Below are 70,122 nucleotides of genomic sequence, written 5' to 3'. Positions count from 1 at the left end.
GCTAACATAGCATACCTCTGTTATAGCCAGCTAGCTAACATAGCATCCCTCTGTTATAGCCAGCTAGCTAACATAGCATCCCTCTGTTATAGCCAGCTAGCTAACATAGCATCCCTCTGTTATAGCCAGCTAGCTAACATAGCATCCCTCTGTTATAGCCAGCTAGCTAACATAGCATCCCTCTGTTATAGCCAGCTAGCTAACATAGCATACCTCTGTTATAGCCAGCTAGCTAACATAGCATCCCTCTGTTATAGCCAGCTAGCTAACATAGCATCCCTCTGTTATAGCCATCTAGCTAACATAGCATCCCCCTGTTATAGCCAGCTAGCTAACATAGCATCCCTCTGTTATAGCCAGCTAGCTAACATAGCATCCCTCTGTTATAGCCAGCTAGCTAACATAGCATCCCTCTGTTATAGCCAGCTAGCTAACATAGCATCCCTCTGTTATAGCCAGCTAGCTAACATAGCATCCCTCTGTCATAGCCAGCTAGCTAACATAGCATCCCTCTGTCATAGCCAGCTAGCTAACATAGCATACCTCTGTTATAGCCAGCTAGCTAACATAGCATCCCTCTGTTATAGCCAGCTAGCTAACATAGCATCCCTCTGTTATAGCCAGCTAGCTAACATAGCATCCCTCTGTTTGAGCAGGGTGTTTCAATAGGCTAATGTAAGGAATTGTCTTTCTCTCTGAGTCAACTACCCACCACGTTTTATGCACTGCAGTTGTTAATTGCACTAGCTAGCTGTAGCTTATGTTTTCAGTACCAGATTCATTCTCTGATCCTTTGATTGGGAGGACAATGATAGGCTGGAGGACGTCCTCTGGAATTTGATCAGAGCGCCCGCTCCCTCTGGACTGAAGAAACACAATAAATCATCACTAATCCACTCCGAGTTACTCTCAACCAACTCAACAGTCCCCAACCTCTTCTCCACCCAACCTGACACCACATATGGATCAGCCAAAATGCAAGGATCCATCCTTTCCACAAATCTCACTCAATCTCAATCTCAGGAACTCAGCGGTCCTCACCACAGGTACTACATCCATACTCTAGTCAGGTTCCATCTCTGAACTCAGCGGTCCTCACTACAGGTACTACATCCATACTCTAGTCAGGTTCCATCTCTGAACTCAGCGGTCCTCACTACAGGTACTACATCCATACTCTAGTCAGGTTCCATCTCTGAGCTCAGCGGTCCTCACCACAGGTACTACATCCATACTCTAGTCAGGTTCCATCTCTGAACTCAGCGGTCCTCACCACAGGTACTACATCCATACTCTAGTCAGGTTCCATCTCTGAGCTCAGCGGTCCTCACCACACTGCTTCCATCTACACTCAGCTCCTTCTCAGCCAAACCGTCCCTTAGCCCGGACATCTGTGCCCCGCCTCATGGGTCTCCCGGTCGCGGCCGGCTGCAACACAGCCTGGGATCAAAACCGGGTCTGTAGTGATACCTCTAGCAGTGCGATGCAGTGCCAGCGCCACTCAGGAGTCCCTCATAATATGTTCTACTGGGCCACTCGGGAGGCCCTCATAATATGTTCTACTGGGCCACTTAGGAGGCCCTCATAATATGTTCTACTGGGCCACTTAGGAGGCCCTCATAATATGTTCTACTGGGCCACTTAGGAGGCCCTCATAATATATTCTACTGGGCCACTCAGGAGGCCCTCATAATATATTCTACTGGGCCACTCAGGAGGCCCTCATAATATGTTCTACTGGGCCACTCGGGAGGCCCTCATAATATGTTCTACTGGGCCACTCAGGAGGCCCTCATAATATGTACTACTGGGCCACTTAGGAGGCCCTCATAATATGTACTACTGGGCCACTTAGGAGGCCCTCATAATATGTTCTACTGGGCCACTCAGGAGGCCCTCATAATATGTACTACTGGGCCACTTAGGAGGCCCTCATAATATGTACTACTGGGCCACTTAGGAGGCCCTCATAATATGTTCTACTGGGCCACTCAGGAGGCCCTCATAATATGTTCTACTGGGCCACTTAGGAGGCCCTCATAATATGTTCTACTGGGCCACTTAGGAGGCCCTCATAATATGTTCTACTGGGCCACTTAGGAGGCCCTCATAATATGTTCTACTGGGCCACTCAGGAGGCCCTCATAATATGTTCTACTGGGCCACTTAGGAGGCCCTCATAATATGTTCTACTGGGCCACTCAGGAGGTCCTCATAATATGTTCTACTGGACCACTCAGGAGGCCCTCATAATATATTCTACTGGGCCACTTAGGAGGTCCTCATAATATGTTCTACTGGGCCACTCAGGAGGTCCTCATAATATGTTCTACTGGGCCACTTAGGAGGCCCTCATAATATGTTCTACTGGGCCACTCAGGAGGCCCTCATAATATGTTCTACTGGGCCACTTAGGAGGCCCTCATAATATGTTCTACTGGGCCACTCAGGAGGCCCTCATAATATGTTCTACTGGGCCACTTAGGAGGCCCTCATAATATGTTCTACTGGGCCACTCAGGAGGTCCTCATAATATGTTCTACTGGACCACTCAGGAGGCCCTCATAATATATTCTACTGGGCCACTTAGGAGGTCCTCATAATATGTTCTACTGGGCCACTCAGGAGGTCCTCATAATATGTTCTACTGGGCCACTTAGGAGGCCCTCATAATATGTTCTACCCGGGCCACTCAGGAGGCCCTCATAATATGTACTACTGGGTCACTCAGGAGGCCCTCATAATATATTCTACTGGACCACTCAGGAGGCCCTCATAATATGTTCTACTGGGCCACTTAGGAGGCCCTCATAATATGTTCTACTGGGCCACTCAGGAGGCCCTCATAATATATTCTACTGGGTCACTCAGGAGGCCCTCATAATATATTCTACTGGACCACTCAGGAGGCCCTCATAATATATTCTACTGGACCACTCAGGAGGCCCTCATAATATATTCTACTGGACCACTCAGGAGGCCCTCATAATATATTCTACTGGGCCACTCAGGAGGCCCTCATAATATATTCTACTGGACCACTCAGGAGGCCCTCATAATATATTCTACTGGACCACTCAGGAGGCCCTCATAATATGTTCTACTGGGCCACTCAGGAGGCCCTCATAATATGTTCTACCCGGGCCACTCAGGAGGCCCTCATATGTCATATTTTCTTCCTTGTCTGTTGTGACCCCGGGTCCACCAGCAACCACCGCCCCAGTGATCATTCCCACTCAATTACCTGGATATCATCCACTGTTAAGGTCCACTTTTATCCACGAATTAGCAACCATTTTCCTTCTCGTTCCGAACAAGTCATAAGACATTACTTGCATGCACTTCCGTCTTGGGCCTCTCATCCTCTACCTCATTGGTTATATCTGACATGTAGTCCCAGCCATGTTTACAGGAACACCACACTCACTGCACAGTACTGTCACAGATAGAACAACTAGACGTATAAATGTGAAGTATTCGCTTGGTGTTTCCGAGAGGAAGCCCAATAATGCAAATTTCCTAATTTATTAAAAAGCGTGTCTCAATACAGTTATCCGAAAACTAGAATCTGTTATGAACAGAGTGGACTAAGTTTTAGAGACTTTACACTTTGCAAAAGTTGTAAAAAATATCGTTGTTTAGAAGGAGTGCAAAAAGCTAATTTAGTGATTGGACACGCACACTTCACATAGTAGGCGTTTCCTAACGAAAATATGCAGATCTATGCTAGAACGCGCCAATAGGATCTGGTGCTTGGCTCTGCCCACCTCCTTGCTTGTTCAGTCCTCTATGACGAGAGGCTGTGGTCGATCTTTGGCGCTAGAGATGGGCATTCCTGAGACGGATCAGCTGGCTCCATTCACGTTAGAAGAGCCGGCTCATTTGACTCCCAAACGGTTCTTCGTTTAAAATGCTTAATTTTTATTTTATTTATTTAACCTTTATTTAAAAACCGACATAGAATGAACAAATTTGCAAATCTCCAATGTAAAGCCCAAAAGGTAAGCGTCCATTATGTCAGATTGTGAAATGCACATTCAATTGGGTTTTTGCCTGTCCCAATTATTACATGGCCTGCATTTATTTTTTATCAAAACAAATCAAATTGTATTTGTCACATTCACATGGTTAGCAGATGTTAATGCGAGTGTAGCGAAATGCTTGTGCTTCTAGTTCCAACAGTGCAGTGATATCTAACAAATAATCTAACAATTCCCAACAACTACCTAATACACACAAATCTAAAGGGGTGAATGAGAATATGTACATATAAATATATGGATGAGCGATGGCCAAGAGGCATAGGCAAGGTGCAATAGATGGTATAAAATACAATTATATACATGTGATATGAGTAATGTAAGATATGTAAACATTATTAAAGTGGCATTATTTAGAGTGGCATTGTATAAAGTGACTAGTGATCCATTTATTAAAGTGGCCAGTGATTGGGTCTCAATGTGGGCAGCAGCGTCTCTGAGTTAGTGATTGCTGTTTAGCAGTCTGATGGCCTTGAGATAGAAGCTGTTTTTCAGTCTCTCGGTCCATGCTTTGATGCACCTGTACTGACCTCGCCTTCTGGATGGTAGCAGTGTGAACAGGCAGTGGCTCAGGTGGTTGTCCCTGATGATCTTTTTGGCCTTCCTGTGACATTGGGTGCTGTAGGTGTCATGGAGGGCAGATAGTTTGCCCCCGGTGATGCGTTGTGCAGACCGCACCACCCTCTGGAGAGCCTTGAGGTTGAGGGCGGTGCAGTTGCCGACAGGATGCGCTCGATTGTGCATCTGTTTTTATGCTCTGAAAAAAATCAGAGTGGACTAGATTGACACGCTCTCGACACAATGTATTGTTTCTGCAGTGAGGATTCGCCCACTTTAGGATTCGCCCACTCTATGTTGTAATTTATCTGCAGAAAAACGTTGTTTTTTTAAGCTAAAAAAGCAGTAGAATGCAAATCAGGGAGTCGAATGAACGGCTCTTTTACCCAATGCTATTCGGTTCTCGACGTTCATCAAAAAGTTCCGTAAAAAAAAAAAAGAGCCGTTCGTTGGAGACCAACACGTCACCATTGCGCATGCGCTGAAGTTCGAATTGCGCTTTGCGCGAGAGAGGTGCTGTCTGTGGGTGAGTTGTTGTGGCCTCGATCCTAACCGAAATCTGCTTTCACTCGCCGTCTGTTGCTTTCATACATCTAGTTACGGTAGTTAGCAAGCTCAAAGCAGGAGACAACGGACATGATTCTTTCTAAACGGATAGACTATGAACATTTTGAGACTCAGTAAGTAACGTTAGCCAGCTAATACAGTACTGTTTTGACGCTGATGGCTAACATAAACACAACAAAAAGTTAGCTAACTATGTTAGCTTAGTCAACTAGCTAGCTGGGCATTTGTTGTAGCTAGCTGGTCAGATTTGAGTGCAGTCATTTACCTTAGCTAGCTAGCAGCATGTTAGCTACAACAACCGACGGAAGTAACGTTAGTGGCAATAGCTAGCTAGGCAGCAAACAGTTGGTCCTTTTATTCACAGGTCTCAATATTCGACAGACCAAGGAAGTCAAGGAGGTGAGACCGGTGGCTACATCAGGGTAGGCAGCTAGAAGCACAACATTAAAGTACTACTCATGTCTCCTTTTCACCTCCATTTAACACCTTGTTTAGTTAACAAAAGGCACATCTGAACTCTTCATTGATCCTCAACACCTTGAAAGCCTTACTCCTTGAAGTTTGCACATTTCTAAACCCTTTTACTAAACATATTGTTTTACCCTTTAGTGTGTGTACTTTACAGTATTTATACTTGGGATATCGCTTTTCAACAGGAAAAGTTCACACATCGTTATTTAACTATATCCCTTTCATACACATACCAGAATCCCACAAGTTTATGGCTGTTTTTTTGTATATTTGAAACGGATAGGGGTAAGACAAAAAACATGATACATTTGAAACCCACCTAGAGTGGGTTTGATTTGATTTGAAAGAACTAGTCAAGATTCCTGCATTTTCAGACCCTGTAACCAAAATACAGGAATTGGGTTTGTGTGAATGCCTCTGCTTTTTTTGCAGGTAGATGTTTGACACCTCCATTGTTTAAAACACCTCCCTAATTTGAAGTGCAAACAACCCCCATGGTTTAAACCAACTGTCCAGTGAAAATCTAACCTTAAGTTACTATTCTGTTAACTCACACTCAAATAATGTTGTTGACTTAACCTATACTCATATTTGTGGCCAAGGCATACATTTGAGAAAAAAACCACTTAAAAACCCAACCTAAAACATGTATCTCAAACAGACAGTTTTAGAAATGCTTGCTATTTCCTCATAGAGGAGGATTTCCTTCCTGATGAGCTGGCCAATCAGCGGTCTACCTGCATGAGTATATTTAACGACCGGTATACGCCCTTTTTGTTGTTGGGGTACGTATGCCCACACCATTCCAACACAGAGAAGCTGCTTTTTAACATACTAAATTAAAATGTTTAGTATTGTAATTAATTATAGGTCATATTTAAAAGAAATCTGGAAACACTGGACAGTTACTTTAACAACACCCCCCCACCCCTCCCTGCTAGTTACCCACTGATATGTATAAAAGGGGTCTACCTGCAAGAAAGTGGTAAATAAGAGGCTGTTTGAAAGAGGCTCATATAAACATGGCCTTATATTTTATACAGGTAATATACCACATCTTTTGTCTGAAATGGCAACTTGCTATTTAGCTACTTCTCCTTCAGACCTTGTTGTTCTAGTCCAGAACAAGGGGGTGTGATCTCCCTGTGTTGTAGCTGAATCTGCAGGGTTTGTGTGTGTAATGATCTCCCTGTGTTGTAGCTGAATCTACAGGGTTTGTGTGTGTAATGATCTCCCTGCGTTGTAGCTGAATCTGCAGGGTTTGTGTGTAATGATCTCCCTGTGTTGTAGCTGAATCTGCAGGGTTTGTGTGTGTAATGATCTCCCTGTGTTGTAGCTGAATCTGCAGGGTGTGTGTGTGTGTAATGATCTCCCTGTGTTGTAGCTGAATCTGCAGGGTTTGTGTGTGTAATGATCTCCCTGTGTTGTAGCTGAATCTACAGGGTTTGTGTGTGTAATGATCTCCCTGTGTTGTAGCTGAATCTGCAGGGTTTGTGTGTGTAATGATCTCCCTGTGTTGCAGGTGAATCTGCAGGGTTTGTGTGTGTAATGATCTCCCTGTGTTGCAGCTGAATCTGCAGGGTTTGTGTGTGTAATGATCTCCCTGTGTTGCAGGTGAATCTGCAGGGTGTGTGTGTGTGTAATGATCTCCCTGTGTTGCAGCTGAATCTGCAGGGTTTGTGTGTGTAATGATCTCCTTGCGTTGTAGCTGAATCTGCAGGGTTTGTGTGTGTAATGATCTCCCTGTGTTGTAGCTGAATCTGCAGGGTTTGTGTGTGTAATGATCTCCCTGTGTTGCAGGTGAATCTGCAGTATTGTGTGAGGTGGGGAAGCTCCATGCGTCCATCCAGACTGAGTCGCTCAGCCTCCAACAAGGCCTCGGAAGCCTGGGGCTCCAGTGATCCTGCTGCCCAGCCGGGGATGAGGAGGAGGAGTAGTGGGCGGCGAGGGCAGGGTGAAGGGGCAGGGCCGGGCTGGGAATCTGCTGACTCAAGCATCGTGATCTCAGACGAGGCCACGGATCATGACCTGGTTAACCATCCCAATGGAAACCACAGTGTCTCAGAATGTGGGTCATCACCGCTAGAGCTGTCAGTCAGCCAGGGAAAGGCTGTGATTGGTGGAATGGTGGCGGGGCAGACGGAAAGAGGCATAGAGTCAGACGCTGAATCCTGCTGCTCATTGGACAGCATTGTCTCTGGCCCCTCCTTCGTGGTTCAGGCCACTCCACTAAGTCTTCCCCCTGGTCTGTGTTCGACCTGTCAGAGACTTCACAGAGAAGCCAAGAGGAGAAGACACCCTCCGCTGGACAAACTAACAGACAATGGTGAACACACACAAACACACCCACCCCGTCAGAGAAGTCCTGCACCGAGTGTTGCCTAGCAAAACAAACCTACTGAGCAGGTGCAGATGTCTGATTCTAATAGCCCTTCTCTCTGATTGGTCTATCAGATCCCACTTCCTTGTCATGTGACCAATGGGTTCTCATGAAGAAGTGGACACCCAGAAGACCACAGAACGTTAAAGGGTAAGAGAGAGGTGTGTGCGTGCGTGCGTGCGTGCGTGCGTGCGTGCGTGCGTGCGTGCAACCCTCAATATTGTTGTTGTCAGGAGGCTGTGGATCCATCTGGGCCGGATTCGACACAGAGAGCAGACCAGGGGAGAACAGCCAGCCTGCTCCAGACCACACATTTTCCTACAGAGGTAACACACACTCACAACCTGAGGTAACACAGTTAAATAAAGGTTCAATTTAACACACACACACACACTGAAGTAACAAACACCTTGTGTGTAGGAACCTGAGGAGATATGAGAGCCAGGCTGTGAGCAGAGGGAGGAAGAGGAAGAAGAGGTCCAGAGGAAGTCGTCAGAGGGCGGGAACATGCATCCAAAGCAACAGTCTCAACCGCAGTGGTCTCCATAGCAGTGCTCTCCATAGCGATCCCGATGGAAAGGCGGTAGGTAGCCAAGATTTGCGTTATTTCACAAAGTTCTATCTAGCGCTGCTGTTAACAAATCAAATGTATAGGCCTTTAATAAACCTGGCCTTTAATAACACTGGCCTTTAATAAACCTGGCCTTTAATAACACTGGCCTTTAATAAACCTGGCCTTTAATAAACCTGGCCTTTAATAACACTGGCCTTTAATAAACCTGGCCTTTAATAACACTGGCCTTTAATAACACTGGCCTTTAATAAACCTGGCCTTTAATAACACTGGCCTTTAATAAACCTGGCCTTTAATAACACTGGCCTTTAATAACACTGGCCTTTAATAAACCTGGCCTTTAATAAACCTGGCCTTTAATAAACCTGGCCTTTAATAAACCTGGCCTTTAATAACACTGGTCTTTAATAAACCGGGCCTTTAATAACACTGGTCTTTAATAAACCGGGCCTTTAATAAACCGGTTCTTTAATAACACTGGCCTTTAATAAACCGGGCCTTTAATAAACCTGGCCTTTAATAAACCGGGCCTTTAATAAACCTGGCCTTTAATAACACTGGCCTTTAAAAAACCTGGCCTTTAATAACACTGGCCTTTAATAAACCTGTCCTTTAATAACACTGGCCTTTAATAACACTGGCCTTTAATAACAATGGCCTTTAATAACACTGGCCTTTAATAAACCTGGCCTTTAATAACACTGGCCTTTAATAACACTGGCCTTTAATAAACCTGGCCTTTAATAACACTGGCCTTTAATAACACTGGCCTTTAATAAACCTGGCCTTTAATAAACCTGGCCTTTAATAACACTGGCCTTTAATAAACCTGGCCTTTAATAACAATTGTCTTTAATAACAATGGCCTTTAATAACAATGGCCTTTAATAAACCTGGCCTTTGATAACCCCGGCCTTTGATAACCCCGGCCTTTAATAACACTGGCCTTTAATAAACCTGGCCTTTAATAACAATGGCCTTCAATAACACTGGCCTTTAATAACAATGGCCTTTAATAAACCTGGCCTTTGATAACACTGGCCTTTAATAACACTGGCCTTTAATAACACTGGCCTTTAATAACACTGGCCTTTAATAAACCTGGCCTTTAATAACACTGGCCTTTAATAACACTGGCCTTTAATAAACCTGGCCTTTGATAACCCTGGCCTTTGATAACCCTGGCCTTTAATAACACTGGCCTTTAATAAACCTGGCCTTTAATAACAATGGCCTTTAATAACACTGGCCTTTAATAAACCTGGCCTTTAATAACACTGGCCTTTAATAACAATGGCCTTTAATAAACCTGGCCTTTGATAACCCCGGCCTTTGATAACCCTGGCCTTTGATAACCCTGGCCTTTAATAACACTGGCCTTTAATAACACTGGCCTTTAATAAACCTGGCCTTTAATAAACACTGGCCTTTAATAACACTGGCCTTTAATAACACTGGCCTTTAATAAACCTGGCCTTTAATAACACTGGCCTTTAATAACACTGGCCTTTAATAAACCGGGCCTTTAATAACACTGGCCTTTGATAACACTGGCCTTTGATAACACTGGCCTTTGATAAACCTGGCCTTTAATAACACTGGCCTTTAATAAACCTGGCCTTTAATAACACTGGCCTTTAATAACAATGGCCTTTAATAAACCTGGCCTTTGATAACACTGGCCTTTAATAACACTGGCCTTTAATAACAATGGCCTTTAATAAACCTGGCCTTTGATAACCCCGGCCTTTGATAACCCCGGCCTTTGATAACCCCGGCCTTTGATAACCCCGGCCTTTGATAACCCTGGCCTTTGATAACCCTGGCCTTTGATAACCCTGGCCTTTGATAACCCTGGCCTTTGATAACCCTGGCCTTTGATAACCCCGGCCTTTGATAACCCCGGCCTTTGATAACCCCGGCCTTTGATAACCCCGGCCTTTGATAACCCCGGCCTTTGATAACCCCGGCCTTTGATAACCCCGGCCTTTGATAACCCCGGCCTTTGATAACCCCGGCCTTTGATAACCCTGGCCTTTGATAACACTGGCCTTTGATAACACTGGCCTTTGTCTAAATTAAATTCTAATCCATGTGACATTGTTACATACAGGGATATACAATGACATTTCAAATGATTAAGTTAATAAAACCACATCCCTAGCGGTTAGCGTTAAATCTCCATTGTGTATGGTGTGACCAGCAGGAGAGCAGTGATGACAGTGGTCTGGAGCATACACGCAGGGTCCTCACCTTCCAGGTGTTCCCCTCCTCCGTTACCATGGAAACCATAACCCAGCAGGAGGAGGAGCCCCCACAGGAGGAGGAGCCCAGGAAGAAGAGCGGCGGCTTCAGATCCCAGCTGGCTCAGCTCCACGCCAACCGCAGCCGCGTCGTCAGGGAAACACACACATGACTGATGACATCACTGTCAGATTCCAAATATGTTCTTTATTGCCATCCTTGGTTGTTTGTCAATTCTCTACCTGCCTCTGCTCAGTTTGTTCTCCTTCAAGCATGGCGGGAGGGAGTTACCATCAAATCTCTTCCATTAGAGGGGACGTGCATGGAGTTACTATCACACAGTGTCTCTTACACTAGTTGAATCTAGTTTTGAATGTAAATAATAATCAGCCTCATTGTCATGTTTCTGTTGAAGTTATCTGTATCAGATCTTCCCTGTTTGTTTTACACTGAACAATACATGTTATTTTATTGGATCTCTTCTGTTCAGAGATGACGTCTCTACTACCAGACACAGCTGGAACAGTGATCTGATCTACTGATCTGATCCGTATTCATAAACCTCGGAATAGGACTGCTGATCTAGGACCAGATCAGAATGAAGGGACGGGGGGGTCCTGATTCTATTCAGAATGAAGGGACGGGGGGGTCCTGATTCTATTCAGAATGAAGGGACGGGGGGGGTCCTGATTCTATTCAGAATGAAGGGACGGGGGGGGTCCTGATTCTATTCAGAATGAAGGGACGGGGGGGTCCTGATTCTATTCAGAATGAAGGGACGGGGGGGTCCTGATTCTATTCAGAATGAAGGGACGGGGGGGTCCTGATTCTATTCAGAATGAAGGGACGGGGGGGTCCTGATTCTATTCAGAATGAAGGGACGGGGGGGTCCTGATTCTATTCAGAATGAAGGGACGGGGGGGGGGGTCCTGATTCTATTCAGAATGAAGGGACGGGGGGGGGGGTCCTGATTCTATTCAGAATGAAGGGACGGGGGGGGGGGTCCTGATTCTATTCAGAATGAAGGGACGGGGGGGGGGTCCTGATTCTATTCAGAATGAAGGGACGGGGGGGGGGGTCCTGATTCTATTCAGAATGAAGGGACGGGGGGGGGGTCCTGATTCTATTCAGAATGAAGGGACGGGGGGGGGGGTCCTGATTCTATTCAGAATGAAGGGACGGGGGGGGGGGTCCTGATTCTATTCAGAATGAAGGGACGGGGGGGGGGGTCCTGATTCTATTCAGAATGAAGGGACGGGGGGGGGGGTCCTGATTCTATTCAGAATGAAGGGACGGGGGGGGGGGTCCTGATTCTATTCAGAATGAAGGGACGGGGGGGGGGGGTCCTGATTCTATTCAGAATGAAGGGACGGGGGGGGGGGTCCTGATTCTATTCAGAATGAAGGGACGGGGGGGGGGGTCCTGATTCTATTCAGAATGAAGGGACGGGGGGGGGGGTCCTGATTCTATTCAGAATGAAGGGACGGGGGGGGGGGTCCTGATTCTATTCAGAATGAAGGGACGGGGGGGGGGGTCCTGATTCTATTCAGAATGAAGGGACGGGGGGGGGGGTCCTGATTCTATTCAGAAAGAAGGGACGGGGGGGGGTCCTGATTCTATTCAGAATGAAGGGACGGGGGGGGGGTCCTGATTCTATTCAGAATGAAGGGACGGGGGGGGGGGGTCCTGATTCTATTCAGAATGAAGGGACGGGGGGGGGGGGGTCCTGATTCTATTCAGAATGAAGGGACGGGGGGGGGGGGGTCCTGATTCTATTCAGAATGAAGGGACGGGGGACGGGGGGTCCTGATTCTATTCAGAATGAAGGGACGGGGGACGGGGGGTCCTGATTCTATTCAGAATGAAGGGACGGGGGACGGGGGGTCCTGATTCTATTCAGAATGAAGGGACGGGGGACGGGGGGTCCTGATTCTATTCAGAATGAAGGGACGGGGGACGGGGGGTCCTGATTCTATTCAGAATGAAGGGACGGGGGACGGGGGGTCCTGATTCTATTCAGAATGAAGGGACGGGGGACGGGGGGTCCTGATTCTATTCAGAATGAAGGGACGGGGGACGGGGGGTCCTGATTCTATTCAGAATGAAGGGACGGGGGTCCTGATTCTATTCAGAATCAAGGGACGGGGGACGGGGGTCCTGATTCTATTCAGAATGAAGGGACGGGGGGGGGGGTCCTGATTCTATTCAGAATGAAGGGACGGGGGGGGGGGGTCCTGATTCTATTCAGAATGAAGGGACGGGGGGGGGGTCCTGATTCTATTCAGAATGAAGGGACGGGGGGGGGGTCCTGATTCTATTCAGAATGAAGGGACGGGGGGGGGGTCCTGATTCTATTCAGAATGAAGGGACGGGGGGGGGGGTCCTGATTCTATTCAGAATGAAGGGACGGGGGGGGGGGTCCTGATTCTATTCAGAATGAAGGGACGGGGGGGGGGGTCCTGATTCTATTCAGAATGAAGGGACGGGGGGGGGGGGTCCTGATTCTATTCAGAATGAAGGGACGGGGGGGGGGGGTCCTGATTCTATTCAGAATGAAGGGACGGGGGGATTCTATTCAGAATGAAGGGACGGGGGGGGGGTCCTGATTCTATTCAGAATGAAGGGACGGGGGGGGGGGTCCTGATTCTATTCAGAATGAAGGGACGGGGGGGGGGGTCCTGATTCTATTCAGAATGAAGGGACGGGGGGGGGGTCCTGATTCTATTCAGAATGAAGGGACGGGGGGGGGGTCCTGATTCTATTCAGAATGAAGGGACGGGGGGGGGTCCTGATTCTATTCAGAATGAAGGGACGGGGGGGGGGTCCTGATTCTATTCAGAATGAAGGGACGGGGGGGGGTCCTGATTCTATTCAGAATGAAGGGACGGGGGGGGGTCCTGATTCTATTCAGAATGGACGGGGGGGGGGTCCTGATTCTATTCAGAATGAAGGGACGGGGGGGGGGGGGGTCCTGATTCTATTCAGAATGAAGGGACGGGGGGGGGGGGGGTCCTGATTCTATTCAGAATGAAGGGACGGGGGGGGGGGTCCTGATTCTATTCAGAATGAAGGGACGGGGGGGTTCTATTCAGAATGAAGGGACGGGGGGGGGGTCCTGATTCTATTCAGAATGAAGGGACGGGGACGGGGGTCCTGATTCTATTCAGAATGAAGGGACGGGGGGGTCCTGATTCTATTCAGAATGAAGGGACGGGGGGGGCTGATTCTATTCAGAATGAAGGGACGGGGGGGTCCTGATTCTATTCAGAATGAAGGGACGGGGGGGTTCTATTCAGAATGAAGGGACGGGGGGGGGTCCTGATTCTATTCAGAATGAAGGGACGGGGGGGTCCTGATTCTATTCAGAATGAAGGGACGGGGGACGGGTCCTAATTCTATTCAGAATGGAGGGACGGGGGGGGGGGGGTCCTGATTCTATTCAGAATGAAGGGACGGGGGGGGGGGTCCTGATTCTATTCAGAATGAAGGGACGGGGGGGGGGGGTCCTGATTCTATTCAGAATGAAGGGACGGGGGGGGGGGGGTCCTGATTCTATTCAGAATGAAGGGACGGGGGGGGGACGGGTCCTGATTCTATTCAGAATGAAGGGACGGGGGGGGGACGGGTCCTGATTCTATTCAGAATGAAGGGACGGGGACGGGGGTCCTGATTCTATTCAGAATGAAGGGACGGGGGGGGGGGTCCTGATTCTATTCAGAATGAAGGGACGGGGGGGTCCTGATTCTATTCAGAATGAAGGGACGGGGGGGTCCTGATTCTATTCAGAATGAAGGGACGGGGGGGTCCTGATTCTATTCAGAATGAAGGGACGGGGGGGGGGGGGGGTCCTGATTCTATTCAGAATGAAGGGACGGGGGGGGGGGGGGTCCTGATTCTATTCAGAATGAAGGGACGGGGGGGTCCTGATTCTATTCAGAATGAAGGGACGGGGGGGTCCTGATTCTATTCAGAATGAAGGGACGGGGGGGTCCTGATTCTATTCAGAATGAAGGGACGGGGGGGTCCTGATTCTATTCAGAATGAAGGGACGGGGGGGTCCTGATTCTATTCAGAATGAAGGGACGGGGGGGTCCTGATTCTATTCAGAATGAAGGGACGGGGGGGTCCTGATTCTATTCAGAATGAAGGGACGGGGGGGTCCTGATTCTATTCAGAATGAAGGGACGGGGGGGTCCTGATTCTATTCAGAATGAAGGGACGGGGGGGGGGGGGTCCTGATTCTATTCAGAATGAAGGGACGGGGGGGGGGGTCCTGATTCTAATCAGAATGAAGGGACGGGGGGGTCCTGATTCTATTCAGAATGAAGGGACGGGGGGGGTCCTGATTCTATTCAGAATGAAGGGACGGGGGGGGTCCTGATTCTATTCAGAATGAAGGGACGGGGGGGGGGGGGTCCTGATTCTATTCAGAATGAAGGGACGGGGGACGGGGGGTCCTGATTCTATTCAGAATGAAGGGACGGGGGACGGGGGGTCCTGATTCTATTCAGAATGAAGGGACGGGGGACGGGGGGTCCTGATTCTATTCAGAATGAAGGGACGGGGGACGGGGGGGTCCTGATTCTATTCAGAATGAAGGGACGGGGGACGGGGGGTCCTGATTCTATTCAGAATGAAGGGACGGGGGACGGGGGGTCCTGATTCTATTCAGAATGAAGGGACGGGGGACGGGGGGTCCTGATTCTATTCAGAATGAAGGGACGGGGGTCCTGATTCTATTCAGAATCAAGGGACGGGGGACGGGGGTCCTGATTCTATTCAGAATGAAGGGACGGGGGGGGGGGTCCTGATTCTATTCAGAATGAAGGGACGGGGGGGGGGGGTCCTGATTCTATTCAGAATGAAGGGACGGGGGGGGGGTCCTGATTCTATTCAGAATGAAGGGACGGGGGGGGGGGTCCTGATTCTATTCAGAATGAAGGGACGGGGGGGGGGTCCTGATTCTATTCAGAATGAAGGGACGGGGGGGGGGGTCCTGATTCTATTCAGAATGAAGGGACGGGGGGGGGGTCCTGATTCTATTCAGAATGAAGGGACGGGGGGGGGGGTCCTGATTCTATTCAGAATGAAGGGACGGGGGGGGGGGGGTCCTGATTCTATTCAGAATGAAGGGACGGGGGGGGGGGGTCCTGATTCTATTCAGAATGAAGGGACGGGGGGATTCTATTCAGAATGAAGGGACGGGGGGGGGGTCCTGATTCTATTCAGAATGAAGGGACGGGGGGGGGGGTCCTGATTCTATTCAGAATGAAGGGACGGGGGGGGGGTCCTGATTCTATTCAGAATGAAGGGACGGGGGGGGGGTCCTGATTCTATTCAGAATGAAGGGACGGGGGGGGGTCCTGATTCTATTCAGAATGAAGGGACGGGGGGGGGTCCTGATTCTATTCAGAATGAAGGGACGGGGGGGGGTCCTGATTCTATTCAGAATGAAGGGACGGGGGGGGGTCCTGATTCTATTCAGAATGAAGGGACGGGGGGGGGTCCTGATTCTATTCAGAATGGACGGGGGGGGGGTCCTGATTCTATTCAGAATGAAGGGACGGGGGGGGGGGGGGTCCTGATTCTATTCAGAATGAAGGGACGGGGGGGGGGGGGTCCTGATTCTATTCAGAATGAAGGGACGGGGGGGGGGGTCCTGATTCTATTCAGAATGAAGGGACGGGGGGGTTCTATTCAGAATGAAGGGACGGGGGGGGGGGGGGGGTCCTGATTCTATTCAGAATGAAGGGACGGGGACGGGGGTCCTGATTCTATTCAGAATGAAGGGACGGGGGGGTCCTGATTCTATTCAGAATGAAGGGACGGGGGGGGCTGATTCTATTCAGAATGAAGGGACGGGGGGGTCCTGATTCTATTCAGAATGAAGGGACGGGGGGGTTCTATTCAGAATGAAGGGACGGGGGGGGGTCCTGATTCTATTCAGAATGAAGGGACGGGGGGGTCCTGATTCTATTCAGAATGAAGGGACGGGGGACGGGTCCTAATTCTATTCAGAATGGAGGGACGGGGGGGGGGGGTCCTGATTCTATTCAGAATGAAGGGACGGGGGGGGGGGTCCTGATTCTATTCAGAATGAAGGGACGGGGGGGGGGGGTCCTGATTCTATTCAGAATGAAGGGACGGGGGGGGGGGGGGTCCTGATTCTATTCAGAATGAAGGGACGGGGGGGGGACGGGTCCTGATTCTATTCAGAATGAAGGGACGGGGGGGGGACGGGTCCTGATTCTATTCAGAATGAAGGGACGGGGACGGGGGTCCTGATTCTATTCAGAATGAAGGGACGGGGGGGGGGTCCTGATTCTATTCAGAATGAAGGGACGGGGGGGTCCTGATTCTATTCAGAATGAAGGGACGGGGGGGTCCTGATTCTATTCAGAATGAAGGGACGGGGGGGGGTCCTGATTCTATTCAGAATGAAGGGACGGGGGGGGGGGGTCCTGATTCTATTCAGAATGAAGGGACGGGGGGGGGGGGGGTCCTGATTCTATTCAGAATGAAGGGACGGGGGGGTCCTGATTCTATTCAGAATGAAGGGACGGGGGGGGTCCTGATTCTATTCAGAATGAAGGGACGGGGGGGGTCCTGATTCTATTCAGAATGAAGGGACGGGGGGGTCCTGATTCTATTCAGAATGAAGGGACGGGGGGGTCCTGATTCTATTCAGAATGAAGGGACGGGGGGGGGTCCTGATTCTATTCAGAATGAAGGGACGGGGGGGTCCTGATTCTATTCAGAATGAAGGGACGGGGGGGGGGGTCCTGATTCTATTCAGAATGAAGGGACGGGGGGGGGGGGGATCCTGATTCTATTCAGAATGAAGGGACGGGGGGGGTCCTGATTCTATTCAGAATGAAGGGACGGGGGGGGTCCTGATTCTATTCAGAATGAAGGGACGGGGGGGGTCCTGATTCTATTCAGAATGAAGGGACGGGGGGGGTCCTGATTCTATTCAGAATGAAGGGACGGGGGGGTCCTGATTCTATTCAGAATGAAGGGACGGGGGGGTCCTGATTCTATTCAGAATGAAGGGACGGGGGGGTCCTGATTCTATTCAGAATGAAGGGACGGGGGGGTCCTGATTCTATTCAGAATGAAGGGACGGGGGTCTGACATTCAGAATGAAGGGACGGGGGTCCTGATTCTATTCAGAATGAAGGGACGGGGGGGGGGTCCTGATTCTATTCAGAATGAAGGGACGGGGGGGGGGTCCTGATTCTATTCAGAATGAAGGGACGGGGGGGGGGTCCTGATTCTATTCAGAATGAAGGGACGGGGGGGGGGTCCTGATTCTATTCAGAATGAAGGGACGGGGGGGGTCCTGATTCTATTCAGAATGAAGGGACGGGGGGGGGTCCTGATTCTATTCAGAATGAAGGGACGGGGGGGGGGGGTCCTGATTCTATTCAGAATGAAGGGACGGACGGGGGGGGTCCTGATTCTATTCAGAATGAAGGGACGGACGGGGGGGGTCCTGATTCTATTCAGAATGAAGGGACGGGGGGGGGGGTCCTGATTCTATTCAGAATGAAGGGACGGGGGGGTTCTATTCAGAATGAAGGGACGGGGGGGGGGTCCTGATTCTATTCAGAATGAAGGGACGGGGGGGGTCCTGATTCTATTCAGAATGAAGGGACGGGGGGGGTCCTGATTCTATTCAGAATGAAGGGACGGGGGGGTCCTGATTCTATTCAGAATGAAGGGACGGGGGGGGTCCTGATTCTATTCAGAATGAAGGGACGGGGGGGGTCCTGATTCTATTCAGAATGAAGGGACGGGGGGGGGTCCTGATTCTATTCAGAATGAAGGGACGGGGGGGGTCCTGATTCTATTCAGAATGAAGGGACGGGGACGGGGGTCCTGATTCTATTCAGAATGAAGGGACGGGGGGACGGGGGTCCTGATTCTATTCAGAATGAAGGGACGGGGGGGGGGTCCTGATTCTATTCAGAATGAAGGGACGGGGGGGGGGTCCTGATTCTATTCAGAATGAAGGGAGGGGGGGGGTCCTGATTCTATTCAGAATGAAGGGACGGGGGGGACGGGTCCTGATTCTATTCAGAATGAAGGGACGGGGGGGGGGACGGGTCCTGATTCTATTCAGAATGAAGGGACGGGGGGGGGGGGGGGTCCTGATTCTATTCAGAATGGAGGGACGGGGGGGGTCCTGATTCTATTCAGAATGAAGGGACGGGGGGGTCCTGATTCTATTCAGAATGAAGGGACGGGGGGGTCCTGATTCTATTCAGAATGAAGGGACGGGGGGGTCCTGATTCTATTCAGAATGAAGGGACGGGGGGGGGGTCCTGATTCTATTCAGAATGAAGGGACGGGGGGGGTCCTGATTCTATTCAGAATGAAGGGACGGGGGGGGTCCTGATTCTATTCAGAATGAAGGGACGGGGGGGGGGGGGGGGGGTCCTGATTCTATTCAGAATGAAGGGACGGGGGGGGTCCTGATTCTATTCAGAATGAAGGGACGGGGGGGGGGGTCCTGATTCTATTCAGAATGAAGGGACGGGGGGGGGGGTCCTGATTCTATTCAGAATGAAGGGACGGGGGGGTCCTGATTCTATTCAGAATGAAGGGACGGGGGGGGGTCCTGATTCTATTCAGAATGGAGGGACGGGGGGGGGTCCTGATTCTATTCAGAATGGAGGGACGGGGGGGGGGGGGGGTCCTGATTCTATTCAGAATGGAGGGACGGGGGGGGGGGGGGGGGTCCTGATTCTATTCAGAATGGAGGGACGGGGGGGGGGGGGGTCCTGATTCTATTCAGAATGGAGGGACGGGGGGGGGGGGGGTCCTGATTCTATTCAGAATGAAGGGACGGGGGGGGGTCCTGATTCTATTCAGAATGGAGGGACGGGGGGGTCCTGATTCTATTCAGAATGAAGGGACGGGGGGGTCCTGATTCTATTCAGAATGAAGGGACGGGGGGGTCCTGATTCTATTCAGAATGAAGGGACGGGGGGGGGGGGTCCTGATTCTATTCAGAATGAAGGGACGGGGGGGGGGGTCCTGATTCTATTCAGAATGAAGGGACGGGGGGGGGGTCCTGATTCTATTCAGAATGAAGGGACGGGGGGGGGTCCTGATTCTATTCAGAATGAAGGGACGGGGGGGGGTCCTGATTCTATTCAGAATGAAGGGACGGGGGGGGGTCCTGATTCTATTCAGAATGAAGGGACGGGGGGGGGTCCTGATTCTATTCAGAATGAAGGGACGGGGGGGGGGGGGTCCTGATTCTATTCAGAATGAAGGGACGGGGGGGGGGGGTCCTGATTCTATTCAGAATGAAGGGACGGGGGGGGGGGGGGTCCTGATTCTATTCAGAATGAAGGGACGGGGGGGGGGGGGTCCTGATTCTATTCAGAATGAAGGGACGGGGGGGGGTCCTGATTCTATTCAGAATGAAGGGACGGGGGGGGTCCTGATTCTATTCAGAATGAAGGGACGGGGGGGGGGGTCCTGATTCTATTCAGAATGAAGGGACGGGGGGGGGGGTCCTGATTCTATTCAGAATGAAGGGACGGGGGGGGTCCTGATTCTATTCAGAATGAAGGGACGGGGGGGGGGGGGTCCTGATTCTATTCAGAATGAAGGGACTGACTTCTTAGATCCTAGATCAGCACTCCTATTCAGAGATGCTTTTTGAATATTGACCAAGGCTTGACATTCCAATGAATTTGCTAGTACCAACTGAAAGCTACTGTCCCGAATGGGAAATAATACTGTCCTGGGTCGAGATCTGACAGAAACTCAGCAAAAAAAGAAACGTCCTCTCACTGTCAACAGCGTTTATTTTCAGCAAACTTAACATGTGTAAATATTTGTATGAACATAAAATTCAACAACTGAGACATAAAACTGAACAAGTTCCACAGACATGTGACTAACAGGAATGCGCAGAGACCCTGGGCATCTTTCTTTTGGTGTTTTTCAGAGTCAGTAGAAAGGCCTCTAGTGTCCTAAGTTTTAGTAACTGTGGACCTTAATTGCCTACCGTCTGTAAGCTATGTCTTCACGACCGTTCATTAATTGTTTATGGTTCATTGAACAAGCATGGGAAACAGTGTTTAAACCCTTTACAATGAAGATCTGTGAAGTTATTTGGATTTTTACGAATTATCTTTGAAAGACAGGGTCCTGAAAAGGGGACGTTTCTTTTTTTGCTGAGATTATTTTAATAGGCCTACCCAATGACATTATGCATTGACATTCAAATTATATTTACATTCTAATATGTCAAAATAATGTGAACATTGCCTGACTAAATAGACAGTATGCTCCCGACACAAACACACTAATGATGTGGCTAGTCAGTCTGTCCATGTGGCTAGTCAGTCTGTCCATGTGGTAGTAGTCAGTCTGTCCATGTGGCTAGTCAGTCTGTCCATGTGGCTAGTCAGTCTGTCCATGTGGCTAGTCAGTCTGTCCATGTGGTAGTAGTCAGTCTGTCCATGTGGCTAGTCAGTCTGTCCATGTGGCTAGTCAGTCTGTCCATGTGGTAGTAGTCAGTCTGTCCATGTGGCTAGTCAGTCTGTCCATGTGGCTAGTCAGTCTGTCCATGTGGTAGTAGTCAGTCTGTCCATGTGGCTAGTCAGTCTGTCCATGTGGCTAGTCAGTCTGTCCATGTGGCTAGTCAGTCTGTCCATGTGGCTAGTCAGTCTGTCCATGTGGCTAGTCAGTCTGTCCATGTGGCTAGTCAGTCTGTCCATGTGGCTAGTCAGTCTGTCCATGTGGCTAGTCAGTCTGTCCATGTGGTAGTAGTCAGTCTGTCCATGTGGTAGTAGTCAGTCTGTCCATGTGGCTAGTCAGTCTGTCCATGTGGTAGTAGTCAGTCTGTCCATGTGGCTAGTCAGTCTGTCCATGTGGCTAGTCAGTCTGTCCATGTGGTAGTAGTCAGTCTGTCCATGTGGCTAGTCAGTCTGTCCATGTGGCTAGTCAGTCTGTCCATGTGGCTAGTCAGTCTGTCCATGTGGCTAGTCAGTCTGTCCATGTGGTAGTAGTCAGTCTGTCCATGTGGCTAGTCAGTCTGCCCATGTGGCTAGTCAGTCTGTCCATGTGGTAGTAGTCAGTCTGTCCATGTGGTAGTAGTCAGTCTGTCCATGTGGTAGTAGTCAGTCTGTCCATGTGGCTAGTCAGTCTGTCCATGTGGCTAGTCAGTCTGTCCATGTGGTAGTAGTCAGTCTGTCCATGTGGTAGTAGTCAGTCTGTCCATGTGGCTAGTCAGTCTGTCCATGTGGTAGTAGTCAGTCTGTCCATGTGGTAGTAGTCAGTCTGTCCATGTGGTAGTAGTCAGTCTGTCCATGTGGCTAGTCAGTCTGTCCATGTGGCTAGTCAGTCTGTCCATGTGGTAGTAGTCAGTCTGTCCATGTGGCTAGTCAGTCTGTCCATGTGGCTAGTCAGTCTGTCCATGTGGTAGTAGTCAGTCTGTCCATGTGGCTAGTCAGTCTGTCCATGTGGCTAGTCAGTCTGTCCATGTGGCTAGTCAGTCTGTCCATGTGGCTAGTCAGTCTGTCCATGTGGTAGTAGTCAGTCTGTCCATGTGGCTAGTCAGTCTGTCCATGTGGTAGTTGTCAGTCTGTCCATGTGGCTAGTCAGTCTGTCCATGTGGCTAGTCAGTCTGTCCATGTGGTAGTAGTCAGTCTGACCATGTGGCTAGTCAGTCTGTCCATGTGGTAGTAGTCAGTCTGACCATGTGGTAGTAGTCAGTCTGACCATGTGGCTAGTCAGTCTGACCATGTGGCTAGTCAGTCTGACCATGTGGTAGTAGTCAGTCTGACCATGTGGTAGTAGTCAGTCTGACCATGTGGTAGTAGTCAGTCTGACCATGTGGCTAGTCAGTCTGTCCATGTGGCTAGTCAGTCTGTCCATGTGGCTAGTCAGTCTGTCCATGTGGTAGTAGTCAGTCTGACCATGTGGCTAGTCAGTCTGTCCATGTGGCTAGTCAGTCTGTCCATGTGGCTAGTCAGTCTGTCCATGTGGCTAGTCAGTCTGTCCATGTGGCTAGTCAGTCTGTCCATGTGGTAGTAGTCAGTCTGTCCATGTGGCTAGTCAGTCTGTCCATGTGGTAGTAGTCAGTCTGTCCATGTGGCTAGTCAGTCTGTCCATGTGGTAGTAGTCAGTCTGTCCATGTGGTAGTAGTCAGTCTGTCCATGTGGCTAGTCAGTCTGTCCATGTGGTAGTAGTCAGTCTGTCCATGTGGCTAGTCAGTCTGTCCATGTGGCTAGTCAGTCTGTCCATGTGGTAGTAGTCAGTCTGTCCATGTGGCTAGTCAGTCTGACCATGTGGTACTAGTCAGTCTGTCCATGTGGTAGTAGTCAGTCTGTCCATGTGGTAGTAGTCAGTCTGTCCATGTGGTAGTAGTCAGTCTGTCCATGTGGCTAGTCAGTCTGTCCATGTGGCTAGTCAGTCTGACCATGTGGTAGTAGTCAGTCTGTCCATGTGGCTAGTCAGTCTGTCCATGTGGCTAGTCAGTCTGACCATGTGGTAATAGTCAGTCTGTCCATGTGGCTAGTCAGTCTGTCCATGTGGTAGTAGTCAGTCTGTCCATGTGGCTAGTCAGTCTGTCCATGTGGTAGTAGTCAGTCTGTCCATGTGGCTAGTCAGTCTGTCCATGTGGCTAGTCAGTCTGTCCATGTGGCTAGTCAGTCTGTCCATGTGGCTAGTCAGTCTGTCCATGTGGTAGTAGTCAGTCTGTCCATGTGGTAGTAGTCAGTCTGTCCATGTGGTAGTAGTCAGTCTGTCCATGTGGTAGTAGTCAGTCTGTCCATGTGGCTAGTCAGTCTGTCCATGTGGTAGTAGTCAGTCTGTCCATGTGGTAGTAGTCAGTCTGACCATGTGGTAGTAGTCAGTCTGTCCATGTGGCTAGTCAGTCTGTCCATGTGGTAGTAGTCAGTCTGTCCATGTGGTAGTAGTCAGTCTGTCCATGTGGTAGTAGTCAGTCTGTCCATGTGGTAGTAGTCAGTCTGTCCATGTGGTAGTAGTCAGTCTGTCCATGTGGTAGTAGTCAGTCTGTCCATGTGGCTAGTCAGTCTGTCCATGTGGTAGTAGTCAGTCTGTCCATGTGGTAGTAGTCAGTCTATCCATGTGGCTAGTCAGTCTGTCCATGTGGTAGTAGTCAGTCTGTCCATGTGGTAGTAGTCAGTCTGTCCATGTGGTAGTAGTCAGTCTGTCCATGTGGTAGTAGTCAGTCTGTCCATGTGGTAGTAGTCAGTCTGTCCATGTGGTAGTAGTCAGTCTTTCCATGTGGTAGTAGTCAGTCTGTCCATGTGGTAGTAGTCAGTCTGTCCATGTGGTAGTAGTCAGTCTGTCCATGTGGTAGTAGTCAGTCTGTCCATGTGGTAGTAGTCAGTCTGACCATGTGGTAGTAGTCAGTCTGACCATGTGGTAGTAGTCAGTCTATCCATGTGGCTAGTCAGTCTGTCCATGTGGTAGTAGTCAGTCTGTCCATGTGGTAGTAGTCAGTCTGTCCATGTGGTAGTAGTCAGTCTGTCCATGTGGTAGTAGTCAGTCTGTCCATGTGGTAGTAGTCAGTCTGTCCATGTGGTAGTAGTCAGTCTTTCCATGTGGTAGTAGTCAGTCTGTCCATGTGGTAGTAGTCAGTCTGTCCATGTGGTAGTAGTCAGTCTGTCCATGTGGTAGTAGTCAGTCTGTCCATGTGGTAGTAGTCAGTCTGACCATGTGGTAGTAGTCAGTCTGACCATGTGGTAGTAGTCAGTCTGTCCATGTGGTAGTAGTCAGTCTGTCCATGTGGTAGTAGTCAGTCTGTCCATGTGGTAGTAGTCAGTCTGACCATGTGGTAGTAGTCAGTCTGTCCATGTGGTAGTAGTCAGTCTGTCCATGTGGTAGTAGTCAGTCTGTCCATGTGGTAGTAGTCAGTCTGTCCATGTGGTAGTAGTCATTCTGTCCATGTGGTAGTAGTCAGTCTGTCCATGTGGCTAGTCAGTCTGTCCATGTGGTAGTAGTCAGTCTGACCATGTGGTAGTAGTCAGTCTGTCCATGTGGTAGTAGTCAGTCTGTCCATGTGGCTAGTCAGTCTGTCCATGTGGTAGTAGTCAGTCTGACCATGTGGTAGTAGTCAGTCTGTCCATGTGGTAGTAGTCAGTCTGACCATGTGGTAGTAGTCAGTCTGTCCATGTGGTAGTAGTCAGTCTGTCCATGTGGTAGTAGTCAGTCTGTCCATGTGGCTAGTCAGTCTGTCCATGTGGTAGTAGTCAGTCTGTCCATGTGGTAGTAGTCAGTCTGACCATGTGGTAGTAGTCAGTCTGTCCATGTGGTAGTAGTCAGTCTGTCCATGTGGCTAGTCAGTCTGTCCATGTGGTAGTAGTCAGTCTGTCCATGTGGTAGTAGTCAGTCTGTCCATGTAGTAGTAGTCAGTCTGTCCATGTGGTAGTAGTCAGTCTGTCCATGTGGTAGTAGTCAGTCTGTCCATGTGGTAGTAGTCAGTCTGTCCATGTGGTAGTAGTCAGTCTGTCCATGTGGTAGTAGTCAGTCTGTCCATGTGGTAGTAGTCAGTCTGACCATGTGGTAGTAGTCAGTCTGTCCATGTGGTAGTAGTCAGTCTGACCATGTGGTAGTAGTCAGTCTGTCCATGTGGCTAGTCAGTCTGTCCATGTGGTAGTAGTCAGTCTGTCCATGTGGCTAGTCAGTCTGTCCATGTGGCTAGTCAGTCTGTCCATGTGGTAGTAGTCAGTCTGTCCATGTGGTAGTAGTCAGTCTGTCCATGTGGCTAGTCAGTCTGTCCATGTGGTAGTAGTCAGTCTGTCCATGTGGTAGTAGTCAGTCTGACCATGTGGCTAGTCAGTCTGTCCATGTGGCTAGTCAGTCTGTCCATGTGGCTAGTCAGTCTGTCCATGTGGCTAGTCAGTCTGTCCATGTGGTAGTAGTCAGTCTGTCCATGTGGTAGTAGTCAGTCTGTCCATGTGGTAGTAGTCAGTCTGTCCATGTGGTAGTAGTCAGTCTGTCCATGTGGTAGTAGTCAGTCTGTCCATGTGGTAGTAGTCAGTCTTTCCATGTGGTAGTAGTCAGTCTGTCCATGTGGTAGTAGTCAGTCTGTCCATGTGGTAGTAGTCAGTCTGTCCATGTGGTAGTAGTCAGTCTGTCCATGTGGTAGTAGTCAGTCTGACCATGTGGTAGTAGTCAGTCTGACCATGTGGTAGTAGTCAGTCTGTCCATGTGGTAGTAGTCAGTCTTTCCATGTGGTAGTAGTCAGTCTGTCCATGTGGTAGTAGTCAGTCTGACCATGTGGTAGTAGTCAGTCTGTCCATGTGGTAGTAGTCAGTCTGTCCATGTGGTAGTAGTCAGTCTGTCCATGTGGTAGTAGTCAGTCTGTCCATGTGGTAGTAGTCAGTCTGTCCATGTGGTAGTAGTCAGTCTGTCCATGTGGCTAGTCAGTCTGTCCATGTGGTAGTAGTCAGTCTGACCATGTGGTAGTAGTCAGTCTGTCCATGTGATAGTAGTCAGTCTGTCCATGTGGCTAGTCAGTCTGTCCATGTGGTAGTAGTCAGTCTGACCATGTGGTAGTAGTCAGTCTGTCCATGTGGTAGTAGTCAGTCTGACCATGTGGTAGTAGTCAGTCTGTCCATGTGGTAGTAGTCAGTCTGTCCATGTGGTAGTAGTCAGTCTGTCCATGTGGCTAGTCAGTCTGTCCATGTGGTAGTAGTCAGTCTGTCCATGTGGTAGTAGTCAGTCTGACCATGTGGTAGTAGTCAGTCTGTCCATGTGGTAGTAGTCAGTCTGTCCATGTGGCTAGTCAGTCTGTCCATGTGGTATTAGTCAGTCTGTCCATGTGGTAGTAGTCAGTCTGTCCATGTGGTAGTAGTCAGTCTGTCCATGTGGTAGTAGTCAGTCTGTCCATGTGGTAGTAGTCAGTCTGTCCATGTGGTAGTAGTCAGTCTGTCCATGTGGTAGTAGTCAGTCTGTCCATGTGGTAGTAGTCAGTCTGTCCATGTGGTAGTAGTCAGTCTGACCATGTGGTAGTAGTCAGTCTGTCCATGTGGTAGTAGTCAGTCTGACCATGTGGTAGTAGTCAGTCTGTCCATGTGGCTAGTCAGTCTGTCCATGTGGTAGTAGTCAGTCTGTCCATGTGGCTAGTCAGTCTGTCCATGTGGCTAGTCAGTCTGTCCATGTGGTAGTAGTCAGTCTGTCCATGTGGTAGTAGTCAGTCTGTCCATGTGGCTAGTCAGTCTGTCCATGTGGTAGTAGTCAGTCTGTCCATGTGGTAGTAGTCAGTCTGACCATGTGGCTAGTCAGTCTGTCCATGTGGCTAGTCAGTCTGTCCATGTGGCTAGTCAGTCTGTCCATGTGGCTAGTCAGTCTGTCCATGTGGTAGTAGTCAGTCTGTCCATGTGGTAGTAGTCAGTCTGTCCATGTGGTAGTAGTCAGTCTGTCCATGTGGTAGTAGTCAGTCTGTCCATGTGGTAGTAGTCAGTCTGTCCATGTGGTAGTAGTCAGTCTGTCCATGTGGTAGTAGTCAGTCTGTCCATGTGGTAGTAGTCAGTCTGTCCATGTGGTAGTAGTCAGTCTGTCCATGTGGTAGTAGTCAGTCTGTCCATGTGGCTAGTCAGTCTGTCCATGTGGTAGTAGTCAGTCTGTCCATGTGGTAGTAGTCAGTCTGTCCATGTGGTAGTAGTCAGTCTGTCCATGTGGTAGTAGTCAGTCTGTCCATGTGGTAGTAGTCAGTCTGTCCATGTGGCTAGTCAGTCTGTCCATGTTGCTAGTCAGTCTGACCATGTGGTAGTAGTCAGTCCGTCCATGTGGCTAGTCAGTCTGTCCATTTGGCTAGTCAGTCTGTCCATGTGGTAGTAGTCAGTCTGTCCATGTGGTAGTAGTCAGTCTGTCCATGTGGTAGTAGTCAGTCTGACCATGTGGTAGTAGTCAGTCTGTCCATGTGGCTAGTCAGTCTGACCATGTGGTAGTAGTCAGTCTGTCCATGTGGTAGTAGTCACTCTGTCCATGTGGCTAGTCAGTCTGACCATGTGGTAGTAGTCAGTCTGTCCATGTGGTAGTAGTCAGTCTGTCCATGTGGCTAGTCAGTCTGTCCATGTGGTAGTAGTCAGTCTGTCCATGTGGTAGTAGTCAGTCTGACACAAACACACTAATGAAGTCTGTCCATGTGGCTAGTCAGTCTGTCCATGTGGCTAGTCAGTCTGACCATGTGGTAGTAGTCAGTCTGTCCATGTGGCTAGTCAGTCTGACCATGTGGTAGTAGTCAGTCTGTCCATGTGGTAGTAGTCAGTCTGACACAAACACACTAATGAAGTCTGTCCATGTGGCTAGTCAGTCTGTCCATGTGGCTAGTCAGTCTGTCCATGTGGTAGTAGTCAGTCTGTCCATGTGGTAGTAGTCAGTCTGTCCATGTGGCTAGTCAGTCTGACCATGTGGTAGTAGTCAGTCTGTCCATGTGGCTAGTCAGTCTGTCCATGTGGTAGTAGTCAGTCTGTCCATGTGGCTAGTCAGTCTGTCCATGTGGTAGTAGTCAGTCTGTCCATGTGGCTAGTCAGTCTGACCATGTGGTAGTAGTCAGTCTGTCCATGTGGCTAGTCAGTCTGTCCATGTGGTAGTAGTCAGTCTGTCCATGTGGTAGTAGTCAGTCTGTCCATGTGGTAGTAGTCAGTCTGACCATGTGGTAGTAGTCAGTCTGTCCATGTGGCTAGTCAGTCTGACCATGTGGTAGTAGTCAGTCTGTCCATGTGGTAGTAGTCACTCTGTCCATGTGGCTAGTCAGTCTGACCATGTGGTAGTAGTCAGTCTGTCCATGTGGTAGTAGTCAGTCTGTCCATGTGGTAGTAGTCAGTCTGTCCATGTGGCTAGTCAGTCTGTCCATGTGGTAGTAGTCAGTCTGTCCATGTGGTAGTAGTCAGTCTGACACAAACACACTAATGAAGTCTGTCCATGTGGCTAGTCAGTCTGTCCATGTGGCTAGTCAGTCTGACCATGTGGTAGTAGTCAGTCTGTCCATGTGGCTAGTCAGTCTGACCATGTGGTAGTAGTCAGTCTGTCCATGTGGTAGTAGTCAGTCTGACACAAACACACTAATGAAGTCTGTCCATGTGGCTAGTCAGTCTGTCCATGTGGCTAGTCAGTCTGTCCATGTGGTAGTAGTCAGTCTGTCCATGTGGTAGTAGTCAGTCTGTCCATGTGGCTAGTCAGTCTGACCATGTGGCTAGTCAGTCTGTCCATGTGGCTAGTCAGTCTGTCCATGTGGTAGTAGTCAGTCTGTCCATGTGGCTAGTCAGTCTGACCATGTGGTAGTAGTCAGTCTGTCCATGTGGCAAGTCAGTCTGTCCATGTGGTAGTAGTCAGTCTGTCCATGTGGCTAGTCAGTCTGTCCATGTGGCTAGTCAGTCTGTCCATGTGGCTAGTCAGTCTGACCATGTGGTAGTAGTCAGTCTGTCCATGTGGCTAGTCAGTCTGTCCATGTGGCTAGTCAGTCTGACCATGTGGTAGTAGTCAGTCTGTCCATGTGGTAGTAGTCAGTCTGTCCATGTGGCTAGTCAGTCTGTCCATGTGGTAGTAGTCAGTCTGTCCATGTGGCTAGTCAGTCTGTCCATGTGGTAGTAGTCAGTCTGACCATGTGGTAGTAGTCAGTCTGTCCATGTGGTAGTAGTCAGTCTGTCCATGTGGTAGTAGTTAGTCTGTCCATGTGGCTAGTCAGTCTGTCCATGTGGTAGTAGTCAGTCTGACCATGTGGTAGTAGTCAGTCTGTCCATGTGGCTAGTCAGTCTGTCCATGTGGTAGTAGTCAGTCTGTCCATGTGGTAGTAGTCAGTCTGTCCATGTGGTAGTAGTCAGTCTGTCCATGTGGTAGTTGTCAGTCTGACCATGTGGTAGTAGTCAGTCTGTCCATGTGGTAGTAGTCAGTCTGTCCATGTGGCTAGTCAGTCTGTCCATGTGGCTAGTCAGTCTGTCCATGTGGTAGTAGTCAGTCTGTCCATGTGGCTAGTCAGTCTGTCCATGTGGTAGTAGTCAGTCTGTCCATGTGGTAGTAGTCAGTCTGTCCATGTGGTAGTAGTCAGTCTGACACAAACACACTAATGAAGTCTGTCCATGTGGCTAGTCAGTCTGTCCATGTGGCTAGTCAGTCTGCCCATGTGGTAGTAGTCAGTCTGTCCATGTGGCTAGTCAGTCTGTCCATGTGGTAGTAGTCAGTCTGTCCATGTGGCTAGTCAGTCTGTCCATGTGGTAGTAGTCAGTCTGTCCATGTGGCTAGTCAGTCTGTCCATGTGGCTAGTCAGTCTGTCCATGTGGTAGTAGTCAGTCTGTCCATGTGGTAGTAGTCAGTCTGACCATGTGGTAGTAGTCAGTCTGTCCATGTGGTAGTAGTCAGTCTGTCCATGTGGCTAGTCAGTCTGTCCATGTGGTAGTAGTCAGTCTGTCCATGTGGTAGTAGTCAGTCTGTCCATGTGGTAGTAGTCAGTCTGTCCATGTGGTAGTAGTCAGTCTGACCATGTGGTAGTAGTCAGTCTGTCCATGTGGTAGTAGTCAGTCTGACCATGTGGTAGTAGTCAGTCTGTCCATGTGGCTAGTCAGTCTGTCCATGTCGTAGTAGTCAGTCTGTCCATGTGGCTAGTCAGTCTGTCCATGTGGCTAGTCAGTCTGTCCATGTGGTAGTAGTCAGTCTGTCCATGTGGTAGTAGTCAGTCTGTCCATGTGGCTAGTCAGTCTGTCCATGTGGTAGTAGTCAGTCTGTCCATGTGGTAGTAGTCAGTCTGACCATGTGGCTAGTCAGTCTGTCCATGTGGCTAGTCAGTCTGTCCATGTGGCTAGTCAGTCTGTCCATGTGGCTAGTCAGTCTGTCCATGTGGTAGTAGTCAGTCTGTCCATGTGGTAGTAGTCAGTCTGTCCATGTGGTAGTAGTCAGTCTGTCCATGTGGTAGTAGTCAGTCTGTCCATGTGGTAGTAGTCAGTCTGTCCATGTGGTAGTAGTCAGTCTGTCCATGTGGTAGTAGTCAGTCTGTCCATGTGGTAGTAGTCAGTCTGTCCATGTGGTAGTAGTCAGTCTGTCCATGTGGTAGTAGTCAGTCTGTCCATGTGGCTAGTCAGTCTGTCCATGTGGTAGTAGTCAGTCTGTCCATGTGGTAGTAGTCAGTCTGTCCATGTGGTAGTAGTCAGTCTGTCCATGTGGTAGTAGTCAGTCTGTCCATGTGGTAGTAGTCAGTCTGTCCATGTGGCTAGTCAGTCTGTCCATGTTGCTAGTCAGTCTGACCATGTGGTAGTAGTCAGTCCGTCCATGTGGCTAGTCAGTCTGTCCATTTGGCTAGTCAGTCTGTCCATGTGGTAGTAGTCAGTCTGTCCATGTGGTAGTAGTCAGTCTGTCCATGTGGTAGTAGTCAGTCTGACCATGTGGTAGTAGTCAGTCTGTCCATGTGGCTAGTCAGTCTGACCATGTGGTAGTAGTCAGTCTGTCCATGTGGTAGTAGTCACTCTGTCCATGTGGCTAGTCAGTCTGACCATGTGGTAGTAGTCAGTCTGTCCATGTGGTAGTAGTCAGTCTGTCCATGTGGCTAGTCAGTCTGTCCATGTGGTAGTAGTCAGTCTGTCCATGTGGTAGTAGTCAGTCTGACACAAACACACTAATGAAGTCTGTCCATGTGGCTAGTCAGTCTGTCCATGTGGCTAGTCAGTCTGACCATGTGGTAGTAGTCAGTCTGTCCATGTGGCTAGTCAGTCTGACCATGTGGTAGTAGTCAGTCTGTCCATGTGGTAGTAGTCAGTCTGACACAAACACACTAATGAAGTCTGTCCATGTGGCTAGTCAGTCTGTCCATGTGGCTAGTCAGTCTGTCCATGTGGTAGTAGTCAGTCTGTCCATGTGGTAGTAGTCAGTCTGTCCATGTAGCTAGTCAGTCTGACCATGTGGTAGTAGTCAGTCTGTCCATGTGGCTAGTCAGTCTGTCCATGTGGTAGTAGTCAGTCTGTCCATGTGGCTAGTCAGTCTGTCCATGTGGTAGTAGTCAGTCTGTCCATGTGGCTAGTCAGTCTGACCATGTGGTAGTAGTCAGTCTGTCCATGTGGCTAGTCAGTCTGTCCATGTGGTAGTAGTCAGTCTGTCCATGTGGTAGTAGTCAGTCTGTCCATGTGGTAGTAGTCAGTCTGACCATGTGGTAGTAGTCAGTCTGTCCATGTGGCTAGTCAGTCTGACCATGTGGTAGTAGTCAGTCTGTCCATGTGGTAGTAGTCACTCTGTCCATGTGGCTAGTCAGTCTGACCATGTGGTAGTAGTCAGTCTGTCCATGTGGTAGTAGTCAGTCTGTCCATGTGGTAGTAGTCAGTCTGTCCATGTGGCTAGTCAGTCTGTCCATGTGGTAGTAGTCAGTCTGTCCATGTGGTAGTAGTCAGTCTGACACAAACACACTAATGAAGTCTGTCCATGTGGCTAGTCAGTCTGTCCATGTGGCTAGTCAGTCTGACCATGTGGTAGTAGTCAGTCTGTCCATGTGGCTAGTCAGTCTGACCATGTGGTAGTAGTCAGTCTGTCCATGTGGTAGTAGTCAGTCTGACACAAACACACTAATGAAGTCTGTCCATGTGGCTAGTCAGTCTGTCCATGTGGCTAGTCAGTCTGTCCATGTGGTAGTAGTCAGTCTGTCCATGTGGTAGTAGTCAGTCTGTCCATGTGGCTAGTCAGTCTGACCATGTGGCTAGTCAGTCTGTCCATGTGGCTAGTCAGTCTGTCCATGTGGTAGTAGTCAGTCTGTCCATGTGGCTAGTCAGTCTGACCATGTGGTAGTAGTCAGTCTGTCCATGTGGCAAGTCAGTCTGTCCATGTGGTAGTAGTCAGTCTGTCCATGTGGTAGTAGTCAGTCTGTCCATGTGGCTAGTCAGTCTGTCCATGTGGCTAGTCAGTCTGTCCATGTGGCTAGTCAGTCTGACCATGTGGTAGTAGTCAGTCTGTCCATGTGGCTAGTCAGTCTGTCCATGTGGCTAGTCAGTCTGACCATGTGGTATTAGTCAGTCTGTCCATGTGGTAGTAGTCAGTCTGTCCATGTGGCTAGTCAGTCTGTCCATGTGGTAGTAGTCAGTCTGTCCATGTGGCTAGTCAGTCTGTCCATGTGGTAGTAGTCAGTCTGACCATGTGGTAGTAGTCAGTCTGTCCATGTGGTAGTAGTCAGTCTGTCCATGTGGTAGTAGTTAGTCTGTCCATGTGGCTAGTCAGTCTGTCCATGTGGTAGTAGTCAGTCTGACCATGTGGTAGTAGTCAGTCTGTCCATGTGGCTAGTCAGTCTGTCCATGTGGTAGTAGTCAGTCTGTCCATGTGGTAGTAGTCAGTCTGTCCATGTGGTAGTAGTCAGTCTGTCCATGTGGTAGTTGTCAGTCTGACCATGTGGTAGTAGTCAGTCTGTCCATGTGGTAGTAGTCAGTCTGTCCATGTGGCTAGTCAGTCTGTCCATGTGGCTAGTCAGTCTGTCCATGTGGTAGTAGTCAGTCTGTCCATGTGGCTAGTCAGTCTGTCCATGTGGTAGTAGTCAGTCTGTCCATGTGGTAGTAGTCAGTCTGTCCATGTGGTAGTAGTCAGTCTGACACAAACACACTAATGAAGTCTGTCCATGTGGCTAGTCAGTCTGTCCATGTGGCTAGTCAGTCTGACCATGTGGTAGTAGTCAGTCTGTCCATGTGGCTAGTCAGTCTGTCCATGTGGTAGTAGTCAGTCTGTCCATGTGGCTAGTCAGTCTGTCCATGTGGTAGTAGTCAGTCTGTCCATGTGGCTAGTCAGTCTGACCATGTGGTAGTAGTCAGTCTGTCCATGTGGCTAGTCAGTCTGTCCATGTGGTAGTAGTCAGTCTGTCCATGTGGCTAGTCAGTCTGTCCATGTGGTAGTAGTCAGTCTGTCCATGTGGTAGTAGTCAGTCTGTCCATGTGGTAGTAGTCAGTCTGTCCATGTGAGATGTTGAAGAGTTATTGTATCATGTTTTAAAACGAGAAAGCGTCCAAAAACCGGGTTCCCTTTAGTAATGGAACGCTTTGTATGGAAAACCAGGTTGAAGACGACATTCAATGTTGTCTTGGTCATACCTTCACATGGAACAAGCGCAAAAGACTAGCGCAACACCCTTCAAATGAAACATCAGAAACCTGATCAGAAATGAAATCACGGAGTAGCCTAACTTCTAAATCGGTTACCATAACGTCAATGACTTTTCAATCGCCAAAGGGCCTTAGAACTTCTAAATCGGTTACCATAACGTCAATGACTTTTCAATCGCCAAAGGGCCTTAGAACTTCTAAATCGGTTACCATAACGTCAATGACTTTTCAATCGCCAAAGGGCCTTAGAACTTCTAAATCGGTTACCATAACGTCAATGACTTTTCAATCGCCAAAGGGCCTTAGAGGAAATGTCAGATTTACAAAGTAGGCTATTACATGACGACTGAATTACGCATCACAAATATTCAACCAAGACTTTGAACATTTTAAAATGGTTTTGCATACCCATTCTTGGCTTCGCATTTACTGGTAGATATAATAACTTGGAACAGCTTTCCTACCGCTTTCTGTCTTTGGTGAGCTGTTCCACACAACCAAATAACATTATATTAGTCAAATGGCCCGAATACAACAGGTGTAGACGTTACCGTGAAATGCCCTGAATACAACAGGTGTAGACTTTACCGTGAAATGGCCCGAATACAACAGGTGTAGACTTTACCGTGAAATAGCCCGAATACAACAGGTGTAGACTTTACCGTGAAATGGCCCGAATACAACAGGTGTAGACGTTACCGTGAAATGGCCCGAATACAACAGGTGTAGACTTTACCGTGAAATGCCCCGAATACAACAGGTGTAGACTTTACCGTGAAATGGCCCGAATACAACAGGTGTAGACGTTACCATGAAATGGCCCGAATACAACAGGTGTAGACTTTACCGTGAAATGGCCCGAATACAACAGGTGTAGACGTTACCGTGAAATGGCCCGAATACAACAGGTGTAGACTTTACCGTGAAATGGCCCGAATACAACAGGTGTAGACGTTACCGTGAAATGGCCCGAATACAACAGGTGTAGACTTTACCGTGAAATGCCCCGAATACAACAGGTGTAGACGTTACCGTGAAATGGCCCGAATACAACAGGTGTAGACTTTACTGTGAAATGCTTATTTACTAGCCCTTTCCCAATAATGCAGAGTTCAAAATTGAGAAAATAATTGCTAAAAATATAAGGAAATAGTAGCACAACGATGCTACACTGAACACATAAACAAAACATGCAACCATTTCAGAGATTTTACTTGCAGTTCATAGAAGGAAATCAGTCAAATGAAATACATTCATAAGGCCCTAATCTATGGATTTCACATGACTGGAAATGCAGATAAGCATCTGTTGGTCACAGAAACCTTTAAAAAAAGGTAGGGGCTTGGATCAGAACCAGTCAGTATCTGGTGTGACCACCATATGCCTCATGCAGCACAACACATCTCCTTCACATTGAGTTGATCAGGGCCTGTGGAACGTTCCACTCCTCTTCAATGGCTGTGTGAAGTAGCTGGATATTGGCGGGAACTGGAACACGCTGTCGTTCACGTTGATCCAGAGCATCCCAAACATGCTTAACACGTGACATTTCTGGTAAGTATGCGGATCGTGGAAGAACTGGGACATTTTCAGGCTCCGGGAATTGTGTACAGATCCTTGTGACACGGGGCCGTGCATTATTGTGCTGAAACATGAGGCGATGGCGGAGGATGAATTGCACGACAATGGGCCTCAGGATCTCATCACGGTATCTCTGCATTCAAATTGCCATCGATAAAATGCTATTGTGTTTGTTGTCCGTAGCTTATGCCTGCCCATACCATAACCCAACCACCACCATGGGGCACTCCGATCACGACCTTTACGTCAGCAAACCGCTCGCCCACACAACGCCATACATGCTGTTATAAAGAGGGCATGTCATTTTTTATATGATTTTCCTCTTTGCCCCTCTTCTCGACAGTAGGGCCTGCTCTCATCCTTCTCCCGCTAGTTGAAGATGCCCAGTTTAAAATTACCCTGATAATAGCCTCGAAAGTGAACCTGAACTATACTGAAACTAATTCCACACATATCAATCAATTTTATTTTATATAGCCCTTCGTACATCAGCTAATATCTCGAAGTGCTGTACAGACACCCAGCCTAAAACCCCAAACAGCTAGTAATGCAGGTGTAGAAGCACGGTGGCTAGGAAAAACTCCCTAGAAAGGCCAAAACCTAGGAAGAAACCTAGAGAGGAACCAGGCTATGAGGGGTGGCCAGTCCTCTTCTGGCTGCCGGGTGGAGATTATAACAGAACTATGCCAAGATGTTCAAAAATGTTCATAAGTGACAAGCATGGTCAAATAATAATCATGAATAATTTTCAGTTGGCTTTTCATAGCCGATCATCAAGAGTTGAAAAACAACAGGTCTGGGACAGGTGGCGGTTCCATAATCGCAGGCAGAACAGCTGAAACTGGAATAGCAGCAAGGCCAGGCGGACTGGGGACAGCAAGGAGTCACCACGGGCGGCAGTCCCGACGCATGGTCCTAGGGCCCAGGTCCTCCGAGAGAAAGAAAGAGAGAAGGAGAAAATTAGAGAGAGCCAAGATTTTCAAAATGTTCATAAATGACAAGCATGGTCAAATAATAATCAGGAATAAATCTGTTGGCTTTTCATAGCCGATCATTAAGAGTTGAAAACAGCAGGTCTGGGACAGGTAGGGGTTCCGTAACCGCAGGCAGAACAGTTGAAACTGGAATAGCAGCAAGGCCAGGCGGACTGGGGACAGCAAGGTGTCATCATGCCCGGTAGTCCTGACGTATGGTCCTAGGGCTCAGGTCCTCCGAGAGAAAGAGAGAACGAGAGAATTAGAGAGAGCATACTTAAATTCACACAGGACACTGGATAAGACAGGAGAAGTACTCCAGGTAACCAACTGACCCTAGCCCCCCGACACATAAACTACTGCAGCATAAATACTGGAGGCTGAGACAGGAGCGGTCAGGAGACACTGTGGCCCCATCCGAATAAACCCCCGGACAGGGCCAAACAGGAAGGATATAACCCCACCCACTTTGCCAAAGCACAGCCCCCGCACCACTAGAGGGAAATCCTCAACCACCAACTTACAATCCTGAGACAAGGCCGAGTATAGCCCACAAAGGTCTCCACCACAGCACAAACCAAGGGGGGGCGCCAACAACAGATTAAATAAATGAAGTGGACTAAATATGATGGGGGAGAATGGATGAGTTGATGAGGGGAAGAGATGGTGAATGGATGAGTTGATGAGGGGAAGAGATGGTGAATGGATGAGATGGGGAGAATGGATGAGTTGATGAGGAGGGGAAGAGATGGTGAATGGATGAGTTGATGAGGGGAAGAAATGGGGGAGAATGGATGAGTTGATGAGGGGAAGAGATGGTGAATGGATGAGTTGATGAGGAGGGGAAGAGATGGTGAATGGATGAGGGGAAGAGATGGTGAATGGATGAGTTGATGAGGGGAGGAGATGGGGGAGAATGGATGAGTTGATGAGGGGAAGAGATGGTGAATGGATGAGTTGATGAGGAGGGGAAGAGATGGTGAATGGATGAGGGGATGAGATGGGGAGAATGGATGAGTTGATGAGGAGGGGAAGAGATGGTGAATGGATGAGTTGATGAGGAGGGGAAGAGATGGTGAATGGATGAGGGGAAGAGATGGGGAGAATGGATGAGGGGATGAGATGGTGAATGGATGAGGGGAAGAGATGGTGAATGGATGAGTTGATGAGGAGGGGAAGAGATGGTGAATGGATGAGGGGAAGAGATGGGGAGAATGGATGAGGGGAAGAGATGGTGAATGGATGAGGGGAAGAGATGGTGAATGGATGAGTTGATGAGGGGAAGAGATGGTGAATGGATGAGTTGATGAGGGGAAGCGAATGATGCATAATTATATAATCACCAAATATAACTGTCTACAACAGCATGTATGGCGTCATGTTGGTGGGCGGTTTGCTGACGGAAAGGTTGTGATCGGAGTGCCCCATGGTGGCGGTGGGGTTATGGTATGGGAACACAGTGCCCCATGGTGGTGGTGGGGTTATGGTATGGGAACACAGTGCCCCATGGTGGAGGTGGGGTTATGGTATGGGAACACAGTGCCCCATGGTGGAGATGGGGTTATGGTATGGGAACACAGTGTCCCATGGTGGAGGTGGGGTTATGGTATGGGAACACAGTGCCCCATGGTGGAGGTGGGGTTATGGTATGGGAACACAGTGCCCCATGGTGGGGTTATGGTATGGGAACAGAGCGCCCCATGGTGGAGGTGGGGTTATGGTATGGGAACACAGTGCCCCATGGTGGGGTTATGGTATGGGAACACAGTGCCCCATGGTGGAGATGGGGTTATGGTATGGGAACACAGTGCCCCATGGTGGAGGTGGGGTTATGGTATGGGAACACAGTGCCCCATGGTGGAGGTGGGGTTATGGTATGGGAACACAGTGCCCCATGGTGGGGTTATGGTATGGGAACACAGTGCCCCATGGTGGAGGTGGGGTTATGGTATGAGAACACAGTGCCCCATGGTGGAGGTGGGGTTATGGTATGGGAACACAGTGCCCCATGGTGGAGGTGGGGTTATGGTATGGGAACACAGTGCCCCATGGTGGGGTTATGGTATGGGAACACAGTGCCCCATGGTGGAGATGGGGTTATGGTATGGGAACACAGTGCCCCATGGTGGAGGTGGGGTTATGGTATGGGAACACAGTGCCCCATGGTGGAGGTGGGGTTATGGTATGGGAACACAGTGCCCCATGGTGGGGTTATGGTATGGGAACACAGTGCCCCATGGTGGAGGTGGGGTTATGGTATGGGAACACAGTGCCCCATGGTGGTGGTGGGGTTATGGTATGAGAACACAGTGCCCCATGGTGGAGGTGGGGTTATGGTATGGGAATAGAGTGCCCCATGGTGGTGGTGGGGTGATGGTATGGGAACAGAGTGCCCCATGGTGGAGGTGGGGTTATGGTATGGGAACACAGTGCCCCATGGTGGAGGTGGGGTTATGGTATGGGAACACAGTGCCCCATGGTGGAGGTGGGGTTATGGTATGGGAACACAGTGCCCCATGGTGGGGTTATGGTATGGGAACAGAGCGCCCCATGGTGGAGGTGGGGTTATGGTATGGGAACACAGTGCCCCATGGTGGAGGTGGGGTTATGGTATGGGAACACAGTGCCCCATGGTGGAGGTGGGGTTATGGTATGGGAACACAGTGCCCCATGGTGGAGGTGGGGTTATGGTATGGGAACACAGTGCCCCATGGATGAGGTGGGGTTATGGTATGGGAACACAGTGCCCCATAGTGGGGTTATGGTATGGGAACACAGTGCCCCATGGTGGTGGTGGGGTTATGGTATGGGAACACAGTGCCCCATGGTGGAGGTGGGGTTATGGTATGGGAACACAGTGCCCCATGGTGGGGTTATGGTATGGGAACAGAGCGCCCCATGGTGGAGGTGGGGTTATGGTATGGGAACACAGTGCCCCATGGTGGAGGTGGGGTTATGGTATGGGAACACAGTGCCCCATGGTGGGGTTATGGTATGGGAACACAGTGCCCCATGGTGGAGGTGGGGTTATGGTATGGGAACACAGTGCCCCATGGTGGAGGTGGGGTTATGGTATGGGAACACAGTGCCCCATGGATGAGGTGGGGTTATGGTATGGGAACACAGTGCCCCATGGTGGGGTTATGGTATGGGAACAGAGCGCCCCATGGTGGAGGTGGGGTTATGGTATGGGAACACAGTGCCCCATGGTGTAGGTGGGGTTATTGTATGGGAACACAGTGCCCCATGGTGGAGGTGGGGTTATGGTATGGGAACACAGTGCCCCATGGTGGAGGTGGGGTTATGGTATGGGAACACAGTGCCCCATGGTGGAGGTGGGGTTATGGTATGGGAACACAGTGCCCCATGGTGGAGGTGGGGTTATGGTATGGGAACACAGTGCCCCATGGTGGAGGTGGGGTTATGGTATGGGAACACAGTGCCCCATGGTGGGGTTATGGTATGGGAACACAGTGCCCCATGGTGAGGTTATGGTATGGGAACAGAGCGCCCCATGGTGGAGGTGGGGTTATGGTATGGGAACACAGTGCCCCATGGTGGAGGTGGGGTTATGGTATGGGAACACAGTGCCCCATGGTGGAGGTGGGGTTATGGTATGGGAATACAGTGCCCCATGGTGGGGTTATGGTATGGGAACACAGTGCCCCATGGTGGGGTTATGGTATGGGAACACAGTGCCCCATGGTGGCAGTGGGGTTATGGTATGGGAACACAGTGCCCCATGGTGGAGGTGGGGTTATGGTATGGGAACACAGTGCCCCATGGTGGTGGTGGGGTTATGGTATGGGAACACAGTGCCCCATGGTGGCGGTGGGGTTATGGTATGGGAACACAGTGCCCCATGGTGGGGTTATGGTATGGGAACACAGTGCCCCATGGTGGAGGTGGGGTTATGGTATGGGAACACAGTGCCCCATGGTGGAGGTGGGGTTATGGTATGGGAACAGAGTGCCCCATGGTGGTGGTGGGGTTATGGTATGGGAACACAGTGCCCCCTGGTGGTGGTGGGGTTATGGTATGGGAACACAGTGCCCCATGGTGGAGGTGGGGTTATGGTATGGGAACACAGTGCCCCATGGTGGAGGTGGGGTTATGGTATGGGAACACAGTGCCCCATGGTGGAGGTGGGGTTATGGTATGGGAACAGAGCGCCCCATGGTGGAGGTGGGGTTATGGTATGGGAACACAGTGCCCCATGGTGGTGGTGGGGTTATGGTATGGGAACACAGTGCCCCATGGTGGAGGTGGGGTTATGGTATGGGAACACAGTGCCCCATGGTGGAGGTGGGGTTATGGTATGGGAACAGAGGGCCCCATGGTGGAGGTGGGGTTATGGTATGGGAACACAGTGCCCCATGGTGGAGGTGGGGTTATGGTATGGGAACACAGTGCCCCATGGTGGGGTTATGGTATGGGAACAGAGCGCCCCATGGTGGAGGTGGGGTTATGGTATGGGAACACAGTGCCCCATGGTGGAGGTGGGGTTATGGTATGGGAACACAGTGCCCCATGGTGGGGTTATGGTATGGGAACACAGTGCCCCATGGTGGAGGTGGGGTTATGGTATGGGAACACAGTGCCCCATGGTGGGGTTATGGTATGGGAACACAGTGCCCCATGGTGGAGGTGGGGTTATGGTATGGGAACACAGTGCACCATGGTGGAGGTGGGGTTATGGTATGGGAACACAGTGCCCCATGGTGGAGGTGGGGTTATGGTATGGGAACACAGTGCCCCATGGTGGAGGTGGGGTTATGGTATGGGAACACAGTGCCCCATGGTGGTGGTGGGGTTATGGTATGGGAACAGAGTGCCCCATGGTGGAGGTGGGGTTATGGTATGGGAACACAGTGCCCCATGGTGGAGGTGGGGTTATGGTATGGGAACACAGTGCCCCATGGTGGAGGTGGGGTTATGGTATGGGAACACAGTGCCCCATGGTGGAGGTGGGGTTATGGTATGGGAACACAGTGCCCCATGGTGGGGTTATGGTATGGGAACAGAGCGCCCCATGGTGGAGGTGGGGTTATGGTATGGGAACACAGTGCCCCATGGTGGAGGTGGGGTTATGGTATGGGAACACAGTGCCCCATGGTGGAGGTGTGGTTATGGTATGGGAACAGAGGGCCCCATGGTGGAGGTGGGGTTATGGTATGGGAACACAGTGCCCCATGGTGGTGGTGGGGTTATGGTATGGGAAAACAGTGCCCCATGGTGGAGGTGGGGTTATGGTATGGGAACACAGTGCCCCATGGTGGAGGTGGGGTTATGGTATGGGAACACAGTGCCCCATGGTGGAGGTGGGGTTATGGTATGGGAACACAGTGCCCCATGGTGGAGGTGGGGTTATGGTATGGGAACACAGTGCCCCATGGTGGAGGTGGGGTTATGGTATGGGAACACAGTGCCCCATGGTGGGGGTGGGGTTATGGTATGGGAACAGAGTGCCCCATGGTGGAGGTGGGGTTATGGTATGGGAACACAGTGCCCCATGGTGGAGGTGGGGTTATGGTATGGGAACACAGTGCCCCATGGTGGAGGTGGGGTTATGGTATGGGAACACAGTGCCCCATGGTGGAGGTGGGGTTATGGTATGGGAACACAGTGCCCCATGGTGGGGTTATGGTATGGGAACAGAGCGCCCCATGGTGGAGGTGGGGTTATGGTATGGGAACACAGTGCCCCATGGTGGAGGTGGGGTTATGGTATGGGAACACAGTGCCCCATGGTGGAGGTGTGGTTATGGTATGGGAACAGAGGGCCCCATGGTGGAGGTGGGGTTATGGTATGGGAACACAGTGCCCCATGGTGGTGGTGGGGTTATGGTATGGGAAAACAGTGCCCCATGGTGGAGGTGGGGTTATGGTATGGGAACACAGTGCCCCATGGTGGAGGTGGGGTTATGGTATGGGAACACAGTGCCCCATGGTGGAGATGGGGTTATGGTATGGGAACAGAGCGCCCCATGGTGGAGGTGGGGTTATGGTATGGGAACACAGTGCCCCATGGTGGAGGTGGGGTTATGGTATGGGAACACAGTGCCCCATGGTGGAGGTGGGGTTATGGTATGGGAACACAGTGCCCCATGGTGGAGGTGGGGTTATGGTATGGGAACACAGTGCCCCATGGATGAGGTGGGGTTATGGTATGGGAACACAGTGCCCCATGGTGGGGTTATGGTATGGGAACAGAGCGCCCCATGGTGGAGGTGGGGTTATGGTATGGGAACACAGTGCCCCATGGTGTAGGTGGGGTTATGGTATGGGAACACAGTGCCCCATGGTGGAGGTGGGGTTATGGTATGGGAACACAGTGCCCCATGGTGGTGGTGGGGTTATGGTATGGGAACACAGTGCCCCATGGTGGGGTTATGGTATGGGAACACAGTGCCCCATGGTGGTGGTGGGGTTATGGTATGGGAACACAGTGCCCCATGGTGAGGTTATGGTATGGGAACAGAGCGCCCCATGGTGGAGGTGGGGTTATGGTATGGGAACACAGTGCCCCATGGTGGAGGTGGGGTTATGGTATGGGAACACAGTGCCCCATGGTGGAGGTGGGGTTATGGTATGGGAACACAGTGCCCCATGGTGGGGTTATGGTATGGGAACACAGTGCCCCATGGTGGGGTTATGGTATGGGAACACAGTGCCCCATGGTGGCAGTGGGGTTATGGTATGGGAACACAGTGCCCCATGGTGGAGGTGGGGTTATGGTATGGGAACACAGTGCCCCATGGTGGAGGTGGGGTTATGGTATGGGAACACAGTGCCCCATGGTGGTGGTGGGGTTATGGTATGGGAACAGAGTGCCCCATGGTGGGGTTATGGTATGGGAACACAGTGCCCCATGGTGGAGGTGGGGTTATGGTATGGGAACACAGTGCCCCATGGTGATGGTGGGGTTATGGTATGGGAACAGAGTGCCCCATGGTGGTGGTGGGGTTATGGTATGGGAACACAGTGCCCCATGGTGGAGGTGGGGTTATGGTATGGGAACACAGTGCCCCCTGGTGGTGGTGGGGTTATGGTATGGGAACACAGTGCCCCATGGTGGAGGTGGGGTTATGGTATGGGAACACAGTGCCCCATGGTGGAGGTGGGGTTATGGTATGGGAACACAGTGCCCCATGGTGGAGGTGGGGTTATGGTATGGGAACAGAGCGCCCCATGGTGGAGGTGGGGTTATGGTATGGGAACACAGTGCCCCATGGTGGAGGTGGGGTTATGGTATGGGAACACAGTGCCCCATGGTGGAGGTGGGGTTATGGTATGGGAACACAGTGCCCCATGGTGGGGTTATGGTATGGGAACACAGTGCCCCATGGTGGGGTTATGGTATGGGAACACAGTGCCCCATGGTGGCAGTGGGGTTATGGTATGGGAACACAGTGCCCCATGGTGATGGTGGGGTTATGGTATGGGAACAGAGTGCCCCATGGTGGTGGTGGGGTTATGGTATGGGAACACAGTGCCCCATGGTGGAGGTGGGGTTATGGTATGGGAACACAGTGCCCCCTGGTGGTGGTGGGGTTATGGTATGGGAACACAGTGCCCCATGGTGGAGGTGGGGTTATGGTATGGGAACACAGTGCCCCATGGTGGAGGTGGGGTTATGGTATGGGAACACAGTGCCCCATGGTGGAGGTGGGGTTATGGTATGGGAACAGAGCGCCCCATGGTGGAGGTGGGGTTATGGTATGGGAACACAGTGCCCCATGGTGGTGGTGGGGTTATGGTATGGGAACACAGTGCCCCATGGTGGAGGTGGGGTTATGGTATGGGAACACAGTGCCCCATGGTGGAGGTGGGGTTATGGTATGGGAACACAGTGCCCCATGGTGGAGGTGGGGTTATGGTATGGGAGCACAGTGCCCCATGGTGGAGGTGGGGTTATGGTATGGGAACACAGTGCCCCATGGTGGTGGTGGGGTTATGGTATGGGAACAGAGTGCCCCATGGTGGGGTTATGGTATGGGAACACAGTGCCCCATGGTGGAGGTGGGGTTATGGTATGGGAACACAGTGCCCCATGGTGGAGGTGGGGTTATGGTATGGGAACACAGTGCCCCATGGTGGGGTTATGGTATGGGAACAGAGCGCCCCATGGTGGAGGTGGGGTTATGGTATGGGAACAGAGGGCCCCATGGTGGAGGTGGGGTTATGGTATGGGAACACAGTGCCCCATGGTGGTGGTGGGGTTATGGTATGGGAACACAGTGCCCCATGGTGGAGGTGGGGTTATGGTATGGGAACACAGTGCCCCATGGTGGAGGTGGGGTTATGGTATGGGAACACAGTGCCCCATGGTGGAGGTGGGGTTATGGTATGGGAACACAGTGCCCCCTGGTGGAGGTGGGGTTATGGTATGGGAACACAGTGCCCCATGGTGGAGGTGGGGTTATGGTATGGGAACACAGTGCCCCATGGTGGCGGTGGGGTTATGGTGTTGGGCAGGCATAAGCTACGGACAACGAACACAATTGCATTTTATCAACGGCAATTTGTCATATGAAGATAAAACGTATCGGTCATTGGACATAAACATTACACAAGTTGGAAATCACAAATTCAACAATGAGGGGTTTGGAAGGCATCAGTGGCTAACTTCAATCATTGCAAAGCATCACTAGTCTGCTATTCAGTGGAGTGGCTGTGTGGTCCCATCACTAGCCTGCTATTCAGTGGAGTGGCTGTGTGGTCCATCACTAGCCTGCTATTCAGTGGAGTGGCTGTGTGGTCCATCACTAGTCTGCTATTCAGTGGAGTGGCTGTGTGGTCCATCACTAGTCTGCTATTCAGTGGAGTAGCTGTGTGGTCCATCACTAACCTGCTATTCAGTGGAGTGGCTGTGTGGTCCATCACTAGTCTGCTATTCAGTGGAGTGGCTGTGTGGTCCCATGTCTGGGTTTGAGGGTCTCTTTTCCAAGCTTAAAATTATAAACATTCAACATTGGCCATGCTGTCAATCCAGCATGACTTCTGCCGACCTGAAGATCACTGACGTCATCATGATTCGACCTTGTCCCCCCCCCCCCCCCGAGTTCCCAGTTGTCATGAAAGCACCATAAATCCAGAGAATGACAGAATTTGATGACAAAATTCTTCGGACCACCGCACCACATTCCTGTTCAAGTGAGCACAACAAGGTCAGTCCAAAAATGTCTTGTATGCTGCTGCATATATTACGTAATATGCCAGGGAGATATGTATACTGTTGCTAAGAAAGCAATACTAAGTGTATGTTGTGTAGTAAGCTGCAGCATTAGTAGCCCATGTGACTCACCCTAATAATGGGGTCCTTTTCCCCCTCTTAATTTCACCTACTGTTCTGACTTGGTGGTGCACATTTAGCCTATAACCTGTTTTAGAGAAATGTAATCAAATCAAATTTATTTATATAGCCCTTCTTACATCAGCTGATATCTCAAAGTGCTGTACAGAAACCCAGCCTAAAACCCCAAACAGCAAGCAATGCAGGTGTAGAAGCACGGTGGCTAGGAAAAACTCCCTAGAAAGGCCAAAACCTAGGAAGAAACCTAGAGAGGAACCAGGCTATGAGGGGTGGCCAGTCCTCTTCTGGCTGTGCCGGGTGGAGATTATAACAGAACATGGCCAAGATGTTCATAAATGACCAGCATGGTCACATAATAATAATCACAGTGGTTGTCGAGGGTGCAACAGGTCAGCACCTCAGGAGTAAATGTCAGTTGGCTTTTCATAGCCGATCATTAAGAGTATCTCTACCGCTCCTGCGGTCACTAGAGAGTTGAAAACAGCAGGTCTTGGACAGTCATTGAATATTGTTAGAGCTTTCATTGTCTGCTTATATGCCCCCTTTATTTATCCTACAGTTCTGACTTGGTGTACAGGGAGAACACTTTAAGAACGGCCCATGTTCTGAATTCTGTCGCTGTACATTTCAAAAGTGCTGAACAAATAGTTCTATTGACTACGTCCGTCCTAGCTCGCTCATTAACGTCTTAATCGAAATTACGGATTGCCTCTTCTCTGCTCGTCGTCCTCTTATGCCAAAGTTTGTACATCTCAATTGTTAGTAGAAACCACATTTGATTAAGCAAGTCAGCCATATCAGCTATGTTTTTTTTAAAAAGGCAGTAAATGAACTGTTTTGCTGCCGGACAAGGCTCCGCTGATAACCAGGTGTAGTAGTGGTAAGGATTCACTCCATGGTGCTGAAAAAAAAAAAATGAAAAAAGAACGCAATGCCGAACTGCAGTCGGGTCAAGACAAACGAGCTTCCCTGAGACGGTTTCTGAGTTTGTGCAGAAATTCTTCGGTTGTGCAAACCCAGTTTCATCAGCCGTCCGGGTGGCTGGTCTCAGACGATCCCACAGGTGACGAAGTTGGATGTGGAGGCCCTGGGCTGGCATGGTTGCACGTGGTCTGCGGTTGTGAGGCCGGTTGGACGTATTGCCAAATTCTCTAAAACGACGTTGGAGGCTTATGGTAGAGAAATTAACAAATTCTCTAGCAACAGCTCTGGTGGACATTCCTGCAGTGAGCGTGACAATTGCACGCTCCCTCAACTTGAAACGTCTGGCATTGTGTCGTGTGACAAAACTGCACATTTTAGAGTGACCTTTTATTGTCCCCAGCACAAGGTGCACCTGTGTAATGGTCATGCTGTTTAATCAGCTTCTTGATATGCCACACCTGTCAGGTGGATGGATTATCTTGGCAAAGGAGAAATGCTCACTAACAGGGAAGTAAACCAAGTTTGTGCACAAAATGAGAGAAATAAGCTTTTGGTGCGTATGGAAAATATCTGGGATTTTTTATTTCAGCTCATTAAACATGGAACCAATACTTTACATGTTGCATTTATATATGTTTTGGTTCAGTGTGTATAAACTGTTGCATGCATGTATGTTGTCAACTCTTAAATTTAGTTTAAAAAAAAATGCATTGCAGTCTATTTACACAAAGCAGTTTGCAAAAACACTCATTCACTGATTAAGAAAAGGCAGACAGAATACATGCTGCTAGAGAATAGATAGCCCCGCTCTGCTAGAGAATAGATAGCCCCGCTCTGCTAGAGAATAGATAGCCCCGCTCTGCTAGAGAATAGATAGCCCCGCTCTGCTAGAGAATAGATAGCCACGCTCCGCTAGAGAATAGATAGCCACGCTCCGCTAGGGAATAGATAGCCACGCTCCGCTAGGGAATAGATAGCCACGCTCTGCTAGAGAATAGATAGCCACGCTCTGCTAGAGAATAGATAGCCACGCTCTGCTAGGGAATAGATAGCCACGCTCTGCTAGGGAATAGATAGCCACGCTCTGCTAGGGAATAGATAGCCACGCTCTGCTAGAGAATAGATAGCCACGCTCTGCTAGAGAATAGATAGCCACTCTCTGCTAGAGAATAGATAGCCACTCTCTGCTAGAGAATAGATAGCCACTCTCTGCTAGAGAATAGATAGCCACTCTCTGCTAGAGAATAGATAGCCACTCTCTGCTAGAGAATAGATAGCCACGCTCTGCTAGGGAATAGATAGCCACGCTCTGCTAGAGAATAGATAGCCACGCTCCGCTAGAGAATAGATAGCCACGCTCCGCTAGAGAATAGATAGCCACGCTCCGCTAGGGAATAGATAGCCACGCTCTGCTAGGGAATAGATAGCCACGCTCTGCTAGAGAATAGATAGCCACGCTCTGCTAGAGAATAGATAGCCACGCTCTGCTAGAGAATAGATAGCCACGCTCTGCTAGGGAATAGATAGCCACGCTCTGCTAGAGAATAGATAGCCACGCTCTGCTAGGGAATAGATAGCCACGCTCTGCTAGGGAATAGATAGCCACTCTGCTAGAGAATAGATAGCCAAGCTCTGCAAGAGAAAAGATAGACACGCTCTGTTAGGGAATAGATAGCCACGCTCTGTTAGGGAATAGATAGCCACGCTCTGTTAGGGAATAGATAGCCACGCTCTGCTAGAGAATAGATAGCCAAGCTCTGCAAGAGAAAAGATAGACACGCTCTGCTAGAGAATAGATAGCCACGCTCTGCTAGAGAATAGATAGACACGCTCTGTTAGGGAATAGATAGCCACGCTCTGCTAGAGAATAGATAGCCACGCTCTGCTAGGGAATAGATAGCCACGCTCTGCTAGAGAATAGATAGCCACGCTCTGCTAGAGAATAGATAGACACGCTCTGTTAGGGAATAGATAGCCACGCTCTGCTAGAGAATAGATAGCCACGTGCTGCTAGAGAATAGATAGCCACGCTCTGCTAGAGAATAGATAGCCACGCTCTGCTAGGGAATAGATAGCCACGCTCTGCTAGAGAATAGATAGCCACGCTCTGCTAGGGAATAGATAGCCACGCTCTGTTAGAGAATAGATAGCCACGCTCTGCTAGAGAATATATAGCAACGCTCTGTTAGGGAATAGATAGCCACGCTCTGCTAGAGAATAGATAGCCACGCTCTGCTAGAGAATAGATAGCCACGCTCTGCTAGAGAATAGATAGCCACGCTCTGCTAGAGAATAGATAGCCACTCTCTGCTAGAGAATAGATAGCCACGCGCTGCTAGAGAATAGATAGCCACTCTCTGCTAGAGAATAGATAGCCACGCTCCGCTAGAGAATAGATAGCCATAACTTCTCCCTTCAGTCTCCTCTATTTGTCTAAAAGGCTGTCACAACAATACTGAAGCATGTGTGTACCAAGGTTTGGTGGGTGGGTGAGCCCGGAGTAGGGTAAAGTCCACAGACGCTGATCTTGGGTCCGTTTTGCATTTCCCCCCACTAATGGTTCAGGTTAGGATTGGGGAGGGGAAGCTGATCCTAGATCTGTACCTAGGGGAGCATGTGAACCCTTACCTCTCCCTCTGGTCACAGAGCTTAAACATGACTTGTGTGTCTACCTCAGCGTTGGGTGGTTGTATTAGTGTTTAAAGTCAATGGGAATGTGTGTGTCAGTGTTGGAGTGTGTGTGTGTGTGTGTGTGTGTGTGTGTGTGTGTGTGTGTGTGTGTGTGTGTGTGTGTGTCAGTGCTCGATGTCGGTCGTTCTCTCTCTGGAGTTTGTCAGTGTGTGTGTGTCGATGGTTCCATCTCCCTGCAGTGTGTGTGTGTCAGTGGTTGTCTGTCCCTGTAGCGTGTGTGTGAGCTTGGGGTGTGTGTGCGATCGAAGCTGTCTGTTCTGGGTTGCCGTGTGAACGATGCGTAGCTCCTCCTCCTCCAGATCTTTCAACAGCATCAGCACCGCCTCCAGAGTGTGGGACTGGACACACACACACACACACACACACGCACACACACACACACACATCATCAATACATACATACCTACAGTACATGCATACGAAATACATAAAGCCATAGTATGAATGGAAGGCCCCATCACCAAATAGTTAGTGTGTATACAGCAAAGGAGTCTGGGTAGCAGACGAGTGTCTGGGTAGCAGAGGAGTGTCTGTTACCTTCCTAGCTGCAGGTCGAGGTGATGGGGAGGAGAACTTGTCTCTAGGAATAGGCTTCATCCCCAACTGTTCCCGGATCTTACTGTAGAGGGTTAGGAGACAGGGTTAAGGAGACAGGGTGTAGGAGACAGGGTGTAGGAGACAGGGTTTAGGAGACAGGGTTAAGGAGACAGGGTTAAGGAGACAGGGTTAAGGAGACAGGGTTAAGGAGACAGGGTTAAGGAGACAGGGTTTAGGAGACAGGGTTTAGGAGACAGGGTTAAGGAGACAGGGTTTAGGAGACAGGGTTAAGGAGACAGGGTTTAGGAGACAGGGTTTAGGAGACAGGGTTTAGGAGACAGGGTTTAGGAGACAGGGTTTAGGAGACAGGGGTTAGGAGACAGGGGTTAGGAGACAGGGGTTAGGAGACAGGGGTTAGGAGACAGGGTTAAAGGTGTGTAACGTTGTGAGGGGCGGGTCTTACTTGGTCTCCTCCATACTGTAGTTGAGGGGGTCGTTCTCTGATTCTGTCTCTGTCTGTCCATTGGTGGAGCTGACGTTCTCTGGCTGGCCACTGGTCGAGAACTGCTTCTGGGCGGTGGCAGGGGGTGTGGTTATCTCCTCTCCCTCGTTTAGAGCGAAAGTAAGCTCCTCCTCTGTCACCACTGGACACACACACACACAGTTACTACACACACACAGTTGCGACAGCCCAAAACCTAAATTGGACCCCTACGGCTTGAGGATATAAGTAATAGAAGCATACTTCCCCAAAACACAAACAACATTGTCACAACTGAAGACAACTGACCCTGGTTGTCCAGTTTGTGTAGGCGTGGCAGGCATCGCAACACGTTGAGACGGTATTGGCTGGGGTCTGTTCCGCAGCAGGGGTTCTCAGCCAACCAGAGCACTCGTAGGCGTGTGAGGGGGCGGAGATGGGAGAGCTCTGAGAGAGAAGGGATGAGGTTCCGTCTGAGGTACAACTCACTCAGACACACACAGCCCGACAGAGATGAGAGGGACAAGATGGAGTTCACACTGGAGAGAGAGGACCTGGTTAGGGTGTGGTCAAGGTTGATTTATCATATGCACAGCAGGCAGCGTAGTGTTACAGTGAACCTTTATTTAACTAAGCAAGTCAGGTTAAGAACAAATTCTTATTTACAATGACCGCCTACCCCGGCCAAACCCGGACGACGCTGGGCCAATTGTGAGTCCTGCCCTATGGGACTCCCAATCACGGCCAGGCTGTGATACAGCCTGGAATCGAACTCGGGAGCCCATAATAGTGTACACAGTACAACTAAAAGTTAATTTGCATGCTCTCCTCTCAGACAGCGCACAGTATGTGTGTGTGTGCAGGGCTGTGACGGTCATGACATTTTGTCAGCCGGTGATTGTCAAGCAAATAACTGCCAGTCTCACGGTAATTGACTGTTAAATGTAGTCTATTTCAGAAGAACAGGATAGCATAACTCTCAGTTGTCCTTATGTTAGGTCCTGATCTGGCTATGCCATATGGCTGTGAGCTACACTAGTTCATTTAGCAGACAAGATTTGCTTACAAATCAGTGGCATTATTTTATAGTATTTTATAGTATGAAGAATACAGTTGAACAAAGCTGAATAAAATAGACATGATGTTTTCTCCAAATGATGTGAGGGAGTGTTCACATGCGGCTATTCTGTGTTGAGCGGCTAACAAAGAAACAGGTCCTCCTATATGCTTCATTTAGAGTCATTAATGTAATTTTAGTTGTTCTACAAACGTTGTGATATATGTTTTGATTTTTAATACATTGTTAGGCTGCATGATGAGACTCTAATGATGATTTGAAAAAAGTTGCTTGAAAGCCATGAGCTCTGCTTTGTTTTTTTTTTGCGCAGGCTGTACACACTTCATCAGTCTCTCATTCACAAATTGACAAGCACTTGATAATGCCTTGAATTTCCCGGTGGCATCCCCTTTGTGTGGCCGTAATGCCCCCTAAAAGAATCCATGCCTTTTGCGGCCATTGTGCCCTTCGGCTGAATATAATAATTATAATTCCCTTCTCCCTGCTGCGTGCCGAAGCACCTCTCACTCACATGGCTCTCCGTCACGTGACCTCACAGGCTACAAGTGAAGACAGACACAACTGCACGTGTCCTTATCCAATTCCGAGGTGCATATTGAAGATATTGGAAGAACTGTCCAACAAGATGAGTAGGCCTAACGAACAGAAAAATCACTATTCTGAATCAATCTACTATCCCCCATAGTACAACAGTTGACATATTCTGTGCCAGAAATAAATATTCCAAACATCGTCTGGGACAGTTGTGGGATGCGTTAGATCCCACATTAATACAACAACTAGCATCAAAAAACCTTTTATATGCAATGTGGCTGACGCAACAGATCAGAACGTTTCGCTTAAAATGTTGATAAACTATTAGGATATTTCTTTACATTATAAGCGCAGCAATGCACACACAGAAGTAGGCTATAAGAGCGAATGTTCAATTAGCAGGAAAACACCATTCTCAAAAGTGACCGCAAATGCAATTATGCTTTTATTATAAAGGGGCATTTTTATGGTGAAATGTATCTTCCCCAAACTGGAAAGTCACACGCTGCTTATGTACGCCAGTTAGGCTCTACTCCCCTTGTAAAGCGGATTAATGTTCTTCATTTTAAGAAGTTATTTGGCTACTTTAGTTGTGATACAAACATTATCCGCTCCCGAGTGGCGCAGCGGTTTAAGGCACTGCATCTCAGTGCTAGAGGCATCACTACAGACCCTGGTTTGATTCCAGGCTGTATCACAACCGGCCGTGATTGGGAGTCCCATAGGGCGGTGCACAATTGGCCCAGCGTCGTCCTGGTTTGGCAAGTGTAGGCCGTCATTGTAAATAAGAATTTGTTCTTAACTGACTTGCCAAGTTAAATAAAAGTTAAATAAAATATATAATTCACAAGTGATAGGTTAATATTGTCAGCCATCAGACTATTCTTGATTTAATCTTGTCTTTACATATACTAAATAATATATGTGTGAAATGTGTTTTGATTTAGAATGGACCATTATCATGCACCTGTCTCGAAACAGGGGCAGTGGGAATAAAATATATGTCATCTATGCACTAAAATAGCGAATGGAGGAAACTTTTCCCCGTGGTTTATTTTATGCCAGCAAGGTAGGCTATACTCTTGTTGTAAAGGGAAGCAATGTGCATAATATTAGGAAAGTTGAGAAATAAATATAGTAGGCCTAGCCTATAGAAATCTGATGGGATCCTCCTCTTTTTAATAGAGGCCATCACTCTGTTTTCTTGCGCAATTGCATAGCCTATAGAAATATTGTGCAACATGAGCTCTCATTAAGTGTTTGATTAGATTTTCCATTACATTTCCACTGATGTGAGAGTGATTACAGGGACAATAGAGTGCTGAGTACCAGGCAGGTAGCAAGTTTGGTAGGCTACTAATGACCATCAGCAGCATCAGAGCTTGGAGAAGCCTAATTACCATGACTAAACGGTCACGTGGAATTTGACTGCCATCATGACTCGTGACTGCCGGTATGGCGGTAACACGTTCACCATAACAGCCCTGTGTGTGTGTGTGTGTGTGTGTGTGTGTGTGTGTGTGTGTAGACAGCCAACCTGAGAGTCAGGACCTCGATGTGGGGTATCTGGGTAAATATGGAGATCTAGAGAGAGGGATAAAGGGAGGGAGGAGAGAGAGAGGATGGAGAGAGGGAGGAGAGAGAGGATGAAGAGGGAGGAGAGAGAGAGGATGGAGAAAGGATGAAGAGAGGATGGAGAGAGGGAGGAGAGAGGATGAAGGGAGGAGAGAGAGAGAGGGAGGAGAGAGAGAGAGGGGATGGAGAGAGAGAGGGAGGATGGAGAGAGAGAGAGGATGAGAGAGGATGGAGAAAGGGCGGAGAGAGAGGATGGAGAAAGGGCGGAGAGAGAGGATGGAGAAAGGGCAGAGAGAGAGAGGACAGGTGGAGGGAGGAGAAAGATGGAAAAGGAAGGAAGAACTTTAGAGTTGAGACAAAGCTAACTAGTTAGCTAGCTAAACATGGGATTTTAAAATTATATTCTGTCAACCCAGAACAGCTAAAAACAAACAGAGAAATTGAGAATACACAAGCATACTCACGTCTGTCAAGTTGCAGCCCCTGAAAGAGAAAGACACATTAGAGAAATAAGGACGGTCAGCTAACTAGCATCCATCAGTTGCATATCGGATAGTTAGCTAACCCATCTAGCCTCCCACCTACCAGCAGTTGAGTTTCTTCACACTGTCCAGATCCGAGGCCTTGGCTTTGGCCAGGACCAACTTCCGTGTTAGCTTCATACTGCAGACGTGTTGTGGGTGATTATACTAGTCTCTACTAACCAGTTATCGATCAAAACTAAAGTTTCGTGGCAATGCAGCTCCCATCAGATAATTTATAGCTACATAGCTAGCCTAGCACACCTACAGGACCAGTAACGCCTATGTGTATGTACTGTGAACGGGCGGGCTACCGTGGCGTCTGTAGTTACCGAGTTACCCGACGTTACCATCCGGTTAACCATGACCATGCACACTCTCACACAACAGATGGAAAGGTGTCAGATATGACAGATATACTTTAGAGGAGATGGGAAACTCCATTGAACTCGGCTATGCGTCGTCAGTGGGTCCCGCGGTGCATTCTGGGACAAGGCGAGTTCTCCTTCAGGGAGTCCGTTGGGCGCTAGCTCAAAAACCCAACATTAGTATCAATTCCGTCAACAACAAGTGCAACATTATGGATATTTTTACGAGATGTGAGATAATTAACTTGCTCTCTGTAATATCGTATAGTTTTGTAATCGGGACATTTACGTACTTTCGAGGAAAATAGGCAGGTTTCTCGACTAATGACGCGTTGACGTGCCAGTCGGATCTAGGAGACTCGGACATGTCTGACTTGCTAGTGGTTCTAGTTATACGCGTTCAACCAGTTAGCAAGTAGGAGTGTCCTAGTTCTGACTAGCACGTCAACGCGACATCATACCCTGACTTTGACAAGGGATTTTTTTTTTTTTTTTACAAACTACTTTTTGTGTTGAGCATCCAGAAACAGTTTTGCATTTATTTTGGCAGTGTCTACATGTAAAAAAATTATGGAAAGATATTCATAGATTTATAATTGTTAATATTCTTGATGACTTTAGTTTTTTATGGGAGAATGTGCTGCTCGGTTTCCTTAACAATAATAAGGATAAAGGAAAAACATTTGACCTGTATATTTCCGTTAGGGGACGCCTACTCTATGAAGTGTGCAATAACTAAATGTGCCTTTGCACTCCTTCTAAACAACGCATTTTTAAAAAACTTTTGCAATGGGTAAAGTCTACAAAACGCAGTTCACTCTGTTCATAACAGATTCTAGTTTTGGGAACAGAAAACTGTATGGAGATCAAATGTTTCATCAATGAGAAAATTAGCAGAATGTCGGCCATAATCCATCTCGCTCCCATCTTCTCCTACTGCCGGCCACTGGGGGTTCCTCTCATCACCATATTTGGTAGTGAGTTGAAACGCCAAGCGGATGCTTCACATTTGTACATCCGGTTAAATATCTGTCTCATTGTTTTATCTGTGGTTCCGGGTTGCGAACCTCAACCTCTAGGAGGGAGAAGTTGCCTGCGTCGGAAAGCTGGACTCAAGAACCTTTTCTAAATAGAGATAAATAGTAATGGCGTATTTTTGTAGACACGAACTCCGCTATGCTTCTTTGGACAAAGCCTATGGAGAAAATGAATGGCGTTTTTGTAGGGTTTTTGGATAAACACTGAAAATAAGATCTGTGATGAACACAAGCTTAGGAGATCTGTGGTAAACAGGAGATCTGATACAGAACACTAACCTATAGGTGTCTGTGGTAAACAGGAGATCTGATACAGACACTAACCTATAGGTGTCTGTGGTAAACAGGAGATCTGATACAGAACACTAACCTATAGGTGTCTGTGGTAAACAGGAGATCTGATACAGAACACTAACCTATAGGTGTCTGTGGTAAACAGGAGATCTGATACAGACACTAACCTATAGGTGTCTGTGGTAAACAGGAGATCTGATACAGAACACTAACCTATAGGTGTCTGTGGTAAACAGGAGATCTGATACAGAACACTAACCTATAGGTGTCTGTGGTAAACAGGAGATCGGATACAGAACACTAACCTATAGGTGTCTGTGGTAAACAGGAGATCTGATACAGAACACTAACCTATAGGTGTCTGTGGTAAACAGGAGATCGGATACAGAACACTAACCTATAGGTGTCTGTGGTAAACAGGAGATCTGATACAGACACTAACCTATAGGTGTCTGTGGTAAACAGGAGATCTGATACAGAACACTAACCTATAGGTGTCTGTGGTAAACAGGAGATCTGATACAGAACACTAACCTATAGGTGTCTGTGGTAAACAGGAGATCTGATACAGACACTAACCTATAGGTGTCTGTGGTAAACAGGAGATCTGATACAGAACACTAACCTATAGGTGTCTGTGGTAAACAGGAGATCTGATACAGAACACTAACCTATAGGTGTCTGTGGTAAACAGGAGATCTGATACAGAACACTAACCTATAGGTGTCTGTGGTAAACAGGAGATCTGATACAGAACACTAACCTATAGGTGTCTGTGGTAAACAGGAGATCTGATACAGAACACTAACCTATAGGTGTCTGTGGTAAACAGGAGATCTGATACAGACACTAACCTATAGGTGTCTGTGGTAAACAGGAGATCTGATACAGAACACTAACCTATAGGTGTCTGTGGTAAACAGGAGATCTGATACAGAACACTAACCTATAGGTGTCTGTGGTAAACAGGAGATCTGATACAGAACACTAACCTATAGGTGTCTGTGGTAAACAGGAGATCTGATACAGACACTAACCTATAGGTGTCTGTGGTAAACAGGAGATCTGATACAGACACTAACCTATAGGTGTCTGTGGTAAACAGGAGATCTGATACAGAACACTAACCTATAGGTGTCTGTGGTAAACAGGAGATCTGATACAGAACACTAACCTATAGGTGTCTGTGGTAAACAGGAGATCTGATACAGAACACTAACCTATAGGTGTCTGTGGTAAACACAGGAGATCGGATACAGACACTAACCTATAGGTGTCTGTGGTAAACAGGAGATCTGATACAGAACACTAACCTATAGGTGTCTGTGGTAAACAGGAGATCTGATACAGACACTAACCTATAGGTGTCTGTGGTAAACACAGGAGATCTGATACAGAACACTAACCTATAGGTGTCTGTGGTAAACAGGAGATCTGATACAGAACACTAACCTATAGGTGTCTGTGGTAAACAGGAGATCTGATACAGAACACTAACCTATAGGTGTCTGTGGTAAACAGGAGATCTGATACAGAACACTAACCTATAGGTGTCTGTGGTAAACACAGGAGATCGGATACAGACACTAACCTATAGGTGTCTGTGGTAAACAGGAGATCTGATACAGAACACTAACCTATAGGTGTCTGTGGTAAACAGGAGATCTGATACAGAACACTAACCTATAGGTGTCTGTGGTAAACAGGAGATCTGATACAGAACACTAACCTATAGGTGTCTGGTAAACAGGAGATCTGATACAGAACACTAACCTATAGGTGTCTGTGGTAAACAGGAGATCTGATACAGAACACTAACCTATAGGTGTCTGTGGTAAACAGGAGATATGATACAGAACACTAACCTATAGGTGTCTGTGGTAAACAGGAGATCTGATACAGAACACTAACCTATAGGTGTCTGTGGTAAACAGGAGATCTGATACAGAACACTAACCTATAGGTGTCTGTGGTAAACAGGAGATCTGATACAGACACTAACCTATAGGTGTCTGTGGTAAACAGGAGATCTGATACAGAACACTAACCTATAGGTGTCTGTGGTAAACAGGAGATCTGATACAGACACTAACCTATAGGTGTCTGTGGTAAACAGGAGATCTGATACAGACACTAACCTATAGGTGTCTGTGGTAAACAGGAGATCTGATACAGACACTAACCTATAGGTGTCTGTGGTAAACACAGGAGATCTGATACCTTTTGTTCTATGAGATAATCTTCATTAGCTAACGTCACTTTTTGTGAATTTTGAAGAATTTTATGTAATAATGAAAAACATAAATCACATAAAGGCATGATAATTCATAAAGGTCATGCTAACTCATAACCTGCGTTTATTGCAAAACCATTTTATTTTGCCATGAATTTTTCCAATGGGGATGGCTGAACGAACCAGAACGAACTAATTTCCGGGTTTTATAGGACTGACTACAAGCTGGCGACCTTCCACGTAGCCAGCCAGCCAGCCAGCCAGCCAGCCATAGGTGTTGGATAGATGGCTAATCTGTTCCATTTATGAAAAGAGCGACAATTATCTCACAGTATTTTTTACTTATCCGATATTCACCCTCCGGCTGTGCAACATGTATGGGTTATCTGAGTATGCAATGCCTTTTCTGTCCCCAGGAAAATCACTTGTTATTTAGTGTAAAATGTGTATTCCAAAAGGCCAGGTGTCCTTCACCTTAAAAACACCAAAATATGGATCTTGATATTTAGACTCTTTTTTACCAGTGGATGTAGGTGTTTTTATTCATCATCCTTCCACGAGAAATACAAGCCATAAAATATATATTTTTTTTAATTCCTCATTATTTTATAGTCCTAGTTAAATTCTCTCTCATCAACTACATTTCTTTCATGATGATTGTATTTATTGTTTTATTTAAGATTTTGTGTCTTTCACTTTCCACCCTGTTTGTTTGTTGTAATTCTCCTTTAAGAAAACAACCCCTTCCTACAATGACACCACATTCAGGAAGTGTTGTAATTCTCCTTTAAGAAAACAACCACTTCCTACAATGACACCACATTCAGGAAGTGTTGTAATTCTCCTTTAAGAAAACAAGCCCTTCCTACAATGACACCACATTCAGGAAGTGTTGTAATTCTCCTTTAAGAAAACAACCACTTCCTACAATGACACCACATTCAGGAAGTGTTGTAATTCTTCTTTAAGAAAACAACCACTTCCTACAATGACACCACATTCAGGAAGTGTTGTAATTCTCCTTTAAGAAAACAACCACTTCCTACAATGACACCACATTCAGGAAGTGTTGTAATTCTCCTTTAAGAAAACAACCCCTTCCTACAATGACACCACATTCAGGAAGTGTTGTAATTCTCCTTTAAGAAAACAACCCCTTCCTACAATGACACCACATTCAGGAAGTGTTGTAATTCTCCTTTAAGAAAACAACCACTTCCTACAATGACACCACATTCAGGAAGTGTTGTAATTCTCCTTTAAGAAAACAACCACTTCCTACAATGACACCACATTCAGGAAGTGTTGTAATTCTCCTTTAAGAAAACAACCACTTCCTACAATGACACCACATTCAGGAAGTGTTGTAATTCTCCTTTAAGAAAACAAGCCCTTTCTACAATGACACCACATCCAGGAAGTGTTGTAATTCTCCTTTAAGAAAACAACCCCTTCCTACAATGACACCACATTCAGGAAGTGTTGTAATTCTCCTTTAAGAAAACAACCCCTTCCTACAATGACACCACATTCAGGAAGTGTTGTAATTCTCCTTTAAGAAAACAACCCCTTCCTACAATGACACCACATTCAGGAAGTGTTGTAATTCTCCTTTAAGAAAACAACCCCTTCCTACAATGACACCACATTCAGGAAGTGTTGTAATTCTCCTTTAAGAAAACAACCACTTCCTACAATGACACCACATTCAGGAAGTGTTGTAATTCTCCTTTAAGAAAACAACCCCTTCCTACAATGACACCACATTCAGGAAGTGTTGTAATTCTCCTTTAAGAAAACAACCCCTTCCTACAATGACACCACATTCAGGAAGTGTTGTAATTCTCCTTTAAGAAAACAACCACTTCCTACAATGACACCACATTCAGGAAGTGTTGTAATTCTCCTTTAAGAAAACAACCACTTCCTACAATGACACCACATTCAGGAAGTGTTGTAATTCTCCTTTAAGAAAACAACCACTTCCTACAATGACACCACATTCAGGAAGTGTTGTAATTCTCCTTTAAGAAAACAACCACTTCCTACAATGACACCACATTCAGGAAGTGTTGTAATTCTCCTTTAAGAAAACAACCACTTCCTACAATGACACCACATTCAGGAAGTGTTGTAATTCTCCTTTAAGAAAACAAGCCCTTTCTACAATGACACCACATCCAGGAAGTGTTGTAATTCTCCTTTAAGAAAACAACCCCTTCCTACAATGACACCACATTCAGGAAGTGTTGTAATTCTCCTTTAAGAAAACAACCCCTTCCTACAATGACACCACATTCAGGAAGTGTTGTAATTCTCCTTTAAGAAAACAACCCCTTCCTACAATGACACCACATTCAGGAAGTGTTGTAATTCTCCTTTAAGAAAACAACCCCTTCCTACAATGACACCACATCCAGGAAGTGTTGTAATTCTCCTTTAAGAAAACAACCCCTTCCTACAATGACACCACATTCAGGAAGTGTTGTAATTCTCCTTTAAGAAAACAACCCCTTCCTACAATGACACCACATTCAGGAAGTGTTGTAATTCTCCTTTAAGAAAACAACCCCTTCCTACAATGACACCACATTCAGGAAGTGTTGTAATTCTCCTTTAAGAAAACAACCACTTCCTACGATGACACCACATTCAGGAAGTGTTGTAATTCTCCTTTAAGAAAACAACCCCTTCCTACAATGACACCTCATTCAGGAAGTGTTGTAATTCTCCTTTAAGAAAACAACCACTTCCTACAATGACACCACATTCAGGAAGTGTTGTAATTGTCCTTTAAGAAAACAATCCCTTCCTACAATGACACCACATTCAGGAAGTGTTGTAATTCTCCTTTAAGAAAACAACCCCTTCCTACAATGTCACCACATTCAGGAAGTGTCATAATTTCTTTGGTGGGAAAACAAAGGTACATAAATATAAACACTCAGATGTATCTATGTGTCCGTGTTCCATGTTGTTGGTCTATATTTACCACTCATTTCCACCCTGTTAGGCTAAATAATAGAGAAAATTAACCACATTTCAAAAGACGTTGGAGCACGCCAAATTATAGAACGGGCGGTAGGTAGCCTAGTGGTTAGAGGGTAGGGGCGGCAGGTAGCCTAGTGGTTAGAGTGTAGGGGCGGCAGGTAGCCTAGTGGTTAGAGGGTAGGGGCGGCAGGTAGCCTAGTGGTTAGAGTGTAGGGGCGGCAGGTACCCTAGTGGTTAGAGTGTAGGGGCGGTAGGTAGCCTAGTGGTTAGAGGGTAGGGGCGGTAGGTAGCCTAGTGGTTAGAGGGTAGGGGCGGCAGGTAGCCTAGTGGTTAGAGGGTAGGGGCGGCAGGTAGCCTAGTGGTTAGAGGGTAGGGGCGGCAGGTAGCCTAGTGGTTAGAGGGTAGGGGCGGCAGGTAGCCTAGTGGTTAGAGTGTAGGGGCGGCAGGTAGCCTAGTGGTTAGAGTGTAGGGGCGGCAGGTAGCCTAGTGGTTAGAGGGTAGGGGCGGCAGGTAGCCTAGTGGTTAGAGGGTAGGGGCGGTAGGTAGCCTAGTGGTTAGAGTGGAGGGGCGGCAGGTAGCCTAGTGGTTAGAGTGTAGGGGCGGTAGGTAGCCTAGTGGTTAGAGGGTAGGGGCGGCAGGTAGCCTAGTGGTTAGAGTGTAGGGGCGGCAGGTAGCCTAGTGGTTAGAGGGTAGGGGCGGCAGGTAGCCTAGTGGTTAGAGGGTAGGGGCGGCAGGTAGCCTAGTGGTTAGAGTGTAGGGGCGGCAGGTAGCCTAGTGGTTAGAGTGGTAGGGGCGGCAGGTAGCCTAGTGGTTAGAGTGGAGGGGCGGTAGGTAGCCTAGTGGTTAGAGGGTAGGGGCGGCAGGTAGCCTAGTGGTTAGAGTGTAGGGGCGGCAGGTAGCCTAGTGGTTAGAGTGTAGGGGCGGCAGGTAGCCTAGTGGTTAGAGGGTAGGGGCGGCAGGTAGCCTAGTGGTTAGAGTGTAGGGGCGGCAGGTAGCCTAGTGGTTAGAGGGTAGGGGCGGCAGGTAGCCTAGTGGTTAGAGTGGTAGGGGGGGCGGGTAGCCTAGTGGTTAGAGTGTAGGGGCGGTAGGTAGCCTAGTGGTTAGAGTGTAGGGGCGGCAGGTAGCCTAGTGGTTAGAGTGGAGGGGCGGCAGGTAGCCTAGTGGTTAGAGGGTAGGGGCGGCAGGTAGCCTAGTGGTTAGAGGGTAGGGGCGGCAGGTAGCCTAGTGGTTAGAGTGTAGGGGCGGCAGGTAGCCTAGTGGTTAGAGGGTAGGGGCGGTAGGTAGCCTAGTGGTTAGAGGGTAGGGGCGGCAGGTAGCCTAGTGGTTAGAGGGTAGGGGCGGCAGGTAGCCTAGTGGTTAGAGTGTAGGGGCGGCAGGTAGCCTAGTGGTTAGAGGGTAGGGGCGGCAGGTAGCCTAGTGGTTAGAGTGTAGGGGCGGCAGGTAGCCTAGTGGTTAGAGGGTAGGGCCAGGTAGCCTAGTGGTTAGAGTGTAGGGGCAGCAGGTAGCCTAGTGGTTAGAGTGTAGGGGCGGCAGGTAGCCTAGTGGTTAGAGGGTAGGGGCGGCAGGTAGCCTAGTGGTTAGAGGGTAGGGGCGGCAGGTAGCCTAGTGGTTAGAGTGTAGGGGCGGCAGGTAGCCTAGTGGTTAGAGGGTAGGGACGGCAGGTAGCCTAGTGGTTAGAGGGTAGGGGCGGCAGGTAGCCTAGTGGTTAGAGTGTAGGGGCGGCAGGTAGCCTAGTGGTTAGAGGGTAGGGGCGGCAGGTAGCCTAGTGGTTAGAGTGTAGGGGCGGCAGGTAGCCTAGTGGTTAGAGTGTAGCGGCGGCAGGTAGCCTAGTGGTTAGAGTGTAGCGGCGGCAGGTAGCCTAGTGGTTAGAGTGGAGGGGGCAGGTAGTCTAGTGGTTAGAGTGGAGGGGCGGCAGGTAGTCTAGTGGTTAGAGTGTAGGGGGGGCGGGTAGCCTAGTGGTTAGAGTGTAGGGGCGGCAGGTAGCCTAGTGGTTAGAGGGTAGGGGCGGCAGGTAGCCTAGTGGTTAGAGTGTAGGGGCGGCAGGTAACCTAGTGGTTAGAGTGTAGGGGGTGCAGGTAGCCTAGTGGTTAGAGTGTAGGGGCGGCAGGTAGCCTAGTGGTTAGAGTGTAGCGGCGGCAGGTAGCCTAGTGGTTAGAGTGTAGGGGCGGCAGGTAGCCTAGTGGTTAGAGTGTAGCGGCGGCAGGTAGCCTAGTGGTTAGAGGGTAGGGGCGGCAGGTAGCCTAGTGGTTAGAGTGTAGCGGCGGCAGGTAGCCTAGTGGTTAGAGTGTAGCGGCGGCAGGTAGCCTAGTGGTTAGAGTGGAGGGGGTGCAGGTAGCCTAGTGGTTAGAGTGTAGGGGGTGCAGGTAGCCTAGTGGTTAGAGTGTAGGGGCGGCAGGTAGCCTAGTGGTTAGAGGGTAGGGGCGGCAGGTAGCCTAGTGGTTAGAGGGTAGGGGCGGCAGGTAGCCTAGTGGTTAGAGTGTAGAGATGGCAGGGAGCCTAGTGGTTAGAGTGTAGGGGCGGTAGGTAGCCTAGTGGTTAGAGTGTAGGGGGGGGGGGGGGGGGCAGGTAGCCTAGTGGTTAGAGGGTAGGGGTGGCAGGTAGCCTAGTGGTTAGAGTGTAGGGGCGGCAGGTACCCTAGTGGTTAGAGTGTAGGGGCGGTAGGTAGCCTAGTGGTTAGAGTGTAGGGGGTGGGGGGGGGGGCAGGTAGCCTAGTGGTTAGAGGGTAGGGGTGGCAGGTAGCCTAGTGGTTAGAGGGTAGGGGTGGCAGGTAGCCTAGTGGTTAGAGTGTAGGGGCGGCAGGTACCCTAGTGGTTAGAGTGTAGGGGCGGTAGGTAGCCTAGTGGTTAGAGTGTAGGGCGGTAGGTAGCCTAGTGGTTAGAGGGTAGGGGCGGCAGGTAGCCTAGTGGTTAGAGTGTAGGGGCGGCAGGTAGCCTAGTGGTTAGAGTGTAGGGGCGGCAGGTAGCCTAGTGGTTAGAGGGTAGGGGCGGCAGGTAGCCTAGTGGTTAGAGTGTAGGGGCGGCAGGTAGCCTAGTGGTTAGAGTGTAGGGGCGGTAGGTAGCCTAGTGGTTAGAGGGTAGGGGCGGCAGGTAGCCTAGTGGTTAGAGGGTAGGGGTGGCAGGTAGCCTAGTGGTTAGAGTGTAGGGGCGGCAGGTACCATAGTGGTTAGAGTGTAGGGGCGGTAGGTAGCCTAGTGGTTAGAGTGTAGGGGCGGTAGGTAGCCTAGTGGTTAGAGGGTAGGGGCGGCAGGTAGCCTAGTGGTTAGAGTGTAGGGGCGGCAGGTAGCCTAGTGGTTAGAGTGTAGGGGCGGCAGGTAGCCTAGTGGTTAGAGGGTAGGGGCGGCAGGTAGCCTAGTGGTTAGAGTGTAGGGTCGGTAGGTAGCCTAGTGGTTAGAGGGTAGGGGCGGCAGGTAGCCTAGTGGTTAGAGGGTAGGGGGGGCGGGTAGCCTAGTGGTTAGAGTGTAGTGGCGGTAGGTAGCCTAGTGGTTAGAGTGTAGGGGCGGTAGGTAGTCTAGTGGTTAGAGTGTAGGGGGGGCGGGTAGCCTAGTGGTTAGAGTGTAGCGGCGGCAGGTAGCCTAGTGGTTAGAGTGTAGGGGCGGCAGGTAGCCTAGTGGTTAGAGTGTAGCGGCGGCAGGTAGCCTAGTGGTTAGAGTGTAGGGGCGGCAGGTAGCCTAGTGGTTAGAGTGTAGCGGCGGCAGGTAGCCCAGTGGTTAGAGTGTAGGGGCGGCAGGTAGCCCAGTGGTTAGAGTGTAGCGGCGGCAGGTAGTCTAGTGGTTAGAGTGGAGGGGCGGCAGGTAGTCTAGTGGTTAGAGTGTAGGGGGGGCGGGTAGCCTAGTGGTTAGAGTGTAGGGGCGGCGGGTAGCCTAGTGGTTAGAGGGTAGGGGCGGCAGGTAGCCTAGTGGTTAGAGTGTAGGGGCGGCAGGTAGCCTAGTGGTTAGAGTGTAGGGGCGGTAGGTAGCCTAGTGGTTAGAGGGTAGGGGCGGCAGGTAGCCTAGTGGTTAGAGTGTAGGGGCGGTAGGTAGCCTAGTGGTTAGAGTGGAGGGGCGGCAGGTAGCCTAGTGGTTAGAGTGTAGGGGCGGTAGGTAGCCTAGTGGTTAGAGGGTAGGGGCGGCAGGTAGCCTAGTGGTTAGAGTGTAGGGGCGGCAGGTAGCCTAGTGGTTAGAGGGTAGGGGCGGCAAGTAGCCTAGTGGTTAGAGGGTAGGGGCGGCAGGTAGCCTAGTGGTTAGAGTGTAGGGGCGGCAGGTAGCCTAGTGGTTAGAGGGTAGGGGCGGCAGGTAGCCTAGTGGTTAGAGTGGAGGGGCGGCAGGCAGCCTAGTGGTTAGAGTGTAGGGGCGGTAGGTAGCCTAGTGGTTAGAGGGTAGGGGCGGCAGGTAGCCTAGTGGTTAGAGTGTAGGGGCGGCAGGTAGCCTAGTGGTTAGAGGGTAGGGGCGGCAGGTAGCCTAGTGGTTAGAGGGTAGGGGCGGCAGGTAGCCTAGTGGTTAGAGTGTAGGGGCGGCAGGTACCCTAGTGGTTAGAGTGTAGGGGCGGTAGGTAGCCTAGTGGTTAGAGTGTAGGGGCGGCAGGTAGCCTAGTGGTTAGAGGGTAGGGGCGGCAGGTAGCCTAGTGGTTAGAGTGTAGGGGCGGCAGGTAGCCTAGTGGTTAGAGGGTAGGGGCGGCAGGTAGCCTAGTGGTTAGAGTGTAGGGGCGGCAGGTAGCCTAGTGGTTAGAGGGTAGGGGCGGCAGGTAGCCTAGTGGTTAGAGTGTAGGGGCGGCAGGTAGCCTAGTGGTTAGAGTGTAGGGGCGGTAGGTAGCCTAGTGGTTAGAGGGTAGGGGCGGCAGGTAGCCTAGTGGTTAGAGGGTAGGGGCGGCAGGTAGCCTAGTGGTTAGAGTGTAGGGGCGGCAGGTAGCCTAGTGGTTAGAGGGTAGGGACGGCAGGTAGCCTAGTGGTTAGAGGGTAGGGGCGGCAGGTAGCCTAGTGGTTAGAGTGTAGGGGCGGCAGGTAGCCTAGTGGTTAGAGGGTAGGGGCGGCAGGTAGCCTAGTGGTTAGAGTGTAGGGGCGGCAGGTAGCCTAGTGGTTAGAGTGTAGCGGCGGCAGGTAGCCTAGTGGTTAGAGTGTAGCGGCGGCAGGTAGCCTAGTGGTTAGAGTGGAGGGGGCAGGTAGTCTAGTGGTTAGAGTGGAGGGGCGGCAGGTAGTCTAGTGGTTAGAGTGTAGGGGGGGCGGGTAGCCTAGTGGTTAGAGTGTAGGGGCGGCAGGTAGCCTAGTGGTTAGAGGGTAGGGGCGGCAGGTAGCCTAGTGGTTAGAGTGTAGGGGCGGCAGGTAACCTAGTGGTTAGAGTGTAGGGGGTGCAGGTAGCCTAGTGGTTAGAGTGTAGGGGCGGCAGGTAGCCTAGTGGTTAGAGTGTAGCGGCGGCAGGTAGCCTAGTGGTTAGAGTGTAGGGGCGGCAGGTAGCCTAGTGGTTAGAGTGTAGCGGCGGCAGGTAGCCTAGTGGTTAGAGGGTAGGGGCGGCAGGTAGCCTAGTGGTTAGAGTGTAGCGGCGGCAGGTAGCCTAGTGGTTAGAGTGTAGCGGCGGCAGGTAGCCTAGTGGTTAGAGTGGAGGGGGTGCAGGTAGCCTAGTGGTTAGAGTGTAGGGGGTGCAGGTAGCCTAGTGGTTAGAGTGTAGGGGCGGCAGGTAGCCTAGTGGTTAGAGGGTAGGGGCGGCAGGTAGCCTAGTGGTTAGAGGGTAGGGGCGGCAGGTAGCCTAGTGGTTAGAGTGTAGAGATGGCAGGGAGCCTAGTGGTTAGAGTGTAGGGGCGGTAGGTAGCCTAGTGGTTAGAGTGTAGGGGGGGGGGGGGGGGGGGGCAGGTAGCCTAGTGGTTAGAGGGTAGGGGTGGCAGGTAGCCTAGTGGTTAGAGTGTAGGGGCGGCAGGTACCCTAGTGGTTAGAGTGTAGGGGCGGTAGGTAGCCTAGTGGTTAGAGTGTAGGGGGTGGGGGGGGGGGCAGGTAGCCTAGTGGTTAGAGGGTAGGGGTGGCAGGTAGCCTAGTGGTTAGAGGGTAGGGGTGGCAGGTAGCCTAGTGGTTAGAGTGTAGGGGCGGCAGGTACCCTAGTGGTTAGAGTGTAGGGGCGGTAGGTAGCCTAGTGGTTAGAGTGTAGGGCGGTAGGTAGCCTAGTGGTTAGAGGGTAGGGGCGGCAGGTAGCCTAGTGGTTAGAGTGTAGGGGCGGCAGGTAGCCTAGTGGTTAGAGTGTAGGGGCGGCAGGTAGCCTAGTGGTTAGAGGGTAGGGGCGGCAGGTAGCCTAGTGGTTAGAGTGTAGGGGCGGCAGGTAGCCTAGTGGTTAGAGTGTAGGGGCGGTAGGTAGCCTAGTGGTTAGAGGGTAGGGGCGGCAGGTAGCCTAGTGGTTAGAGGGTAGGGGTGGCAGGTAGCCTAGTGGTTAGAGTGTAGGGGCGGCAGGTACCATAGTGGTTAGAGTGTAGGGGCGGTAGGTAGCCTAGTGGTTAGAGTGTAGGGGCGGTAGGTAGCCTAGTGGTTAGAGGGTAGGGGCGGCAGGTAGCCTAGTGGTTAGAGTGTAGGGGCGGCAGGTAGCCTAGTGGTTAGAGTGTAGGGGCGGCAGGTAGCCTAGTGGTTAGAGGGTAGGGGCGGCAGGTAGCCTAGTGGTTAGAGTGTAGGGGCGGTAGGTAGCCTAGTGGTTAGAGGGTAGGGGCGGCAGGTAGCCTAGTGGTTAGAGGGTAGGGGGGGGCGGGTAGCCTAGTGGTTAGAGTGTAGGGGCGGTAGGTAGCCTAGTGGTTAGAGTGTAGGGGCGGTAGGTAGCCTAGTGGTTAGAGTGGAGGGGCGGCAGGTAGCCTAGTGGTTAGAGGGTAGGGGCGGCAGGTAGCCTAGTGGTTAGAGGGTAGGGGCGGCAGGTAGCCTAGTGGTTAGAGTGTAGGGGCGGCAGGTAGCCTAGTGGTTAGAGGGTAGGGGCGGTAGGTAGCCTAGTGGTTAGAGGGTAGGGGCGGCAGGTAGCCTAGTGGTTAGAGGGTAGGGGGGGGCGGGTAGCCTAGTGGTTAGAGTGTAGGGGCGGTAGGTAGCCTAGTGGTTAGAGTGTAGGGGCGGTATGTAGCCTAGTGGTTAGAGTGGAGGGGCGGCAGGTAGCCTAGTGGTTAGAGGGTAGGGGCGGCAGGTAGCCTAGTGGTTAGAGGGTAGGGGCGGCAGGTAGCCTAGTGGTTAGAGTGTAGGGGCGGCAGGTAGCCTAGTGGTTAGAGGGTAGGGACGGCAGGTAGCCTAGTGGTTAGAGTGTAGGGGCGGCAGGTAACCTAGTGGTTAGAGTGTAGCGGCGGCAGGTAGCCTAGTGGTTAGAGGGTAGGGGCGGCAGGTAGCCTAGTGGTTAGAGGGTAGGGGGGGGCGGGTAGCCTAGTGGTTAGAGTGTAGGGGCGGTAGGTAGCCTAGTGGTTAGAGTGTAGGGGCGGTAGGTAGCCTAGTGGTTAGAGTGGAGGGGCGGCAGGTAGCCTAGTGGTTAGAGGGTAGGGGCGGCAGGTACCCTAGTGGTTAGAGTGTAGGGGCGGTAGGTAGCCTAGTGGTTAGAGTGTAGGGGGGGGGGGGTGGGGCAGGTAGCCTAGTGGTTAGAGGGTAGGGGTGGCAGGTAGCCTAGTGGTTAGAGTGTAGGGGCGGCAGGTACCCTAGTGGTTAGAGTGTAGGGGCGGCAGGTAGCCTAGTGGTTAGAGGGTAGGGGTGGCAGGTAGCCTAGTGGTTAGAGTGTAGGGGCGGCAGGTACCATAGTGGTTAGAGTGTAGGGGCGGTAGGTAGCCTAGTGGTTAGAGTGTAGGGGCGGTAGGTAGCCTAGTGGTTAGAGTGTAGGGGCGGTAGGTAGCCTAGTGGTTAGAGTGTAGGGGCGGTAGGTAGCCTAGTGGTTAGAGTGTAGGGGCGGTAGGTAGCCTAGTGGTTAGAGGGTAGGGGCGGTAGGTAGCCTAGTGGTTAGAGGGTAGGGGCGGCAGGTAGCCTAGTGGTTAGAGTGTAGGGGCGGTAGGTAGCCTAGTGGTTAGAGGGTAGGGGCGGCAGGTAGCCTAGTGGTTAGAGTGTAGGGGCGGTAGGTAGCCTAGTGGTTAGAGGGTAGGGGCGGCAGGTAGCCTAGTGGTTAGAGTGTAGGGGCGGCAGGTAGCCTAGTGGTTAGAGTGTAGGGGCGGCAGGTAGCCTAGTGGTTAGAGTGTAGGGGCGGCAGGTACCATAGTGGTTAGAGTGTAGGGGCGGTAGGTAGCCTAGTGGTTAGAGGGTAGGGGCGGCAGGTAGCCTAGTGGTTAGAGGGTAGGGGGGGGCGGGTAGCCTAGTGGTTAGAGTGTAGGGGCGGTAGGTAGCCTAGTGGTTAGAGTGTAGGGGCGGCAGGTAGCCTAGTGGTTAGAGGGTAGGGAGCGGCAGGTAGCCTAGTGGTTAGAGGGTAGGGGCGGCAGGTAGCCTAGTGGTTAGAGTTTAGGGGCGGCAGGTAGCCTAGTGGTTAGAGGGTAGGGGCGGCAGGTAGCCTAGTGGTTAGAGTGTAGGGGCGGCAGGTAGCCTAGTGGTTAGAGTGTAGCGGCGGCAGGGAGCCTAGTGGTTAGAGTGTAGGGGCGGCAGGTAGCCTAGTGGTTAGAGTGTAGCGGCGGCAGGTAGCCTAGTGGTTAGAGTGTAGGGGCGGCAGGTAGCCTAGTGGTTAGAGTGTAGCGGCGGCAGGTAGCCTAGTGGTTAGAGTGTAGCGGCGGCAGGTAGCCTAGTGGTTAGAGGGTAGGGGCGGCAGGTAGCCTAGTGGTTAGAGTGTAGGGGCGGCAGGTAACCTAGTGGTTAGAGTGTAGCGGCGGCAGGTAGCCTAGTGGTTAGAGGGTAGGGGCGGCAGGTAGCCTAGTGGTTAGAGTGGAGGGGCGGCAGGTAGCCTAGTGGTTAGAGGGTAGGGGCGGCAGGTAGCCTAGTGGTTAGAGGGTAGGGGCGGCAGGTAGCCTAGTGGTTAGAGTGTAGGGGCGGCAGGTAGCCTAGTGGTTAGAGGGTAGGGACGGCAGGTAGCCTAGTGGTTAGAGTGTAGCGGCGGCAGGTAGCCTAGTGGTTAGAGGGTAGGGGCGGCAGGTAGCCTAGTGGTTAGAGGGTAGGGGGGGGCGGGTAGCCTAGTGGTTAGAGTGTAGGGGCGGTAGGTAGCCTAGTGGTTAGAGTGTAGGGG

At 49.9% G+C, this 70,122-nt stretch overlaps 2 protein-coding genes across 9 annotated transcripts; one reads left to right on the top strand and one right to left on the bottom strand.

Moving 5' to 3' along the window:
* The first annotated feature begins 5,118 nt into the window (after positions 1 to 5,118).
* Positions 5,119 to 11,310, top strand: LOC139559964 (uncharacterized). 8 transcript variants are annotated; one of them, XM_071376457.1, is made up of 7 exons: positions 5,131 to 5,278; positions 5,530 to 5,564; positions 7,437 to 7,962; positions 8,091 to 8,166; positions 8,250 to 8,342; positions 8,437 to 8,599; positions 10,794 to 11,310. In XM_071376457.1, the coding sequence occupies exons 1-7, from the start codon at positions 5,260 to 5,262 to the stop codon at positions 11,004 to 11,006; spliced, it is 1,125 nt and encodes a 374-aa protein (XP_071232558.1). In that variant the 5' UTR covers positions 5,131 to 5,259; the 3' UTR covers positions 11,007 to 11,310. The 8 variants fall into 8 exon arrangements, with proteins under 8 accessions (XP_071232561.1, XP_071232558.1, XP_071232557.1 ...); XM_071376456.1 differs by having other exon boundaries at positions 5,530 to 5,587; positions 7,449 to 7,962; XM_071376454.1 differs by having other exon boundaries at positions 5,530 to 5,587; positions 10,797 to 11,310.
* Positions 11,311 to 47,244: 35,934 nt separating this feature from the next.
* On the bottom strand, positions 47,245 to 54,487 carry cfap410 (cilia and flagella associated protein 410). Its single transcript, XM_071376136.1, has 7 exons — positions 54,164 to 54,487; positions 54,043 to 54,061; positions 53,541 to 53,587; positions 50,701 to 50,930; positions 50,374 to 50,554; positions 49,911 to 49,992; positions 47,245 to 49,711 (listed from the first exon to the last, which is right to left on the bottom strand). The coding sequence occupies exons 1-7, from the start codon at positions 54,238 to 54,240 to the stop codon at positions 49,478 to 49,480; spliced, it is 870 nt and encodes a 289-aa protein (XP_071232237.1). The 5' UTR covers positions 54,241 to 54,487; the 3' UTR covers positions 47,245 to 49,477.
* Between the last annotated feature and the right edge of the window lie 15,635 nt (positions 54,488 to 70,122).

This window comes from Salvelinus alpinus, chromosome 30, assembly GCF_045679555.1.
Source record: "Salvelinus alpinus chromosome 30, SLU_Salpinus.1, whole genome shotgun sequence".
Taxonomy (NCBI): Eukaryota; Metazoa; Chordata; class Actinopteri; order Salmoniformes; family Salmonidae; genus Salvelinus; species Salvelinus alpinus.
This window is presented reverse-complemented; position numbering and strand designations above follow the sequence as displayed.

Excerpts from the sequence above, each read along its gene's own strand:
- LOC139559964 (XM_071376453.1), top strand. The coding sequence starts at position 5,235 with ATGATTCTTTCTAAACGGATAGACTATGAACATTTTGAGACTCA. Across the intron at positions 5,588-7,436 it reads AGACCGGTGGCTACATCAGG|GTGAATCTGCAGTATTGTGT; the intron begins GTAGGCAGCTAG and ends CCTGTGTTGCAG. Across the intron at positions 8,167-8,249 it reads AGACCACAGAACGTTAAAGG|GAGGCTGTGGATCCATCTGG; the intron begins GTAAGAGAGAGG and ends TGTTGTTGTCAG.
- cfap410 (XM_071376136.1), bottom strand. The coding sequence starts at position 54,240 with ATGAAGCTAACACGGAAGTTGGTCCTGGCCAAAGCCAAGGCCTCGGAT. Across the intron at positions 50,555-50,700 it reads ACACAAACTGGACAACCAGG|TGGTGACAGAGGAGGAGCTT; the intron begins GTCAGTTGTCTT and ends GTGTGTGTCCAG. Across the intron at positions 49,993-50,373 it reads TACAGTATGGAGGAGACCAA|TAAGATCCGGGAACAGTTGG; the intron begins GTAAGACCCGCC and ends AACCCTCTACAG.